The sequence below is a fragment of the Mytilus edulis genome, chromosome 5 (genome assembly GCF_963676685.1).
Source record: "Mytilus edulis chromosome 5, xbMytEdul2.2, whole genome shotgun sequence".
NCBI lineage: Eukaryota > Metazoa > Mollusca > Bivalvia > Mytilida > Mytilidae > Mytilus > Mytilus edulis.
Window position 1 is genome coordinate 19,123,897 of NC_092348.1, and position 72,089 is coordinate 19,195,985.

General features: G+C 32.3%; 4 protein-coding genes, 1 long non-coding RNA gene and 1 pseudogene across 5 annotated transcripts in view; 4 read left to right on the forward strand and 2 right to left on the reverse strand.

The window, feature by feature from the left end:
* Positions 1-16,899: 16,899 nt before the first annotated feature.
* LOC139524970 (zinc finger protein 32-like) lies at positions 16,900-17,226 on the forward strand. Its single transcript, XM_071320144.1, has one exon. The coding sequence runs from the start codon at positions 16,900-16,902 to the stop codon at positions 17,224-17,226; it is 327 nt and encodes a 108-aa protein (XP_071176245.1).
* Positions 17,227-19,355: 2,129 nt separating this feature from the next.
* Positions 19,356-21,321, forward strand: LOC139524971 (uncharacterized). The gene is made up of 2 exons (XM_071320145.1): positions 19,356-20,431; positions 20,628-21,321. Exons 1-2 carry the CDS (start codon positions 19,356-19,358, stop codon positions 21,319-21,321), a joined length of 1,770 nt encoding a protein of 589 aa, XP_071176246.1.
* Positions 21,322-26,843: 5,522 nt separating this feature from the next.
* Positions 26,844-28,641, reverse strand: LOC139523143 (uncharacterized). The gene is made up of 2 exons (XR_011664565.1): positions 28,470-28,641; positions 26,844-27,315 (listed from the first exon to the last, which is right to left on the reverse strand). It is a non-coding gene; the product is annotated as an uncharacterized lncRNA (long non-coding RNA).
* Positions 28,642-43,558: 14,917 nt separating this feature from the next.
* Positions 43,559-49,905, forward strand: LOC139523144 (uncharacterized). The gene is made up of 3 exons (XM_071316946.1): positions 43,559-43,712; positions 44,932-45,012; positions 47,038-49,905. Exons 2-3 carry the CDS (start codon positions 44,947-44,949, stop codon positions 48,886-48,888), a joined length of 1,917 nt encoding a protein of 638 aa, XP_071173047.1. The 5' UTR covers positions 43,559-43,712; positions 44,932-44,946; the 3' UTR covers positions 48,889-49,905.
* Positions 49,906-53,596: 3,691 nt separating this feature from the next.
* LOC139524972 (uncharacterized) lies at positions 53,597-59,368 on the reverse strand (annotated as a pseudogene).
* A 9,633-nt stretch (positions 59,369-69,001) lies between these two features.
* The window catches only part of LOC139523145 (ryncolin-1-like), a 5,103-nt gene continuing 2,015 nt past the window's right edge, over positions 69,002-72,089 (forward strand). Inside the window, exons 1-4 of the mRNA XM_071316947.1 lie at positions 69,002-69,156; positions 69,298-69,378; positions 71,515-71,639; positions 71,920-72,016. Coding sequence (XP_071173048.1) covers positions 69,042-69,156; positions 69,298-69,378; positions 71,515-71,639; positions 71,920-72,016 — 418 coding nt within the window. The 5' untranslated portion in view covers positions 69,002-69,041. The remainder of the gene's footprint in view (positions 69,157-69,297; positions 69,379-71,514; positions 71,640-71,919; positions 72,017-72,089) is intronic.

Consider the following 72,089-nt stretch of genomic DNA (forward strand, 5'->3'; position numbering starts at 1 on the left):
TTTCAAAACTTGGTTCTTTCACATAATTGTATTCAGGGTTGGCAAAAACCCGGGTTTTATGAGTATTGCCCAGCCCAGTGGGAAATACTGGGAAAACCCGGGTTTTACTGGGTTTTAGTGGGTAATACTGGGCAATACTGGGTAATATAAAATACTAGTCTGAATTTTATAGAGGATTCAGTGATCAAACACAAATTTTATACAATTAAGATATATATAAAACCTTTTCTGTTAGTCAGAATTGGTAAAAATGTAAATCATAAAGCAAAAAAACTTATATATATTTTTGAATAAACATAACTCCTACTAAGAATTAACAATTACATGTAAGAAAAATTACATTTAAATAATGTATATGTTCTGTCACTAATTAGTAACTAATTATTCAGATTAGAATGCAGATTTGTTTATGTAACAATAATCAGCCCTTTCAATTCTATAAGTGTTAATGGCATGACCCCTTAGGGTGTTTATTTAGCAATATGACAAATGTATGAATGTAAAACATTTGAAATTAACCATTCACTTAAACATTGCAATAATTTTTTTTTCAAAGTATGGATTATTGAAACAATGCTTGGTAATTAACAAGGTTTCCTTAAATGTGCAAATCTTGTATTCCGGCTACATAGAAGGGAATGAAATTGAATTTTTCATTCTTATAGAAATGACTGTCAATGGTTATCTGTATAAAAAGTATACATTTAGCTGAAATACTATGAAACTACACCAAGACTATACTATTTTGTGTTAAAATAAGCTTAAAAAATCATATTGCCCAGTAATGCCCAGTATTCCCCATTTCTGGGAGTATTGCCCAGCCCGGGAAAACCCGGGTTTTCCCACCCGGGAATTCCCGGGCGGGTAATACTTTGCCAACCCTGATTGTATTTGAGAAAAAATGTTTTTTACATGTATTTCAGTGAAAATCTTTTATCAGTGAGATATTGGCATGAGGTTTTTAAAGGAAACATTGTGACATCACACGTAATATGGCGTCATTAAATAACGACATATCAAAATAATGCTAATTATAGTTTGCAGTGTTACATGAGGAACAGTTGCCGCAAGGTTTAACTTGAAATATGGAGTCGAAAAGATCAGTAACCAAGCATTTTCATTTAATGCCAAGACCATAGCAACAGTTTGCATATCAGTATATTTTTAACATACCGACTGTAATTTGAATTGCATAAATACCATAAATAAACAATTTAGAGCTTGCCAAATAAAACAAAATGCTTACCAGTTATTCAGGACCTTTTAAAACCTCTAGTTTGTCATCTCAGGTTAAAAAGTAATGATATGACTGGAACTGAAATAAGACAAAAAAATTACTCAGGCTGTGTTATTATTTGGTTTGAATGCATAAGTATTATTGAGAGAGCAAAAATCAAATTCTTGAACGTTTTATCGCAAAGAAAGAAAAATGCTTCTCCCTTGTGGCTTATCAACCTTCATTTAAATCTTTTATATTAGAAGCAACGAGTGGTAGCTAACTAGCTTAATAGTTGAAAAGGTGCAGCAATATTGTTTTCGAAAGGTTTGTTGACCCTCCCCCTTTTTCACTGAGAAAAGACAATATCTTGTGATTTGCTAGTGTGCATTACAAATAATAATTCATGATTTCTTTAATACATGTACATGTTTGTCTGTTTATTAACTGCCTATGATATCTACTGACTGACCATGGGTCAAATTATTGGATAAAAGCACATGATGATGATGTATTTCACTTTACTCGTATGGAGTGTGTTATCTCCCTTGATTATCAGTTATTCCTGTAAACAGGAGTGATAATTACATAACAAAGACTGTATTGTGTCATGTTTACTTACAGATAAAACTATTATGTTAGTTCATGACTTTTTCAATTCATAAACAAATTCCTTTCGGATCTCTCGGGGTGTAAACAAAGTTAGAATTGTGCCTAAAAAAAGTGTTCAGCCCCGTGCCTGTAATGCTTTCTAAAAGCGAAAATTTCATTGAGTATCTGCTGGTATTTATCTATAATGGTTATCTGAAATCATCTGGGATATCTGGGTATAAATAAAAAAATACTTACCATCATTTTCACAATTTTCCCGGGTGTACAAGGTGAAATCATCCATAGATCACTCTGATAACTTCTGATTTATCTTTTGTATATTGCAATCCATAGTTCTGATTTTTCCAAATATTTTTATGTGATCTTCATCGGTATGACATTCTGAATAAATCTGTGTATTTTTGTCCATTTCTGAAAAAAAATAAAGTTGTTTCAGCACTATAAGGCAATGACACTTTTATCGTTATATTTATTTATTTTGAATACAAAGTGTATGCATAATTAATTTCTAACAGTATACCTTCACTATTCAAAAGAAGGACAAAACATCTGAATGTAACCTTAAAATACAACACACAGACCCTGTTAAAGCATTCAATAAAATTTTCTGGTGCCTAAAAGTGCATTTTGACAGAGAAATTATGCAAAAATGAAGATTTCATAAAAAAAACACCAAAATACTTAATTATTCTAGCCGGTGGAAACCTGGTATTTTATACTGTAGAAACCACTATAAACTACTGTAAAAGTCATTTGAATCATATAATTAGAGTGCGATGAAGTGCAAATTTTCAAAACTTGGTTCTTTCACATAATTGTATTCAGGGTTGGCAAAAACCCGGGTTTTATGAGTATTGCCCAGCCCAGTGGGAAATACTGGGAAAACCCGGGTTTTACTGGGTTTTAGTGGGTAATACTGGGCAATACTGGGTAATATAAAATACTAGTCTGAATTTTATAGAGGATTCAGTGATCAAACACAAATTTTATACAATTAAGATATATATAAAACCTTTTCTGTTAGTCAGAATTGGTAAAAATGTAAATCATAAAGCAAAAAAACTTATATATATTTTTGAATAAACATAACTCCTACTAAGAATTAACAATTACATGTAAGAAAAATTACATTTAAATAATGTATATGTTCTGTCACTAATTAGTAACTAATTATTCAGATTAGAATGCAGATTTGTTTATGTAACAATAATCAGCCCTTTCAATTCTATAAGTGTTAATGGCATGACCCCTTAGGGTGTTTATTTAGCAATATGACAAATGTATGAATGTAAAACATTTGAAATTAACCATTCACTTAAACATTGCAATAATTTTTTTTTCAAAGTATGGATTATTGAAACAATGCTTGGTAATTAACAAGGTTTCCTTAAATGTGCAAATCTTGTATTCCGGCTACATAGAAGGGAATGAAATTGAATTTTTCATTCTTATAGAAATGACTGTCAATGGTTATCTGTATAAAAAGTATACATTTAGCTGAAATACTATGAAACTACACCAAGACTATACTATTTTGTGTTAAAATAAGCTTAAAAAATCATATTGCCCAGTAATGCCCAGTATTCCCCATTTCTGGGAGTATTGCCCAGCCCGGGAAAACCCGGGTTTTCCCACCCGGGAATTCCCGGGCGGGTAATACTTTGCCAACCCTGATTGTATTTGAGAAAAAATGTTTTTTACATGTATTTCAGTGAAAATCTTTTATCAGTGAGATATTGGCATGAGGTTTTTAAAGGAAACATTGTGACATCACACGTAATATGGCGTCATTAAATAACGACATATCAAAATAATGCTAATTATAGTTTGCAGTGTTACATGAGGAACAGTTGCCGCAAGGTTTAACTTGAAATATGGAGTCGAAAAGATCAGTAACCAAGCATTTTCATTTAATGCCAAGACCATAGCAACAGTTTGCATATCAGTATATTTTTAACATACCGACTGTAATTTGAATTGCATAAATACCATAAATAAACAATTTAGAGCTTGCCAAATAAAACAAAATGCTTACCAGTTATTCAGGACCTTTTAAAACCTCTAGTTTGTCATCTCAGGTTAAAAAGTAATGATATGACTGGAACTGAAATAAGACAAAAAAATTACTCAGGCTGTGTTATTATTTGGTTTGAATGCATAAGTATTATTGAGAGAGCAAAAATCAAATTCTTGAACGTTTTATCGCAAAGAAAGAAAAATGCTTCTCCCTTGTGGCTTATCAACCTTCATTTAAATCTTTTATATTAGAAGCAACGAGTGGTAGCTAACTAGCTTAATAGTTGAAAAGGTGCAGCAATATTGTTTTCGAAAGGTTTGTTGACCCTCCCCCTTTTTCACTGAGAAAAGACAATATCTTGTGATTTGCTAGTGTGCATTACAAATAATAATTCATGATTTCTTTAATACATGTACATGTTTGTCTGTTTATTAACTGCCTATGATATCTACTGACTGACCATGGGTCAAATTATTGGATAAAAGCACATGATGATGATGTATTTCACTTTACTCGTATGGAGTGTGTTATCTCCCTTGATTATCAGTTATTCCTGTAAACAGGAGTGATAATTACATAACAAAGACTGTATTGTGTCATGTTTACTTACAGATAAAACTATTATGTTAGTTCATGACTTTTTCAATTCATAAACAAATTCCTTTCGGATCTCTCGGGGTGTAAACAAAGTTAGAATTGTGCCTAAAAAAAGTGTTCAGCCCCGTGCCTGTAATGCTTTCTAAAAGCGAAAATTTCATTGAGTATCTGCTGGTATTTATCTATAATGGTTATCTGAAATCATCTGGGATATCTGGGTATAAATAAAAAAATACTTACCATCATTTTCACAATTTTCCCGGGTGTACAAGGTGAAATCATCCATAGATCACTCTGATAACTTCTGATTTATCTTTTGTAAATTAATTTGGCTCAATATCTTTAATTGTTTTTCCATAGGCGATAATGGTAACGTTTTTTCCTGTAGCTCAGTCCATATCGTAAACTTGGATATGTATGATAGCTTGTTTCGAAGCTGTGACATTTTCACATATGTGGTTAAATTTTCGGGGTACGAAGTGAGATTACTTTTTCCGTAAATTAGCAAACCCCGAACATCCTTTTGTGATGCGGCTCCTTGTGGTAAAATATCCCCTTTTTAACACAATAAGTTCTTTGAAAATTTAATACTTTGAACACATTCAATAGCTCCATAGTTTTTACACATTTATTCTATGTTCCTCTACTTTCCAAATCACCACAAATAATTAAGTTCAGTCATTTGTTAAAAATAGAAACATGTCCAATATCACTACACAGAGATTTTTTCTTTACACGTGACTTTTGAGTTCCTCATTTCAAGGCGCATTAGGGATGTTGTCCCATATTGCAATCCATAGTTCTGATTTTTCCAAATATTTTTATGTGATCTTCATCGGTATGACATTCTGAATAAATCTGTGTATTTTTGTCCATTTCTGAAAAAAAATAAAGTTGTTTCAGCACTATAAGGCAATGACACTTTTATCGTTATATTTATTTATTTTGAATACAAAGTGTATGCATAATTAATTTCTAACAGTATACCTTCACTATTCAAAAGAAGGACAAAACATCTGAATGTAACCTTAAAATACAACACACAGACCCTGTTAAAGCATTCAATAAAATTTTCTGGTGCCTAAAAGTGCATTTTGACAGAGAAATTATGCAAAAATGAAGATTTCATAAAAAAAACACCAAAATACTTAATTATTCTAGCCGGTGGAAACCTGGTATTTTATACTGTAGAAACCACTATAAACTACTGTAAAAGTCATTTGAATCATATAATTAGAGTGCGATGAAGTGCAAATTTTCAAAACTTGGTTCTTTCACATAATTGTATTCAGGGTTGGCAAAAACCCGGGTTTTATGAGTATTGCCCAGCCCAGTGGGAAATACTGGGAAAACCCGGGTTTTACTGGGTTTTAGTGGGTAATACTGGGCAATACTGGGTAATATAAAATACTAGTCTGAATTTTATAGAGGATTCAGTGATCAAACACAAATTTTATACAATTAAGATATATATAAAACCTTTTCTGTTAGTCAGAATTGGTAAAAATGTAAATCATAAAGCAAAAAAACTTATATATATTTTTGAATAAACATAACTCCTACTAAGAATTAACAATTACATGTAAGAAAAATTACATTTAAATAATGTATATGTTCTGTCACTAATTAGTAACTAATTATTCAGATTAGAATGCAGATTTGTTTATGTAACAATAATCAGCCCTTTCAATTCTATAAGTGTTAATGGCATGACCCCTTAGGGTGTTTATTTAGCAATATGACAAATGTATGAATGTAAAACATTTGAAATTAACCATTCACTTAAACATTGCAATAATTTTTTTTTCAAAGTATGGATTATTGAAACAATGCTTGGTAATTAACAAGGTTTCCTTAAATGTGCAAATCTTGTATTCCGGCTACATAGAAGGGAATGAAATTGAATTTTTCATTCTTATAGAAATGACTGTCAATGGTTATCTGTATAAAAAGTATACATTTAGCTGAAATACTATGAAACTACACCAAGACTATACTATTTTGTGTTAAAATAAGCTTAAAAAATCATATTGCCCAGTAATGCCCAGTATTCCCCATTTCTGGGAGTATTGCCCAGCCCGGGAAAACCCGGGTTTTCCCACCCGGGAATTCCCGGGCGGGTAATACTTTGCCAACCCTGATTGTATTTGAGAAAAAATGTTTTTTACATGTATTTCAGTGAAAATCTTTTATCAGTGAGATATTGGCATGAGGTTTTTAAAGGAAACATTGTGACATCACACGTAATATGGCGTCATTAAATAACGACATATCAAAATAATGCTAATTATAGTTTGCAGTGTTACATGAGGAACAGTTGCCGCAAGGTTTAACTTGAAATATGGAGTCGAAAAGATCAGTAACCAAGCATTTTCATTTAATGCCAAGACCATAGCAACAGTTTGCATATCAGTATATTTTTAACATACCGACTGTAATTTGAATTGCATAAATACCATAAATAAACAATTTAGAGCTTGCCAAATAAAACAAAATGCTTACCAGTTATTCAGGACCTTTTAAAACCTCTAGTTTGTCATCTCAGGTTAAAAAGTAATGATATGACTGGAACTGAAATAAGACAAAAAAATTACTCAGGCTGTGTTATTATTTGGTTTGAATGCATAAGTATTATTGAGAGAGCAAAAATCAAATTCTTGAACGTTTTATCGCAAAGAAAGAAAAATGCTTCTCCCTTGTGGCTTATCAACCTTCATTTAAATCTTTTATATTAGAAGCAACGAGTGGTAGCTAACTAGCTTAATAGTTGAAAAGGTGCAGCAATATTGTTTTCGAAAGGTTTGTTGACCCTCCCCCTTTTTCACTGAGAAAAGACAATATCTTGTGATTTGCTAGTGTGCATTACAAATAATAATTCATGATTTCTTTAATACATGTACATGTTTGTCTGTTTATTAACTGCCTATGATATCTACTGACTGACCATGGGTCAAATTATTGGATAAAAGCACATGATGATGATGTATTTCACTTTACTCGTATGGAGTGTGTTATCTCCCTTGATTATCAGTTATTCCTGTAAACAGGAGTGATAATTACATAACAAAGACTGTATTGTGTCATGTTTACTTACAGATAAAACTATTATGTTAGTTCATGACTTTTTCAATTCATAAACAAATTCCTTTCGGATCTCTCGGGGTGTAAACAAAGTTAGAATTGTGCCTAAAAAAAGTGTTCAGCCCCGTGCCTGTAATGCTTTCTAAAAGCGAAAATTTCATTGAGTATCTGCTGGTATTTATCTATAATGGTTATCTGAAATCATCTGGGATATCTGGGTATAAATAAAAAAATACTTACCATCATTTTCACAATTTTCCCGGGTGTACAAGGTGAAATCATCCATAGATCACTCTGATAACTTCTGATTTATCTTTTGTAAATTAATTTGGCTCAATATCTTTAATTGTTTTTCCATAGGCGATAATGGTAACGTTTTTTCCTGTAGCTCAGTCCATATCGTAAACTTGGATATGTATGATAGCTTGTTTCGAAGCTGTGACATTTTCACATATGTGGTTAAATTTTCGGGGTACGAAGTGAGATTACTTTTTCCGTAAATTAGCAAACCCCGAACATCCTTTTGTGATGCGGCTCCTTGTGGTAAAATATCCCCTTTTTAACACAATAAGTTCTTTGAAAATTTAATACTTTGAACACATTCAATAGCTCCATAGTTTTTACACATTTATTCTATGTTCCTCTACTTTCCAAATCACCACAAATAATTAAGTTCAGTCATTTGTTAAAAATAGAAACATGTCCAATATCACTACACAGAGATTTTTTCTTTACACGTGACTTTTGAGTTCCTCATTTCAAGGCGCATTAGGGATGTTGTCCCATATTGCAATCCATAGTTCTGATTTTTCCAAATATTTTTATGTGATCTTCATCGGTATGACATTCTGAATAAATCTGTGTATTTTTGTCCATTTCTGAAAAAAAATAAAGTTGTTTCAGCACTATAAGGCAATGACACTTTTATCGTTATATTTATTTATTTTGAATACAAAGTGTATGCATAATTAATTTCTAACAGTATACCTTCACTATTCAAAAGAAGGACAAAACATCTGAATGTAACCTTAAAATACAACACACAGACCCTGTTAAAGCATTCAATAAAATTTTCTGGTGCCTAAAAGTGCATTTTGACAGAGAAATTATGCAAAAATGAAGATTTCATAAAAAAAACACCAAAATACTTAATTATTCTAGCCGGTGGAAACCTGGTATTTTATACTGTAGAAACCACTATAAACTACTGTAAAAGTCATTTGAATCATATAATTAGAGTGCGATGAAGTGCAAATTTTCAAAACTTGGTTCTTTCACATAATTGTATTCAGGGTTGGCAAAAACCCGGGTTTTATGAGTATTGCCCAGCCCAGTGGGAAATACTGGGAAAACCCGGGTTTTACTGGGTTTTAGTGGGTAATACTGGGCAATACTGGGTAATATAAAATACTAGTCTGAATTTTATAGAGGATTCAGTGATCAAACACAAATTTTATACAATTAAGATATATATAAAACCTTTTCTGTTAGTCAGAATTGGTAAAAATGTAAATCATAAAGCAAAAAAACTTATATATATTTTTGAATAAACATAACTCCTACTAAGAATTAACAATTACATGTAAGAAAAATTACATTTAAATAATGTATATGTTCTGTCACTAATTAGTAACTAATTATTCAGATTAGAATGCAGATTTGTTTATGTAACAATAATCAGCCCTTTCAATTCTATAAGTGTTAATGGCATGACCCCTTAGGGTGTTTATTTAGCAATATGACAAATGTATGAATGTAAAACATTTGAAATTAACCATTCACTTAAACATTGCAATAATTTTTTTTTCAAAGTATGGATTATTGAAACAATGCTTGGTAATTAACAAGGTTTCCTTAAATGTGCAAATCTTGTATTCCGGCTACATAGAAGGGAATGAAATTGAATTTTTCATTCTTATAGAAATGACTGTCAATGGTTATCTGTATAAAAAGTATACATTTAGCTGAAATACTATGAAACTACACCAAGACTATACTATTTTGTGTTAAAATAAGCTTAAAAAATCATATTGCCCAGTAATGCCCAGTATTCCCCATTTCTGGGAGTATTGCCCAGCCCGGGAAAACCCGGGTTTTCCCACCCGGGAATTCCCGGGCGGGTAATACTTTGCCAACCCTGATTGTATTTGAGAAAAAATGTTTTTTACATGTATTTCAGTGAAAATCTTTTATCAGTGAGATATTGGCATGAGGTTTTTAAAGGAAACATTGTGACATCACACGTAATATGGCGTCATTAAATAACGACATATCAAAATAATGCTAATTATAGTTTGCAGTGTTACATGAGGAACAGTTGCCGCAAGGTTTAACTTGAAATATGGAGTCGAAAAGATCAGTAACCAAGCATTTTCATTTAATGCCAAGACCATAGCAACAGTTTGCATATCAGTATATTTTTAACATACCGACTGTAATTTGAATTGCATAAATACCATAAATAAACAATTTAGAGCTTGCCAAATAAAACAAAATGCTTACCAGTTATTCAGGACCTTTTAAAACCTCTAGTTTGTCATCTCAGGTTAAAAAGTAATGATATGACTGGAACTGAAATAAGACAAAAAAATTACTCAGGCTGTGTTATTATTTGGTTTGAATGCATAAGTATTATTGAGAGAGCAAAAATCAAATTCTTGAACGTTTTATCGCAAAGAAAGAAAAATGCTTCTCCCTTGTGGCTTATCAACCTTCATTTAAATCTTTTATATTAGAAGCAACGAGTGGTAGCTAACTAGCTTAATAGTTGAAAAGGTGCAGCAATATTGTTTTCGAAAGGTTTGTTGACCCTCCCCCTTTTTCACTGAGAAAAGACAATATCTTGTGATTTGCTAGTGTGCATTACAAATAATAATTCATGATTTCTTTAATACATGTACATGTTTGTCTGTTTATTAACTGCCTATGATATCTACTGACTGACCATGGGTCAAATTATTGGATAAAAGCACATGATGATGATGTATTTCACTTTACTCGTATGGAGTGTGTTATCTCCCTTGATTATCAGTTATTCCTGTAAACAGGAGTGATAATTACATAACAAAGACTGTATTGTGTCATGTTTACTTACAGATAAAACTATTATGTTAGTTCATGACTTTTTCAATTCATAAACAAATTCCTTTCGGATCTCTCGGGGTGTAAACAAAGTTAGAATTGTGCCTAAAAAAAGTGTTCAGCCCCGTGCCTGTAATGCTTTCTAAAAGCGAAAATTTCATTGAGTATCTGCTGGTATTTATCTATAATGGTTATCTGAAATCATCTGGGATATCTGGGTATAAATAAAAAAATACTTACCATCATTTTCACAATTTTCCCGGGTGTACAAGGTGAAATCATCCATAGATCACTCTGATAACTTCTGATTTATCTTTTGTAAATTAATTTGGCTCAATATCTTTAATTGTTTTTCCATAGGCGATAATGGTAACGTTTTTTCCTGTAGCTCAGTCCATATCGTAAACTTGGATATGTATGATAGCTTGTTTCGAAGCTGTGACATTTTCACATATGTGGTTAAATTTTCGGGGTACGAAGTGAGATTACTTTTTCCGTAAATTAGCAAACCCCGAACATCCTTTTGTGATGCGGCTCCTTGTGGTAAAATATCCCCTTTTTAACACAATAAGTTCTTTGAAAATTTAATACTTTGAACACATTCAATAGCTCCATAGTTTTTACACATTTATTCTATGTTCCTCTACTTTCCAAATCACCACAAATAATTAAGTTCAGTCATTTGTTAAAAATAGAAACATGTCCAATATCACTACACAGAGATTTTTTCTTTACACGTGACTTTTGAGTTCCTCATTTCAAGGCGCATTAGGGATGTTGTCCCAGCTGCAGCTATTTAAGACAGATGTCCTTAATCACCCATATAACTAGCGGGTCATGCCATGATTAACATCAAAGGTCATGATTAAGCCAATGAACAGATGATTATCTCTTGAGCCACTTAATTATGTCTAGTTAAATACAGATTCAATATTTTATTAAAGTCTCACTACTTGCAATACATAAATATACAGTACATACAGAGTATATACACACTATAAAACAGACAATACACAAATATAAATTACAAGCACCATTCTATTAAGAATTATGAGAGACTATAAAACAATTTCTATATAAAACTAGTTAAAATACATACGATTATTAAAATAATTACATTTTAAGAATATAAAAAGGTATTTCTTCTACTTAAAATATCAAAGCAGGTTTTGGCAACCATATCATAACAATTAATGTTTTTAAATAAATAAACAAATTTATCATCATCAGACAAATCATTAAAATCTACATTATATTTCATAGCTTCGCTATATAAACAAAAGCGCAAATCTGCATATAAAGGACATGATAGTATTACATGTTTTTCGTCTTCTATGTTATCATTACACATAAAACACACTCTTTCGTCTACATTTTTATTTTCATACCGCCCTGTTTCAATTCTCCGCTACTCCGCATCTAAATTTAGCAAAAGCACTTCTATATCTATATGATAATTTTTTTGATAAATATAATTCACTTCCATAACTGTCTTTAAACAATTTATAAGTCCGCAATTTTTTACCAACATCTTGTGTTAATATTCTATTTTGCCAGTTTTCTATATACTTATCAAGTAAAAATTCTTCTATCTGCATAATACTTTGTTTACACAGTACATTATTTAAATCAGTATACAAATCTAAATTACATTCTTTAAACTTAGACATAATCCTAAAACACCAATTTCTTCTCTTATTAAGAGCATTTCTATAACACCATTTAAATATTCTATAATTTAATCTATCTGTGCACATAAAGTTACACCTAGCCCAGTGTCGAAAAACACAAGTCCACTGCTTAACACTTGGAGGTCTCCAGCCCATATCCCCTTGAATTGCATTGTTTGGGGTATATTAACCCACACCCATAAAAGACCTGATAGCTCTGTTCTGGACAGCATTTATACATGAAAAATCTCTGGTGCCCCAAATGGCTGCACCATAACTTATTACTGGCCAGACCAGGCTATCAAATAATTTAGTAAATGTACTGTACTGGAAACCTCCATGGGCCTTACTCTTTACAATAATCAAACTTAATGCCCTGTTCGCTGATTTGGCTACAGCTTTAGCCATTACATCATAATTTAAAAATTCAGTTAATAGTAAACCCAGATATTGATAGCTTTGTACAATACATATCTGCTTATCATTGAATAAAAACAATGTTGTTGTCTGCTGTACAGAAGGATTTCTAAAATGTACAATTTTAGTTTTCTCATGATTAACATTTAATAACTTATTTTTACACCATATATTTAAAACATCTAAGAGTAATTGCAAATCGCTTTCATTCTCTGCAATCAATACAATGTCGTCTGCATATAACAAAATGCCAACTTTTTCACCATCAATATCAATACCAATATCTAATGCTTTAATATTTGTAACTAAGCTGTTTATAAAAATATTGAATAAAATTGGCGACAAAACACAGCCTTGTTTTAGGCCTGAATTTACACTAAACCATTCAGTCATATGCCCATTTAATTTAATAGCACATTCAACTTGAGAATAAATAGCTTTAATAACACACAAAAAATGTTTACTTATACCAAGATCATTAAGATCGTTAAACAATAAATTTCTATTAACCGTGTCATATGCCTTTTTAAAATCTACAAACACTGCAAACGTAGATAATTTTCGTAATTTTCTGGTTTCAATAATCGATGTTAGCGTACTCAAATGATCAATAGTACTTCTACCACCACGAAAGCCGTTTTGCTCATCGTGTAAAAATACACCAGCTGCATTTGTTATTACCAGTTTGAAAACAAAATATTTCACGCATACTTGACTTCGTGTTGCTAAATTGTTTGAATTCCTATTGCTAGATTATTTGAATTCTCATTGCAACATTATTTGAATTCCTCTGCTAGATTATTTGAATTCCTTACAATCAATTTAAATGCGCATGCCTGCTTATTTTTTGCGCCACATATCATTTATCATTTTTATAAATTTCCTGATACAAAACTTTGAATTTTTCGAAAAACTAAGGATTTTCTTGTCCCAGGAATAGATTACCTTAGCCGTATTTGGCACAACTTTTTGGAATTTTGGATCCTCTATGCTCTTCAACTTTGTATTGTTTGGCTTTATAACTATTTTGATATGAGCGTCACTGATGAGTCTAATGTAGACGAAACGCGCGTCTGGCGTACTAAATTATAATCCTGGTACTTTTGATAACTATTATTATATAAATTGTTTGACATATCAAATATTTCAAATACAAAGACAACAAAACCTTTTTAAAAAAAAACAACATATTTTATTAAACTAGTAATACAGTATTTACAAGCCTTGTAAATCGCGTGTGTTAACCCATGATGAAAATCTCTCTGGCCAATAAAGCCATTTCACAAAATATTGTTTGTTAGGCCCCTTTCCTCTGGTTTTCACAATTTTTTCGATTTTCCATAAATCATCATCTGTCATGGTAACCTTCTGGACTTCACTCTGGTAAAAGGTCCCAACTATTTCTTTTCCGTTGTAATCCTTGAGGCGATAGATTGCAGCATTGTTTCTCCAAAATCTACCAGATATTTTAAATATCTCCCCGGCCTATTTTTCTTCATATTCACGAGTAAAAACATTTTTAAGATATGTTATTCTAACATGAGTTCCTATTGAAAATCTGAATCTCAAATGTTTTGGCATTTTCTTTGAAGGTTTCCGTGCAAAGTATGTAGCTAGATGTACGCTTTCTTCATTTTGTTTAGACACATTATTCGGTGGCATATCTATGGTTCTATGTACAGTCTTATTATAACCTTCAGCATAATCTTGCAATTTATCTATGTATTTGTAGGATTGTTTATAGGCAAAGTAACGATATATCCTGGTCTTAATGGTTTTTATTGCTCTTTCTGAAATAGCTGCTTTCACCTCATTTAAAGCATAGAAATGATTAATTCCCTCGGATTGAAAAATGCGTTGTACATTTCTTGATCTAAACTCTTGGCCTTTATCGGTTCTTATTCGGTTTGGTTTACGACCCTCCTTAAAAATGTCTTTAAATGCCGAAGCAACGGATTCGCCCTGTTTGTTTTTCAATTTTCGCAGCCATATGTATTTGGAAAAGGCATCAATTACGACCAAAACGTAAGAGTAATCGTCATTATATTTTTTAAATTTCACTATATCCATGAGATCTGCAGACCATTGGTCGTCTATACCGGCGACATTTATATGAGTTCGATTTTTAGGTCGTCGAACACCTCTCTGCATTGAATAAGACTCTTGGTTCTGTAACCATTTTCTTATCTTATATTTACTGAGTTTGTATTTTCCGTCACGCTTTACGAATGCGAACAGTTTATCTGGTCCCGCAAAACTAGCGGCATTTGATGGCTCATAATAAATCTTCTGTAAATATTTTTCCCACGACGCCATGTACACTGGTTGAATGTCAAAAATAAAATGAAACATAAATTGAGTTTTCAATTTATAATCCCTCCTCTTCCTCCTCCTCCTCCTCCTCCTCCTCCTTCTCCTCCTCCTCCTCTTCCTCCTTCTCCTCCTCCTCCTCAAACGAACATAAAAACGAGAGAGAGAAATGATTTATATTTATAATTCTAATCATCATCCTCCCCTTCCTCGTCATCATCAATGTCATCATCTCCCTCTCCCTCCTCTTCATCATCGTCATCATCACCCTCCTCACCCTCTTCATCATCACCTCCTCACCATCCTCTTGTTCCCAATCCTCTCCTTCTTCCTCCTCAATGACTTCATCAAGATAATTATCAAGTTCATTTTTGTATTTTCTTATCGCCATTTTTATTGCTTTCTTATATTCAGTTCCTTCTTGCACCAGTTCAATGAAGTTTACGACCTTTAAATGCAGTCTACCGACTCTAAGTTGTAAAATATAATGTACCAAGTTTGCATATTTCCACATAAACTTATCAAGTTCATCATCTCGAAGTTTTCGGTTAGCTCTGTGTTTTGCTTCAGTTTCACTCATTCCGTTTTTCAAGTACTTGTCAACTTTCTCTTCCCAAAGGTCTTCTGTCTCGTCTCTTGCATATTTAGCTAATTTCCTAAAAACATCGTCTTCTCCGTCTTCAATCTGTATTTCTTTCTTGAATTTCTTTGAAGGAATATCCTCATATTCCTCGTTGAATTTACGCTTTAAATCGTTATTTTCTGGACACCATGTCTTAACATGCCTCATTAAATCAGATACGTTTTCGAACATCAATCCACATTCGTCACATGAAGGCATTTTTTCTTCTTTAGTTTCAAACGGTTCTGAATGGTCTCCTAAAAGCGACTGCTCTCTTGTACTTCTACCTTCAAACTGGTCAATATGTTTACCTTCATCGTTTTTATACTGCGCCATACCGCCACCAATCATGACATCCGAACTGTCTACCTTTTGGTTTTGTTCATCATGTTCATTAAATATATCAATTTTTAATCTCTCTTCTTCTAATGTGTTCTGCTTGAGGTCAATAAACAGGTAGCCGTATGGTCTTTTAACTCCTTCTATATATTTGTTCATGAATCTTTTTGTATAGTTTGGATACATCTGTCTAGCAAATACAGCAGGTGTTACTTGATCACGTGGATTTTTGAAGAGAACTATGTACTGACCATTAATGCTCATCGTTCTATCTTCTTTTCCTTTCGAAAAAGCATTTTGCATAATACAAGCTACACTCAAGTTACGGTGATGACTTCCCTCGACAAATAATTCGCACACATCTTTACTATTTGTTGCGTCTTTCATGAGATCATCTATTACGACAAGACTAGGATATTTAGGATCTATAAATGAATCGTTGTTAAGGTCATCGGGAATCCCTTGAACGAAAATAATGTTCTTTGCCGTCTGTTGCATTTCAGAAAATAATGGCTGCCATCGTTTATAACACCATATTATCCTCTCTGGCGATGGTTTTATCATTTTCCTTGCTCTCTCTAAAAGCGTTTTCATCCAAAATGGTTTCCCCGAGCCTGTTGGTCCGGCCAACATCATAGTGAAATGGTGACCTAAAATTACATCGTCTACAGGTGTTAATGTTTCAGGAGATTGTTAATCTGGTTTTGAAGGTTCATTCTCATCAACATAAGGATGAGCTTTTCCATGGCTATTATTTATGTGTCTTTGCATGTTATCTTTTCTGGAAAATGAAACTGAACAAGAAGGGCATCTATACATCTTTTCACTTCAAACACAAAATTTAAAATGAAATATTTCTTTCAAAATCTGTTTTTATGCAGGCGAATATTCATTTCCCTATATATTTGTTTTCTTGATAGATATTCTTCAGCACAAGATGGATCATCATCGAGGAAAGATGTCCAGAAAATATGAGTGTCAACATTGTGGTGCTACATTTTCCAAACGCAGTTTACTTGATGAACATGAAAGAATACTAGGACATCAAGACGTCTTCAGGTGTCCTGTGTGTGACAAGGGATTTCACAGAAAGGATAACTTAGAGAGTCATGAAAGAAAACACAGCAGTTCAGAGTTTTATCAGTGTGAGAAATGTAAAAAGGTGTTTAGTCATCCGGATCTTTTATCCTTACATAAACAAAACTTTCATAATCAGTCTGGTGGAGGTGTAAAAAGGAAAGCAACACAAGATGGACCCCAATAAAAAGGAAAATAACAAAATATGACGACCCAAGTGATTCGTACACAATAAGTGTTGCTGGAACCCAGAAAATGTCAAAATTTAACACAACTTCGAGCAGATATAAAGTAGCATTTCGCGAGCTAGATGTAAGGGGGGTTCCAAACATTTTACGGAGTCTCCGTATCCTTTTTAATTCGATCATAAAGGATGTTACAGAATTTATGGAACCTGAGGATTTAGTTCGACTATCGGTTCATTGTCCAGAACTCGACTTTCCAATCTCGTTGCCGTTTATGAAACTATCACAGTTGAATGCAGAGCGATTTCTGACTGAAATTGAAAGAGTTTTACAGTCTTACGAGCAATTTGTGATGGATGAAACCCTGGAAATAGAACTCATACATGTCAGTCTTCCATCTGGTGGTATAGGAAAACGATGTAAATACGTGGATCTGGGAAAAACGTTGGAAGAAAAAAGATGTTTCCTCCAAATTCATAACAATGATGAGTTATGTTGCGCCAGAGCCATAATGACAGCCAAAGCAAGATTAGATGGCCACGAAAAATGGAATTCAATTCGACAGGGCAGAAATATACAAATGAATTTAGCCAAAGAGTTACACCATAATGCTGATATACCATTACGGAGATGTGGAATAGACGATATAAAGTCTTTCCAAAGAGTACTAGACGGATATCAAATACATGTTGTCTCGAAAGAGCATTTTAATGCAATAATTTATGAAGGTCCGGAAGCAGAAAAGAAAATTTATCTCTACCTTCACGATAACCACTTTGATGTCATCACTAAAATGCCAGCATTTCTAGGTCGCAGCTACTATTGTACAATATGCAACAAGGGGTACGACCATAAAGAACGTCATATGCGTAATAATGGCTGCCACCATTGCTATAAAATCCATGATGTACAGAAAGAACAGTGGAAATATTGTGAGGATTGCAATCGTTATTTTCTTAACAACATTTGTTTCAATTTGCACAAACAAACAAGCAAATTAGGCCAGTCAACGTGCACCACTAACTTTAGATGTAATCAATGTGGTCAGTCCGTATATGCCAAACTACACAAAACACCTCACAAGTGTGGCGAGCAATACTGTAGAGTTTGTAAAGATTACTTTCCCGAGAGTCATCAATGTTATATGTTACCGGAGCAAATTAAAAAAGAACACAATAAATACTTTTCACAGAGCACACACGAAAATGACCAACCAACTGCTCAAATGTCGCAAAAGGAAAAGTCAAAGATATTTATATTTTTTGATTTTGAATGTAGACAGGATGATATACTGCAATGTGATCGTGGATATAAAATAACCACAGAGGAGAAAAAATGTATCCATTGCAAACAGTCGTGGTGTGGTACTAGAAAGCACACACCAAATTTATGTGTGGTTCATAAAGTATGTGAAGAGTGTATGTCAAAAGAAGTAAACAGTAGCACAAGCTGCCACAAATGCGGTCAAAACGAATACATCTTTAGGGGTGAAACAGCAAGAGATGATTTTTGTCGATGGCTTTTTTCTGAAGCAAACAGTGGTGCTAAAGTACTCTGTCACAATTTCAAAGGATACGATAGTTATCCCATTTTACAATATTTGTATCAGAACGGAGTTCTACCAGAGGTTATTAAGAGTGGGTCAAAATTTGTGTCTATCGATGTACCTAAGTGCAACATCAGATTCATAGATTCAATAAATTTTGTACCCATGGCTCTTGAAAAGTTTCCGAGGTCGTTTGGTTTGACTGAATTCTGTAAAGGATACTTTCCACATCTTATGAATACAAAGGAACATCAGAATGCCATACTTCAGGGGCTACCGGACATTAAATATTACAACCCCGATGGAATGAAACCAGAGAAAAGACATGAGTTATAGAATGGTACAATGAACATAAGTATGACCAATTTAATTTCCAAGAACAACTGTTGACATATTGTAAATCTGACGTAGACATACTTCGAAAAGGTTGCCTTGCATTCTGTAAGATGTTCATGGAAGCTACTTCACTTCATGATAAGCCTGGCGTCGATCCCTTCGAGAATTGTTTAACAATAGCGTCGGCATGTAATCTTGTCTTTCGAAGAAACTTTCTGCAGTACGATAGCATTGGTATTATACCCCCAAATGGATACAGGCCTCAGCAAAAGCAGTCCATTAAAGCAATACAATGGTAACAGTATATTTCGGAAAAAGAATGTATTTTATATAACACATGCAAGAAATAGAGGAGAAAAACAGATCGGTCCGTGTCTAGCTGATGGCTATCATGAGACTCTTGATGGTGAAAAGATTGTATACGAGTTTCACGGTTGCTTCTGGCATGCTTGTCCTAAATGCTTTGCTATGTCAACGATGAATCCAGTAACTGGTACATCTATGTCTGATTTATATCAAAGAACAGTTGATAAGAGAAGTTTTCTAGAAAAGAATGGGTATAAATACATCTGTATTTGGGAATGTGAATTCGACAAAGAAGTTCAGAGTAATACGGATCTAAATAAGTTTGTAAAGAGCCATACAATGCAATATCCTCTTGAACCGAGAGAAGCATTTTACGGAGGGCGGACCGAGGCATTCACAATGTATAAAGAGGCGGCCAAAGACAAAAACATAAACTATTATGACGTAACTTCGCCTTATCCATTGATCAACAAAACAGGAAAGATTCCACTAGGACACCCCATGATAATCACAGAAAATTTTAAGAATATCGATGAATACGAAGGGTTGGTCAAATGTAAAATCATCCCTCCAAGAAATTTATATCTACCCGTTCTTCCCGCTAGAATAAGAGGAAAACTACTGTTTGGATTATGTCGGACTTGTATGGAAGATGGTGTTTCTGAAGACTCTTGCCATGACGTCGATAGCAGAGCCTTGATAGGTACTTGGGTTAGTGACGAAATCAAAAAGGCAGTACAAAAAGGTTATAAGATAGAAGAAATATACGAAGTCTGGCATTTTGAAAACGTTTCACAATATGACCTACTAACAAGACAGGGTGGTGTCTTTACAGAATATGTAAATACATTTTTCAAGATCAAACAAGAGGCAAGCGGGTGGCCTGATTGGTGCAAAACAGAAGAAGACCGCCAAAAGTACGTCGCCGACTACTTCGAAAAAGAAGGTATCAGGTTTGATGCACGAAATATAAAATGGAACCCAGGATTGAGACAACTGGCTAAATTAATGCTTAACAGGTTAGTTGTTCATAATACAAGATAATTATAACTAAAACTAAAACTAAAAAAACTTCTTAACGTATAATTATATATATTTTTTATTCTTTTAATTTTACTTGTAAATTGTAATTTTTTAACAGCGTTATACTACTGTTAATTGAGATAGAGATTGCTTAAGCTTCACTTATTTTCATTTATATTGTTTTATTTACAGCTTCTGGGGAAAGTTTGGTCAACGATTAAATTTACCACGTACAACATATTTGACTGATCCCGCCGTTTATTTTGACATCCTGACCAGTGACAGTCAAGAAGTCCGAGACGTCAGTTTTGTAACGGACGATATGGTCAGAATTCATTGGATTAACCAGTCACAATTTGTTGAAGAAACCGGAAGAACAAATGTGGTTATAGCAGCCTATACCACGACACAGGCTCGTCTAGAACTATATAAATATTTAGAAAGTCTTGAAGAGCGAGCCCTTTATTGTGATACCGATTCCATCATTTTCAGCTCTAAACCTGGGGAATGTATACCAACCACTGGTGATTATTTGGGTTATCTAACGGATAAAACACCAAACAATTCAATTGAGTGTTTTATAACAGGAGGACCCAAAAATTATGGTTATAAACTCAAAAATCCCGATAGAAATGGAAATTTGACCTGCTGCAAAATCCGAGGGATAACGTTAAATTATAAAAATTCACTCGAATTGAACTTTGAATCAATGAGAGATGTTGTTGAAGGAAAAACAAAGAAAATTACTGTTACCGATGATAATAAGATATGTCGTGAAGTTAAAACTACGAACATTATCACTCGTGCAGAAGATAAAACTTACAAGATTGTATTTGACAAACGGGTGTTGAAGACAGATTTTAGAACAATCCCATATGGAATGTAATAAATGTACATAAAATAAAAATATTTATATTTATTCCTTTTATCCCAGTTTTATTCCAATCTTTAAAATGATTCATCACTTCTTGATTTGTCAGTATTGAACTTAACGCAATGGTATATCAGATCATAGGATGTATCTAAACACATAAATCATTTCAAGGAATCTATAGAAAACAAACAAAAAGTACTTTGAACAAATATAGAATCACCTTAAACATCGATGTTTTACACACACCCAGACAAGCAATATATGCTATATAAGCATTGCATCAAGGACAAATTGAATGAAAACAAAGACATTAACCAATCTTTGGAGAATGCACCAATTAGGCTTATTGCAATCAAAAATTTAAAAAAAGTAAGTGGTGCACTAATTCTGCTAACTAACATTTGCATAACTGCACTGCTTTCTATGATCATTACATCTAATTTGCGCTAGAGCAGTTTATTATACTTCCTTACAAAGCACATTATTGCGTACCTACATCACTTTATAACGTCTTTAGTCACTAAGACATGTCTATTCATATATAACTTAACAATCATATAGCAAAATGCAGAATAACATTAAACTTATACAATACATTATAACATAATACTTAATCAGCAATTTGCATTATTACATAACAGTTAATCAGTACTGTGCATTTTTACTTGACAGTTAATCAGCAATATGCGTTGTTACATAACAGTTAATCAGCAATATGCATTGTTACATAACAGTTAATCAGGAATATGCCTTATTACACAATAAGCAATAAGCAAATGCATTATTACATCATCATAATAATATGCATTATTACGTAATCAAAGAAAAAAGAAAAAACGCTGGAAAAAGTGGTCTATACGTACGGCCTTGACTACTAGCACAGAACGTTCTCTCGCAGGACAACCATTATATACCCACCGTGTTTTTGAAAGATTATTTTCGGCAGTGCCCCTGATATACGATGTAAAAGTGTTATAAGAAAAACAAGACTTTAAATGAAGGATGCATATTAACAAAGAATATAATCTGGGACTATGCCAGATATAATACATGTATTTTATGGCTCGGATATTAACTATTATAACATGTTCTTGAAAAAATTAAGTGTCCGATAACTTGAATTACCTGATAAGGTTATCTCGATCACTTTCGACAAAATATTATTGCATGAATGGTAAATCGCTGATTGTTATTTCTAGAAATGATTTGTGACTGTTATAAGTAGAGACAACTATATGCATTCTGGTTTACGTTTACAATGAACACACTATACAATTTTCTAAAATATCAATCATTTTTGGACAGACTTGCTTGTTCCTTGTATTTGTAAAAAATATAAGACGTTTCATAATATTTGAATACTTCAAAAATGCTTCAAAATACTATAGGCCTGTATTGGTTTTTTTTAAGTAAATGACTCCCCCCCCCCCCCTAAAAAAAACAGTAAAATAATTGTATATTTAATTTGAATAATTGTTTTAAAACGTAATAGAAATTAAGGTCAGCCAAACCCAAATTCAGCAATAAGGAGTGTCATTCACCGGGTTTAACTTCTTTTAGCGGTTTTGAACTCAGTCTTGTTTTGTTCAATAAATAATAGTGACTGATCCTCTTATCGTGTTCAATAAATAATAGTAAAATTTACTTTCCATATACATGTTTGACTTCCTAAATAACACTAGGAAATAAAATTTGTCACCATTTCGCTTTTGTCGTCTGCTCAAAGTTAGTTTAATTTGGTATTGCAATATGCACATGAGATACTTGTCACTGAACGTTAAACAAACAGTAACTATCCACCAATCCATCAGTGATTGCGATACCTCTGTTAAATACCCGTCTTTTTGTCACATGTTTGGTACTATTCTTTGAACAAAGTTCGTGTTGTAAGCCGAATTTGTCCTACATTTTAATTGTTCTTGTCAAGTAATACATTCCTTGAACTGGTTTAAATGTTAAACTAAATCCTATGAAATCAATTTGGTGCATTGGTTCTTTGAAACACAATTTTGTTAATTTGAGCGTGTCAACACCTAGTCTAGTAGTGATTTCGGTTTGTATAATCATACAACAAAAGTTTATATTGGTATTATACTAGTAAGTTATTGTTTCATTTTACATGTTTACCATTTGTGACATCAAATAAAATGTGTTGCAGGTTGAACTAAGCAATACGAAATTTAAATGTCATATCCATATACATGTATATGCAAACTAAAGGATCTAAACTTTAAACTATGTATGTTTAAACTATAATGAATGCGGAGCGGGGGTATTGTACGAAGTCATCCAGACTAGCCGAATTATAAATCCTAGCCTCCGTATGATACTTTGATGTCAAATGGACTACAGTTTAAAAGTTACATTTACTACCAATCCATGCAAAATAGTAAGATGTATGTTCCTGAGCGTATTATGTACAAAGAAAAGGGTTGTGGTGTACTTTTGAACTAAGTATGGTAGTATGGTTGCCATACGCCTTCATGTTACAGAAACGACCAATATACACTACAACAGAATTACGATTTCAGTTGTTATAGTTCACACACAAATTAATTGGGCTAGTTTGAAATCTCCTGCATGGTTTATTCCATTGGAAATCATATTCAAGAAAAGTTGTAAATCTTGAATATTCTGTAACATCTGTATGAAGCTTGATTGAGACGTAGATTCACACAGATACCGATCATTGTTATCTTTTCTTCATTTACACAAATGAATGTCGGGGATTCGGAATATGGCAGTTATACATGTATTCTCAGTTTATATTTAGTTTGAAGCATTATCGAACTAATACGACTTTCATCTTTAAAATTTACTTTGCACTAAATATCTAGTAAATGACATTACATAGGAATAACTTGTGGTGTATTCATGTACATGTATACTAGTATGTAATAATAATAAAAAGAAACCAACAGCACTATTTGACGAAGACGAAATTAAGGATTGAGTTTTAACGTCCACTGACATATATTACAATGTTGTCGAAACAGAACTTGAAATTGACAATAGGTATTCATAGAACCGTCGCTTTTCCAAAGAATTCACGCTCAGTTGCGATTTCACGTGCTATTTCACAACCTCGGGTTCGCATTATAGTTATATTTGTACAAAATAACTAACAATAAAAAAATTGTGATGATTTCTTTAACTGTTCTTGAACGTTTTAGTTTTAATATAAATCTGTGATTTTTCTATATTCGTACTTTCGTCGAAGCAAAGCAAGTTCGATCTAGACCTGGACATTTATGCATTAAACAATATTCAATCGTTGTACAAATTTATTGTAGAACATGTAGAAAAATCCGTCTTTTCGGATAAAAAAATCTACTTTGTTAACTTGGATAGAAAACTAACAATATAGTTTATCCTATTGAAACATGAACGCGAACTCCATTGAGAACACCTTGGATTGAAAGATTGCAAATCTACTGACCAATGAAATGCTTAAGATTTAGAACGCGGACTTCAGCGAGAACACCTAGATCGATAACACACTGTAATCTTTAGACCGTCGATAAGATAGCGATAATTCCAGACTTCTTCTTCTTCTTTTTCTTTTAGTTCAAATAAGGTCACAATATAGAAGAATACATGCTGCCAAGGAATTGTAAATAAGGAATTGTATATTTACAATCCCTTGATGCTGCTGTACATGCCTGATTGACAAAGATTTAATAAAATTGAATTATTCATAAAAATATGTATTACAATTTAAGTGTTTCTATATTGACTTGTGATTAAAAATATGCATTTTATGTACTTGTTTTGGTTTGGATTTGTTTATTCAAAGCTCGCGAGAAACGCTGATCTCTTAAGCCGGTAACAGTAGTGGTAGATATTCACAGATTTTTTTTTACATAAAACCACACTATTACATATACATGTGACAATAATTTTTTAAACCAGTTTAGACTTAGTGTGTATATGTCTCTGCTGATAATAATTCTATGTTAGATAAACATAATCATTTGAAATTAAAAGTTGTATAGTTATCAATAAGTACATTTTCAAAATCATTTATTTATTTAGACTTGATGAAGAATCAGGTGTTTTTAAGCTCGGGATTTCGGGATTGACCCTTACGGGATCCGGGAATCTTTTTTTTTCTGATTTCGGGACGTCGGGATTTACTTTATTTAAATTCGGGACCTCGGGATTTCGTTTTTTAAGTCAGGGATTTCGGGATCAGGACCCCTCCTACCCCCCTCATTATAGTGTTGTCGAAATCACTATTTTTGCTGCCATGAAATATTGAATATGAATCTGTCATTATTTGTAGTTTTTTTAAGACTTGATATCACAGACTCTGATTAAAAACAATTTGTATCATAAGTACATAAAAATGCCCTGCTGAACTGTAGAATTTTAATGTTTTGTTTCATAGATCACCGGAGTACTACTACATTCTTATCTTTACTCTTTCCTATCGGGTAGTGAAACTTGAGTTGAAATTAGAAAGATTTAAAATTGTGCACGATCTTTTGTGAGTTTATGTTGTTCAAGGTAATTTTCGGTGCAGTTATTTTCTTTTCATTTGTTATTTTTTTCCTCTGTGTTACACGACCTTGTACTTTTTGTATTACCCCTTGACATCTCCTGCTTCTGTTTAAACCTTTTCCACCAATATATTTTAGTTAAAACATATGTCATCTGTTTTAAATAAAATAGTCTCATTCCCGGAATTTGTTATACAGTTATTCATTTTAATATCAGCTTTTTTATAAGCATATAAACTGCTTGGTCTCTTCACACAACTTATGTTTAGGACGGAATGCAGAAATAGGTACATACATGTACCAGGTTATGGATATATATGTACATGTTATGTGCTTTTGACCTTCACACGAATTCTTAAACATTCATAGATGTGCAAAGAATATTGTTGTCGTTGGGTTGTTGTCTCATTGACATATACCTCACATTTCTGTTTAGTCATAGCATCTGTGCCTTTTCAATTTATTGCAGAAAATATTAGCATAAACATTTTTTTTCAAAACAGGAGAGGTGAAATAGTGATCCCAGAATGAGAACATGTTATATTATAAAGAAGAAAACTGAAACAGATAAATATAAATAAGCACCATTGACAATTTGTAAAGGACTGAAACAAACATAGATGGTGACCAATGTGAGCGACTAGTGTACAGTAGTAGAGTGGACATTTCTTGCTTCTTTTTCTACACATTTTGTCATTTCATGTAAACAATTAAATATGTTACTTTCCATGGAGAGGAAGGAATTTGTGAAACGAAATATTTTGCTATTTAGTACTGTCAAGATATATCACAGGGGTGTTGTAAGATAAATGAACAGTTTCTCTTTTTTTACATTATGCTACCTTTATGCTACAAGGGTAGCATTTTCCATTCTCATGATGTACAAAGATATTATAGAGTGGCCTTCCAATGATAGTCATACATGTAAATCATTGTCTCATTAGCAATCATACTACATCATCATATTGTTATACATGTACATGTATGTAAAAACTATGTACATGTATACTTTGTAAACATAAAGAAGACAAATGAAGTTGAACACAAGATATTTATTTGCTTTTTTATCCATCTGCACAACTGCCACTGTATCACTTCTGCTTCAAATTCAATAGATTGAATGCAGAGTCTTGTATTTGTTTTTAGTTCAATGGTCTCGCCATCAATTGCACAAAAATCGCATACACATGTACATCAAGTTTGGCATATGAACTACAATAGTATGGTGTTTTTACAGTCAGGATAAGCACATGTAATTTTCTCTCTTACAAAACCATTGTTAAGTATCACATTGAAAGTAGTAATCAGTCCACTACATGACAGTGCCGTCACATTCGGATAAAGTCATCACTAATAGTTGTTCCTGTTTGCCAGGGATTCTTAATTTCAATCAGAAAGACTTGGGAGTCCTACATTCAGCACATGTATGATATTTTATCTCTTGTATGCTGCACTGTTAGGTAAATTTGATCAACATATTTGTTCTTTTATAACGTGCAGGATCCTGTTAAAAAAAAAAAAGCTGTCAGATACTGAATGTAAATATATATGTAAAATTGTAAATGTCATCAAAGTGGTGGAAATAATGAAAAAAAACAATTTTTATACCCAAATCCAGTATTAGTATGTCTTGTGAAATTAAATCATGTGATGGTTACAATTTTTCTCTAAAGATGGACAAGTTTATAACCTGTAGCCATGGACAGGGGTCTGTCTTTATATTGAAGAAAATTAACATGACCGACAGCTTGAGTACTGATTTTTAATTGTAAATTGCATCAAAGTGGTTGAAAATCTGAAAAAAAAAACCTATATTCACAAATCCAGTATGTCATAGGAAAGTAATGCAAGTACTGGGTACAATAATTCTCTGAAGATGGAAAAGTTTATAAAGTGTAAACAGACAGGGGTCTGTCTTGATATTGAAGCAAAACACCATGGCCTACAGCTTTAATACTGATTTTTAACTGTAAATTGCATCAAAGTGGTTGAAAATATGAAAAAAACAACCTCTATATACCAATCCAGTATGTCATAGGAAAGTAATGCATGTGCTGGGTACAATAATTCTCTGAAGACGGAAAAGTTTATAAAGTGTAAACAGACAGGGGTCTGTCTTGATATTGAAGCAAAAAAAAAACATGGCCGCTATAATACTGATTTTTAATTGTAAATTGCATCAAAGTGGTTGAAAATATGAAAAAAACAACCTCTATATACCAATCCAGTATGTCATAGGAAAGTAATGCATGTGCTGGGTACAATAATTCTCTGAAGACGGAAAAGTTTATAAAGTGTAAACAGACAGGGGCCTGTCTTGATATTGAAGCAAAAAAAAACATGGCCGCTATAATACTGATTTTTAATTGTAAATTGCATCAAAGTGGTTGAAAATATGAATAAAACAACCTATATATACCAATCCAGTTTGTCATAGGAAAGTAATGCATGTGCTGGGTACAATATTTCTCTGAAGACGGAAAAGTTTATAAAGTGTAAACAGACAGGGGTTAAAAAATTTCATAACGTGCATGTCGGCCAAGCTTCCTTTATTATATACTGCAATTAAACGTTAATCGTCGCAATATTTTAACTAATAACTACTACAAACTGAATAAAACAAGGTAATTCATATACGAAATTGAAATATGTACTTACATTATGCTGTTTTGAAATGCTTGATGTAAAATAAAAATCGAAGCGAGGTGGTGTACTTGTCGTGATAGAATAAAAATGGCGATCTCGTTAAAGTCTCGCGTGATGCGATGTTTGGATTAGATTTCGCTGACCACTGTTACAGTTGCCAATCTCTGTGTATATATGTCTCTGGTTTAAACATATTTTATTTAAAAATTGAATAGGTCAAAGAACAGCCTTCAACACGGATCCTTGGAAATTAGAAAATTTGCAATTAGAGGCCGCAAGAATAGTAACAGGTCTACTAATATTTACAAAACCTGAAACTTTATATTCTGAGGTTGCCTGGGAATCTCTTTTTGAAAGAATAAGGATGTAGTCGTAATTGCGTGTCGATATCTTGTCAATCGTACTGTTATTTTATTCGACTAACAAACTTTATACGGAAAATTTTTGATTTATTTTTAATTACCATGATCTATTGTTTTTAAACTGTTAATATTGGAATTAAGTAAAGAGTCAAAGTTGAAATCATGAATAAGCGTTCCGTGAAAATTGTTTTCGAAAATATAATTTGTTCATAATTCTTTAAAGTAATAAACTTTTTTCAAATAAATTCTGATCTTCCCTCATCTGATCACCAGCATGGCTTAAGGTATTACTTCCAAAGGTATTGTAAGGGGTGTGAGGTGACACTTCCAGGTATTCAAGCGATTTCCTGTCGGACTTGCAAGTTCATGCATCGTTTCACTTCTGCAGGTAATATTCAGTGTACACGGCCGATAACTTATAACTTTCCATTTTGAACTATCAGATGTATAATATACAACTCTGTCTTACTTGTCATAACTAAACTCATACGCCTGTTTATAAATAACATTTCTGGTGTAAAATAAAAATATAAATAATACCCAAAAAATAAGATTTGATGAAATTACAATCTATTTAAATATTTTTTCCAAGGTTGACTTTGGGAAAATGTAATATATACTCGATGTCAATAGTGAAGGACAGATTGGAACATACCAGAAATATTGATTTAAAAAAATGTACGCACTTGTCGATGATTCGTCTATACGACTGGGTAGAAAGTTACGGAACTATAGCGCAATTTAAAATATATACATGTATACATTAAACATAAGAAAAAAACATATATTTTGAATAAATTGGGGTAAAAGTTTGGTAAATAGACTAGTCCACGTATGCCAACAGTATGTAATCATCGAATGTCGATAGACTATTGTATACCAAAAGAAGAAGACGAAGAAGAAGAAGAGAACCAATTTGATTTAGATACAGGTCGATGTTTAACTTGCTTTGGTTCATCGAAGTTGTGGACATAGTAAAATCACAGATTTATATTGACGTTACGCACGGTATTGGTGCCACTTAGCGTTACACGACGTTCCTAATAAAACAACGATTTTGACGTTGTTCCAAAAAATGTACGCACTTGTCGACGATTCGTTTATACGACTGGGTAGAAAGTTACGGAACAAGACTGAAAAATACGGAACAAGACGGAACAAGACTGAAAGTTATGGAACAAGACGGAACAAGACTGAAAAAGTTTCAAACGTTGACCTTATATTTTACTCATGTGAAAATGCCGCTTAAAGTTCAGAAAATTTCGATGTTGCTTCTTTATATGTTTTTATTTTTTTCAAGCGGGTGCAAATGCAAAATTCCATTTAATTAAAATAATTTTTAATATTTGAAAAGAATTGTCTGCAACAGTAACACAAAATAACAATTTGATGTCTTGAAAAATGATTTAAATATATAAAAAAGATGTGGTATGATTGCCAATGAGACCACATTTCACAAGAGACCAAATTTTCACAAAAATAAACAACTATAGGTCACTGTACGGCCTTCAACAATGAGCAAAGTCCATACCGCATAGTCTGTTTTACAAGGCCCCGAAATGACAATGTAAAACAATTCAGTCGAGAAAACTAACTGCCTCATTCATGTCACAAAATGAACGAAAAAGTCTGTTTTGTATATTTTTTTACTTTTTTTTTTTTTATCTTCGAAATGTTTTAAAACTTTCAAATGTGAGGCTCTTATTTTATCAACACTTTAATTCTTGGACTATTATACTAACGTTAATATAATAGTCCCAGAATTTTATTTTTTATTTTTCTTAAACAGTGACATATATATTGTAGGCAAATAATTAAGAAAATTCAGGTTATCAAGAAATTTTCACATTTTGTACATAAATCAGGCCGTTAGTTTTCTCGTTTGAATTGTTTTTACATTTATCATTTCGGGTCTTTTATAAATGACTACAAGGTTAGGGTTTTGCTCATTGTTGATTGCATATAGAAATAAGATTGTTATGTATGCCACTGGACGAACACTAATTGTGAATATTTTGATGGGAAACTATTGAGTATCAAAGTTCCAAATTAATTTCGGGATTTATTTTCTTTCTCGATATTCAATAACAGAGAAAAAAAAATTGCTTGTCCGCTAAATAGGGATTTTCTTGTTAAACATCGTTAAAAAGATGTGTGTCTAAGGTGAACGCCACAAGAACCCTGTAATACTAGTACGAGAGTATAGCATGTAAACATTCCTTCTTAATGATATGGTTGTTTTGGAAATCTTTTCTTACAACTCATGTCGGCGCTAACATGTCCTATAGTAGTTATTTTTTTTTCCAAAAGTCCAATTTCACGTTTCCGCATTTTCGTGCATTACTTTTCCGAAATAAGTAGCGGCGTTTTTACGTTTCCGCAAATTGGTATTACTTTTCCAGAAAAAGAAATACTATTCCGGAAAAAATTTAATTAAGGTATACCTGTTGATTGAAATAATAAAAAATAAATATTTATTAAGTTAAAGGTCATCATAACAAAGTCTACAGTAGTACATATACATTCACCGTTTACTAGTTTTGTATTTTGGTCAAGAAAGAAGTCCATCTTTTCCTTTTCATATTTCTGAACGTTTTTTTTTTTAAAGTTAGAGTTATCATCTTTATGCAAAATTGAATGATTTCGTATACTAGTAGTATTACGTTTTCTGTGTCTCTTAGATTTTTTAAGAATACATTTTCGCATGCTTAAACATGATAAAGAAAGCACGTCAACTGTTGGACTCGTGAAAATATTTTTCAACTTTTTAAAGCTTCATCTGTGTGATCGAAATTGTCGAAAGATTCTTATGACAATTTTAATAAAAAAAAGTGATGCAAGTACAAGGGACCAGACGATATGATATAATTGGCACTAGGGAATGAATTATAGAAGTAAACTATTTCAAAATAAATAATTCAATATTTTATATTAATTACATCTTTAAGAATTACAAAATTTAATGTTTTATCGACACATGCCACGTTCAAAAAAGCTTAAGTTTAGAAAAACAGATACACTTAAACGAGAGATTTCAGAAGCAGAGAAACGATATAAAAATACACTCGATGCGAATAGTAAAAAGTATAGAAAGCAAATGCGTAGTAAACTTAAAAATATTCCATTTATCATAAAAAGCTTCACAAGTTCCAAGAAATGGTTTGACACGAAATAAAGATATGTATCTGCTTTTAAGCTATTCTATAAAATATAGATATTATAACGTTACTTAAAACTGCGAAAAAAAAACTGAACCATTTGTCGATAAAAAACGGACGAACGAAATTGTAAAAAATATATATTATCTTTAAAAATTTTTAGTATATTTATTCTAGTTTATAAATCAAAGGTTGATCACCAGCAGTATGTGTGCCTTACTATATAGTTTATAATGTCGTGGACTGTGATGTATGCTGCCACCTTCGAGACGTATTTGCTAACGGTTCATTAAAAAAGAGGGTCAGGATTGGGTCGATGAATAGTGAATAATGGGTTAAAAGTGCCGAATAAAGGAAAATAAATAATGACTACAGAAACATAGAGAAAAAGATAAGGAATAGAGAATGACGAAGTGCTTATATATATAAAGAACACAGAAAAAGACTGAACAATTATAGAATTAAGGACCCCCGTACAGGTCCTCATACAATTGACACATCTTATTTTCACACCTAGCAGTTTCTTGGTATATACACATAGTGGTCAGCGTACATCTGCAATGTTCAATTAGGTGTGAAATTTTAATCTGGTAATTGCGATTAAATATAAAAGATGAATATAATGATTATTTCATTATAGTGTCGCACATTGGTCTTACAGTTAAAACAAAGATCGATAGCCAGCCTTCATAAAATTACGAGACACTAAATTTACAATAAAATTAATTAAAATATATACAATTATGAATTAGTTACAACAAGGATTTGTATAGTTACACACACATCTTTATTAATTTTGTTAAAGATTCAATTTTATTACATTAAATTATTTCGTGCTGCCTTTTTTAAAGCCTACAAAATACTTCGTGTATCATCATAAGCAATATTTTTTTGCGAATAACCAAAACGGTGCAATATTAATTTAAATATGGGAAAATATTACGTCTTTTTTTAACTAATCCTGATTCGATATATGTAATGAAATCGAGAGGACCTAACGACAAAACTAGTTCATGTACTAAAATTGCAGCACGGATATTGCATTTAACAAAGTTTTGTGACTATTTACTTTTGTTTTCGTATTAGATTCTTTTATGTCTTTTGTCATATTTAATAACGTATTTATTAGTATTACTTTAAATCTTTAACTTTTATTTTGCGTTAATTGTTTTCCATACAAGCGTCGTCCTCTCTCTCTTTACATATAGATACTAAAATACAATAAAATCTATGTCATAGAAATCTCTACCTTTTTCCAATGGAATAAATGTGTTAGGATGGTCCTAGGACCATCGTAGTTAGGACTGTCCTAAGACAGCTTTGTTTTACATCCTAAGACATGTCTCAGACACGTCCTAAGACCATCCTAAATAATGTCCTAAGACATATCTTAGGACATATCCTAGGATACTTTCATTGACACGGCCCCAGAAATAAATTAACAAATAAAATATGTTATTTATATTAAAATGCATCAAATAATAATTTAGAAATATAAAAACTTGATAGAAATTTGTGTTAAAAAATCATTTTGTTATCACAAATTGTCGAACTATAATAATTAACAAAGACAATTTACTTATCCAATAAAAAAAAATAGAAAATGGTGTGATAAAAAAATATCCAATCTTAATTTGGTCTACTTTTGACAAGTTCAAACCAGCTCGACTAATGAAGTGTACAAATTTTCAAATAAATATAATTATAATTATTCTATAGAATCTCCCCCCTTTTTCAATTGGATAAAATTACTTTTTTTTAAGTCTTTTTGATACTTATTTATACCACACAAACACGAAAAAAGTATGAGTTTATTCTGTTTTTCAAAATTACTAAATAAACTTACTAATTTTGAAGATCTGTCAAATGAATGTATATTTTTAAATGTAGAATTAGAAATATAATAAAAAAAACGACTCTTTATCAAGAATAAATCACCCAATATGCATAAATTCCAGAGTTTACTTATTGCCTAAAATTATCTTCGGCAATAGGATGAATAATCATCATCAGATTTCAGGCAATAAGCTTAATTCCTGAAAATTTCAGGCAATAACTTAATGCGGTTTATTCCTTGAATGCCAACATCCTTTGATCTACCGACAATTTACCTGTAAAATTATGTTGGCGTTCGAGGAATAGGTGCAAGAAGTTATCACAACAAAAGTGCATGCTTATCAAAACAATCATACTAATTAAACATAATAGGTAAATTACAGGTAGCTCAATCCAATTCATATTTGTCAAACTGTTGAAAGTCTTTTTTTGCTGTTACTGTTGGAACAGTATGGATTTTCTTACAATAATTAGTGATGCACCACAAAGTCGATTGCGCACATTTTAAGGAATTCCAGCTTACACAAATTCTACAATAGAGTCTTTCAACTTTGATGTGCCTTTTTTCAATATTTTCATAGTTGTGTGTGCTGTAATATCCTCTCTTATTAATTGATAGGTTTTTTTTTTAATTTTGTAGCTCGTGTTGGATTACATTGTCTTTTGTTCAGTTGTTCCGGATAATTTCTTGGTTATTATAATAGTACATTTTCTTTTGTAAGTGATTCATAAGATATTGCTTAGTCACATCTCATTATCTTGAAACTGTATTGTGGAAGATGTTTTCACTCATTTTTTTGTAGCATACAAAGAAGAGAAATAAATCTATTTTGAATCATATATTATTTATTTGTACACAGTGCACACAGAAAACAATACAAATAACATAAGCAAACATTTAGCAAATTGACAAAAATCACTATATATTTGATCTGATATTAAACAGTTGTTGAATAGTTTAAACTAGCACTTTTCACATTTAATAGTCTATTACAAGTGTAGAAGATACGATGCTGAATCTGCAAACTGTACAGTTGTCATCTCTCTGTTGGCGTGTCGCTGTTTCAGGTTACCGAGTCTGGTCTCAATTTCTCAGTATTTTCTTTTTCTGTTGATTCATTGAATTCGGTAGTTGATGTATTGTCTTACTGCGCTGAGTATAGAGTGATGTCTTGCAGGTTGTAAAGGTGGGCATACTATGGACTAGTCTTTCAGAGTCGTTGTCCCAGTCTCTATTGTGTAGTTTGACTAATTCGTCTACATAGATTGTTGGTACTGGAGTGCTTTCAACAAGACATCTTTGTTTCATTCGTTTGAGTACTTGATCAACATTGAGTTGAACTGGATCTGAAGGATGATTATGTAGATCTCCGATGGTAACTGGTATTCTGTTGAGTGTGTTGGTGGTAGCTGTGCATTCAGATCTCCAGTAGCATCTGTCTCATCGTTTAGTCTTTACTCCGTACTTGTAGTTATTGTAGACCAAGTTTTATTTGCCAAGACGATTCTCAACAAACTGTATATTTAACTGTGCATTAGCCATACTTAGATAAACAGCTGCGCCATGAGCGCATGATACGCCCGTCGTCTTGTGTGCAATAATCGTAAATAGTTTCTGTGATACAGCGTATTTTCAGTTCACATTAACTAATATAACGTTAAAATGATGTGGAATTAAACAAATCTCTAATATACCTTTTTTAAGTTTGAAATAATTGTATGTAACTTAAATTTCTTCAGTATTTCTTATATATCTTTTGTTAGTAAAAACATTTTCATTCCCATGATTATCTTTCTTTAACAAAATCAGTAATAACATTTTTAGAATTTATTTGATTACTTAAAAATTCATAATAATTTTAACCCAAAATTCTACTATTTTTTTTTATCAAATGTTGCAATTTTATCAGATTCAATAATTATTTTTAACAGTTAAATACTTATAAAAACATTTGAATACTTGTAAAAACACCTATTGTTATTATATAAACATCTATTGAAATATTTTTGTTGGCATTCAAGGAATAGGGGCGTATGACATTTGCGCCGATTTTGAAAATTTTCATTCTTTCATTTGCGCCGATTTCATTTTTTCATTTGCGCCGATTTTATATTTTTTCTTAATTAGATTTACAGGTAAGTTACAGGTAAGTTCATACTTTTACATTGGCTGAGCACAGAGTATATAAAGACAAATCAAGTGACATTGCAATTGGTAAATGGCTATCCCAATGTTTCGGGTTACCATTCATTTCCCTAAATGAAATCGATGACTGCTTAATTCACGTTTGATAGTGTCTGACGCTCCTTCTGATGACAAATGTCATATATTCTTAGACAACGTACAATAAAACATTCCATAACTGTCAACCAATTCGTGAGAGCGACAATAAAATTAACGAAGGGATGATTTCAACTTCACCATTTGGAACTCTTGGTTTAATAGCTTCCTTGTGAGAAAATGCGAACTCTAGAAATGCCCCCACCAGTACGTATGCCAGACAAAGAAAAGATAACTTTCGTTATCGACAATTACGCCAAACATAGAAGAGACGAAATCATAAGAAAGCAATATATTAGATGTGTTGCCTATACATACTCGGCAAGAACAGATTTATGATTTGAATGTATTCCGTTTTTATGGATTTGAATGCTGTACATATATTTTTAATTCGTCATTTTAGTTTAAACAAAGTGCTTTTATTCTTAGGTTTTTACTTCTTGATTTTAAGCAGTAGACAACAGTTACATTGTATATGCATGTTATGATTGACAATTCATAGCCTATGTACAACTGGCTAACGGAAGAGGTCTTTAATGATAAATGAAAATGACATTACTGGGATGGAGAGTTGTCTCATTGGCACTCATACCACATCTTCTTATATCATTTCACCTGTAATTTACCTGTTATTTACCTGTAAAAAAATCGGCGCAAATGAAAAAATAAATCGGCGCAAATGAAAGAAAAAATCGGCGCAAATGAAATGCAGATCGGCGCAAATGCAAAACGCCGAGGAATAGGTAACATATAAAATGTTGGCATTCGAGGAAGACACCCTTAATGTCTAGGCGTTAGCTTATTGCCTAGGATTTAAGCTTAATGCCTAATTTTACTTATTGCCGCTAACATATATACCGATTTTAACATGTATATGGTATTTCAAATTGTTCTCTTGGTTTTTTTTCGTTTGTTTGTTTCTGCCGTGTTTATTCTGTCTGGTAAATTTTTTACTTCTAAGGTAATAGCGTCTTCTCAAATATTTTCAGTTTTTGGAAATGTTTATCCTTTTTTTTTTATTTTAAAAATACAAATAATTGTTAACACTTCACGGAAAGGTGAGGTTTAATACTTGGTTGCTTAACGTCCAGTGGCCTATACTTCACTTTTTTTTCTGATGTCAGAAACCATGCCTCACCGCAAGGTTTTTAAAAGGATAGAACACAAGCAAATGCAAAAAGATTCTAATGACTATCTTTGCTGCCTAGGTCTCTATATCATGATTTATGTTTTATGGGATACTAAACTCCTGTTCTACAAAAACAAATATATTCAGTTTAAGTGAGGTTTTAGTCTGATCTAAGTTCTGATGTGATTTACTGAGAATGTTTCACTTATTTATAAGAGGCAGTACCAAACATGTTTATCTTTAACATGTGGTCAGGTTAAATACATATAGGGTTAAACACTTTCCTCGACATGTTTAGGAGAGGAACATATTTAGGGTACGAACTTGTTTACAAATGCATTACAAGTATAGATATGTGTAATTTGATGTTCAGGCCCCGGCTAAACACATTTTTAGACTGTAAATATGACCTATTTATTTCTTACAGCTACTTCAATTTCAACGTTTGTGGATAGGTGTTTCATTGACAGCCATACCACATCTCATTTTGCTTATTTTTGTTGTATATATTTTTTTTCATTTTCCTTGTCTTTTAAAAAATATTCCATTATAAATTTTATTTGATGCCGAAAATAAGAATACGAAGAGTTATTTGTTAAATGCTATAACTAAGCGAAGTAAAACAACCATTAATAATTGTGTATAAGAGCATCATATATATTTATAAAAAAAAACCAAATACAAGCAGACATACCATTTGTGACACCAATTTCATTTATTTCCAAATCTTAAAATCTTATATTTCCACAGTCTTTTGGGTTTTTTTTATTATAGAGAGATCCCTATACACCTTATCAAGCCAAACAAAAACGTTCCATGTATAAATAAAGTAAGGAGCTAATTTCATATTACCTGCCATTAAAAATATCACAAAAGGCACATACATATTTTGTGAAAAGTTTAACAATACCATTTTTATAATATCAATTCGTGGAAATCAAACCAAGTACATGAAATAAAAATTGGTACAAGGAAAATACTTCTCTATTTATTAACGATTTAGTAGATATATAATGAACGTTGAATATGCCTTATATCCAGACCTGTCCAGAGACAAATTCAAGTTCCAAATGTTATACTGAATATGAACCCTGTTCTAGACTGATAGTGTCGAGAAAGATTTTTAACGTGCTAGTTCACAAGGTAACACTCCGCATTTGGACATCATTTAGCCACTCGAGCATACCAGTCTTTTTTTTAAGATATATCATGTAATGGAGGAGAGGTGTAATTAAATTATTAATTCCACTTGCTTAGCGGAGGAACAGCAATTTTAAATGTTGACGTATTTGGATTGACCAGGCCGGGATTTGAACCCACGATTTCCCGCACTAAGTGCAAAAACATAACCAAGAGAAATCTGAAATATAGTATCATACCAAAAAACTAAAGTGCTATAAATAATCCAATCTAAAAGAACTCTCCCTTTTATTTAAGCCAATCAAAATGCATTTAACCAGTTGATATTATTAAAAACTGTACTTGAAAAACGATGGTCGATTTAAGCATAGATTTCATGCACGGAAGACTTCTGCACATTTGGTACTCTTGCACAATTAATTGAGGCAGCTCTGTTTTTTATTCAATATATCCTCATTTTGCATTATAATTCCAAGTTCCATGTCCATTCTCTCAGTCGACCTTTTATATTTGCTATGAAAAGCCTACCTATTGTGTTCTCGTTATGAACATACATGTAATATTTGCCACAGGACGTAAAACAAACAACATTTATTAAACAGACTCATTAATAATTAATATCATGAAAACCATATACGAAGGCAAGATTTGCGCAATCCTATAAAGTAATATTTCCATGTATCCATTTCGATAATTATTGAAACTATAACGACCCTTTTCAGGGTTGCGTTCAATATCGTAGCAGCTACGTAGTGCGACGTAAATTTATGACTATTGAACGAGAAGCTAGCTTAGCTGCTATTAATATCTATGTAGCAGCTAGGCTAGCCACCCGTTCAAAAGTCATAAATCTACATAGCCCTATATAGCCGATAAGATATTGAACACAACCCAAGGTCGTGTTTAATATCGTAGCGGTTACGTAGATGGGTCGAGTTCAATATCGTAGCAGCTACGAAGTGCTACGTAGATTTTGACCATTGAATGTGTAGCTATAGACTAGTTGTTACATAAATATTGATAGCAGCTACGTAGCCGCTACGTAGCTGCTACGGTATTGAACCCAACCCTGGTATTGATATTGATACCAGGGACGCGTTCAATATCGTAGCAGCTACGTAGTGCTACGTAGATATTGACTATTGAACGTGTAGCTATAGACTAGTTATTACTTAGATTTTGATAGCAGCTACATAGTCGCTACGTAGCTGCTACGATATTGAACTGATCCCTGGTATCAATATCTATGTAGCAGCTAGGCTAAATACAAAGGTTGAGTTCAATATCGTAGTAGCTACGTAGTGATCAATATCTATGTAGCAACAATTGTTAACGTTTGTAAGATACCAACAAAACTGACGAATCCATCTTAGATGACAAAACGTATCAAAATTTAATCCTATGGGAGAAAAAATAATCCTATAGGACAAAGTTAATCCTAAGGGAAAACAAAATATCTTACAGGACAAAATTTATCCTAAGGGAGAGAAAAAAATCCGGTAGGAGAAAAAAATATCCCATGGGAGAAAAAACATCCCACAGGACAAAATAAATCCCTTAGGAGAAAAAAATATCCTAAGGGACATTAGTGTTCTTTAAAGTCTTTCATGATAATCCTATAGGATAAAAAAAATCCTATCGGATTTAACACTTTTTTTGAAAATCCTACAGGATTTTAAATCCCATAGGATATTAATTTAATCCCATAGGAGATAAATTTTCCTATAGGATATATAAATCCGATAGGATTTATATATCCCATAGGATATTTAAAATATCCTATGGGATTATGACTTTATCCTATAGGATTTCTCAAAATCCTGTAGGATTTTTAAAAATCCTATGGGAGAAAAAAATATCCTACAGGATTTTGTCACTGTTTTCGCTCCAGTTGCCGAACATGGCGAGCCATATCAAATTTATTTTTGTATTGTGTTATTTATCCCCAGAGGTACATTATTGCCAAATTTGATGATTCTACGACAAAAAAAAGTGTGGTTCCAATTTGCACTTATGAGAAGTGCAAATTAATCCAAGAACATGTTTAGTAATTAAATGTCAGTACGATCTTTTTGATAAGATTGTAAGGCCTATATTGCTATATGGCTGTGAAATTTGGAGATTTAGTTTTATTGATGCAATAGAAAGTGCATTTCAAGTTTTGTAAACTTTTCTTAAACTTGAAAAAAATCAACCCCAAGCTTTATGGTTTATGGAGAGCTAGGCGCTTATCCTATGTCAGTATATGTGGAACACCGTATGGTATCTTTGTGGTCTAACATTGTAAACAGTTCCGATAGTAAATTATATAGATATATTTATAAACTCAACGTAGATGGTGGATTTACTTTCAATTGGTTGATTTGTATAAAAAATATCTTGAATAAATATGTATTTTAAAATATTTGGTTAAATCAGAGTAACTATAGTTTTAATCCAAAAGGGTTAAAGTTGAGCATTAAACAGAGATTTTTTTTACCAATTTCAGCAGACTTGGAAATCAGAAATGGAATATTCTCCAAAAGTATTATGTTAAAAACTGTTTAAAGAAATCTTTGAATTTGCAGAATATTTAGACTTATTACGTTATAAAGATAAGATAACGTTGTATATGTTTAGAACTGGAAATCATCGGTTACCTATAGCAACCGGTAGATGGCGTAGAATTATGAGACAGGAAAGGTATTGTGTACTTTGTAACTCTCAAGAGATAGGTTGATGTATTTCACTATAATCTAAACTGCACAACTCTAACAGAAAGTAGAAGACCTTTTCTTAAACCTAACTATGTAAGCCGAGTAAATGTTTCGAAATTGGGCACTTTATTTATTTCTACGGAGCCCCGCTAGGGACATGCAAAGAAAAAAAAATATATTGTGCGCACAAAATAATATATTGTGCGCACAAAATAATATATTGTGCGCACAACTTAAATATATTGTGCGCACAACTTAAATATATTGTGCGCACAAAATAATATCGTGTGCGCACAAAATAATATCTTGTGCGCACAACTTAAATATATTGTGCGCTCAATTTAAATATATTGTGCGCACAACATAATATATTGTGCGCACAACTTAAATATATTGTGCGCATAAAATAATATCGTGTGCGCACAAAATAATATCTTGTGCACACAACATAATATATTGTGCGCTCAATTTAAATATATTGTGCGCACAACATAATATACTGTGCGCACAATATAATATAATGTGCGCACGACATAATATAATGTGCGCACAAAATAAGTAGGAACAGATAAATGCATGTTGCTCCACACGTTTGAAGAATAAAGCTCAAGCTGACATTACCATGTGTTCAAGAAGACTAATTTGAAAGAGGTTTACAAAATGGTTTATGTATGTAAGGTAAGCTTCTTTTTTTTATTCAAAACAATAAAAGGTATTCTATATAGTGGTTTTCGGAAATGGGAAAGGGTGGGGGTACTTTCTTTTTTGAAATGGCTATCTTATCGGGGCCTCTTATAGCTGACTATATGCGGTATGGGCTTTGCTCATTGTTGAAGGCCGTAAGGTGACCTATAGTTGTTAATGTCTGTGTCACAAATTTTTTTTGTTAAATTATCGGTAATTTCTGTATTTTATAAGTATCCTAAAAAATTATGCATTTTTTATTCAGAAATAACTCATATTTATCAAATGTTCATGAATAGAGGAAAATACGTCATTTTTTGCTGCATGTTTATTGAAATTAAAAAAAAATCTTTATTTACAGTTTTATAAAATTTGGGTCACATCATTTCCCTGCAAAATGAAACAAATTGCTGTTTTGAAAAATAGGGGTCCATGAACTCGTTTTCAAATTAAATCAATTTGAATGATAAAAATCAGTCGAAAAATGCATCTTTTCCCGATAAGTCACAGTTTGACGTCGCGAAAATAACATTTTACGTTAGCAACGTCATTACCTTAAGACCCATGCTTATATAAGCACTAACTCATCATCACTCATAATTCATAAATACACTATCTACCCTTAATTTTTTATATATGAATTGACATTCTCAATAGCATCTTTATATATGATATGAAATTCATTCCCCAAATCAATATACAGTTATCAAACGTAAATGCATTTTTATATAGGATGTCATTAAAAAGGAGGGTCATTTTTATATAAAATCTCGCAAAATTATGACCCATATTTTTGGCACATCCCCGTATACCCAATAATAGGAAGTTGACCCCCCCCCCCCCGTGATAAAAACACCCATTTCTTAATACATTTATTAACCAACTGAACAAAAGTGTATGTGTTTTTCTGTAATTGCCCTGTTTTTTTCTGTTATGGCCCTGTATTAATGCCCAGTTTGTCTGTACTAAGCAGCCCAGTTAGGGTTTTTAATAAACTGGCAGTAAATTTTGGCAATAATGTACTTATAAAAAAGAAGATGTGGTATGATTGCCAATGAGACAACTATCCACAAAAGACCAAAATGACACAAACATTAACAACTATAGGTCACCGTACGACCTTCAACAATGAGCAAAGCCCATACTGCATAGTCAGCCGCGTATAAAAGGCCCCGATAAGACAATGTAAAACAATTGAAACGAGAAAACTAACGGCCTCATTTAAGAAAAAAATGAACGAAAAACAAATATGTAACACATAAACAAACGACAACCACTGAATTACAGCAGGGGCATTGATCGTCCACAAAAAGGGGGGGTTCCAACCCCCGGACCCCCCCCCTCTGGATCCCTGACTTGGGACAGGCACATACATAAATAATGTGGCGGGGTTAAACATGTTAGCGGGATCCCAACCCTCCCCCTAACCTGGATCAGTGGTATAACAGTACAACATAAGAACGAACTATAAAAATCAGTTGAAAAAGGCTGAACTCATCAGATAGACACAAAATACAAGTGGACGTGGCCGGGTATTTATACATCCCGACACAAAAAGACATTATGAATAGATCTGAGAGTATTCGCAGTTATCTGACAGCTAGTTCAAAGCCACTAACAACTTATAAAAAATAATGCCTCTAAGACTAAACACTGAATCCGTACACATCCAACATACTCTTAGTTGGTTAATAAAATTACATATATATATATATATATATATATATAAGTACAGATCAATCTCTGTTTCTTTCAGTATAAATAATATGGATACACAATTTTAATGTATTTTATATATAGAAAGATGGGTATATTTTAAATGGAGAAATGGCACATTCACACCCGGGGACATCTTACAAAAAAATATTGAAGTTACCACCGTGACGATAATCGTTCCTTTCCCCACCCATCTTTGGAACGCAATATAATCTGATCCCAAAGTCAAAGATCGTACAACCGAACGAAGAAGGTGATTTATGTCACATCATGTGTATGTCTATAAACTAGGAGGTAGACTGAATTTGACCAATTATAGTTGAATTATTCTCCATATTTTTGTACAAATTGGTATAATCTCAAAAACACCTTGGCCACCAAAATTTGATCTAAACTGAGCAGAAAATGTATGAAGGGGTCTTGATCCCGAAATCCCGGGCTTAAAAACACGAAATCCCGAGGTCCCGAATATAAATAAAGTTAAATCCCGGATCCCGAAATTTGAAAAAAAGAATTCCCGGATCCCGAAGGGGTAAATCCCGAAATCCCGAGCTTAAAAACACCCGATCCCGGAGTCCCGATAAAGGTCCTATCCCCCCTCATGTATGCATGGTCCGGCTTCACCCCTCATTACTTAAACGCTTCAATTTGACCATCATCCAAGTATGGGTATGCTTACTTAGCAAAACATTGTATATAAATAAGTAGCATATATGACACCACTTACTGTATCTGGTTAAAAAAGTAAAACAATATAAAATTGATATTGAATCATTAAATGTGGCCTTTATTAATAATTAGTCTTTTATGATTTTTAATTTTAGTTCATGTATACATGTATGTTGATGTTTATAGTATGATGTCGTTTATCACTAAGGGACGACATCAAAAGTTCAATGAAGGATAAAAAACTTAATTCAAATAGTTTTTTCGCTGACCCCCCCCTACCCCCCTATTAACTTAATTTGAGAAAAAATGATTGACCCATATGGATATGTAAAAATCAATATCGGATAACCAAATCTTGCAGCAGTTCAACCCCCCACCCCCAAACTATTTGAATTAAGTTTTTAATCTTACATTGATCTTTTGATTTCGTCCCTAAATGTGTACATGTTTTTGTTTAGGGGCCAGCCAAAGCATTGCCTTGCTGTGATGATGATCTGTTGGTGGCCTTCACCTGTTTTCTGCTCTCTGTCTCTTTGACAAATTTCCTTTTTTCATTCTCAATTTTATTTTACACATATGTCATAAACTAAAATTAACATTATTCAGTAAATAAACATCTATGTATATTGTCAAATTTAAAGCTATCCAGCATGTTCAGGAGTTGATGCAATAGACAGAACCTATTGTGTATCAAAAATTAGTAGCAAAACAGTATTGTAGCCCTCACAGTTTAAAAAAAACCATTTTTATTGCAAAATGAATGTATTTTGATAAGAATTAATTATTGATTTTATCTTTGATAGAAATTATAAAGAAAAATGGTCTCCCTGATAGAATTTTTAAAAGAAAGAAACATTCCTGTAGACAAGGTAGAGGAAGATAAGGTAAGCATGAATTTGAATATATTACAATTTATAAGAAAAAGACTATGAATATGCATCCGAATGCCATGTTTTTAAAACCACCATCCATCAATCAAATGTCATGGTCAAAGTCGTACTAACAAAGGATAGACTGAAATTAGAAATAAAATGTTTTCAAACAGCTTTTTTTTTAAAAAGGCAACATATATTATTCAAATCTGCATACATAAAAAAAATTATACTTATGTCAAGCTGTTCTCCTCAAATCTATGTTTAACCATATTTTTAGCTCACCTGGCCCAAAGGGCCAAGTGAGCTTTTCCCATCACTTTGCGTCCGTCGTTGTCTGTCGTCGTCCGTCGGGCCAAGTTTTACAAACTTTTACAAAAATCTTCTCCTCTGAAACTACTGGGCCAATTTAAATCAAACTTGGCCACAATCATCATTAGGGTATCTAGTTAAAAAATGTGTCAGGTGACCCGGCCGACCGACAAGATGGCCACCATGGCTAGAAATAGAACATCGGGGGAAAATGCAGTTTTTAGCTTATAACTCAAAAACCAAAGCACTTTAATAGAGCAAATCTGTCAAGGGGTTAAATCGTTTGTCAAGTCAATACATATCCACTTAGTAATTTTCAGATGAATTGGACAACTGGTTGTTGGGTTGCTGCCCCCAATTGGTAATTTTAAAGAAATTTTGCATTTTTTTGTTATTACCTTGAATACTATATAGTATAGATAGAGATAAACTGTAAACAGCAACAATGCTCAGCAAAGCAAGATCTACAAATAATGAGCATACCAGTTTGAACATGTGCAGTGATGATGAAATTCAGTTTGGACCTGTATTGGCTGATATTGATGATATCTATGACTCAACAATTCCTTTGAATGATATCCACACTCAATCTGACAGTCAGCCAGAGAATAGTTATATCGCCAATGATCCTGGAATAATCACTAATAGTCTTGGAATAATCGCCGATGGTCCTGGATTAATAAATAATGAACAATTATTTCTTGATCCATTCCATTCTGTGAAAATTAGGGTTCATAGAGGAAATTTAATGATAGAAATGATGAAAATATTTTCAGATCCAACAATAATGTATGCTACATTTTTTGATGTCAGTATGATATTGCCAACTGGAAAAGCGGAAGAAGGGGTAGGGGAAGGAATTTTTAGAGATTGCCTTACTGAATTTTGGAATGAGTTTATGGACAATTGTTGCATTGGAAATTCACAGAAAGTCCCTACAATCATTAGGGTATCTAGTTAAAAAATGTGTCAGGTGACCCGGCCGACCGACAAGATGGCCACCATGGCTAGAAATAGAACATCGGGGGAAAATGCAGTTTTTAGCTTATAACTCAAAAACCAAAGCACTTTAATAGAGCAAATCTGTCAAGGGGTTAAATCGTTTGTCAAGTCAATACATATCCACTTAGTAATTTTCAGATGAATTGGACAACTGGTTGTTGGGTTGCTGCCCCCAATTGGTAATTTTAAAGAAATTTTGCATTTTTTTGTTATTACCTTGAATACTATATAGTATAGATAGAGATAAACTGTAAACAGCAACAATGCTCAGCAAAGTAAGATCTACAAATAAGTCAACATGACTAAAATGGTCAGTTGACCCCTTAAGGAGTTACTGCCCTTTATAGTCAATTTTTAACAATTTTCATTAATTTGGTAAATTTTTACAAAATATTTTCCTCTGTAACTAATGGGACAAGTTTATTATAGATAGAGAAAATAGTAAGTAGCAAGAATGTTCAGTAAAGTAAAGATCTACAAAAACATCACCATCACCAAAACACAATTTTGTCATGAATCCATCTGTGTCCTTTGTTGAATATGCACATAGACCAAGGTGAGCGACAAAGGCTCTTAAGAGCCTCTAGTTAATATTGTTGTAAATAGAAAGTGTAAATTGCAAGGTGAGCAATTTTAGGCTCTGTTGTATATTGACATACATCTGTTGTACAAACAAAATGATACAAGCTCTTATATCAACATTTGTCTCTTTGATATTTTCAGATTGATTGTCAAGTGATATTATTATTGTCTGATGATGAACTGACAAAGTACATCCCTATCTGTGGGGACAGGATAGCTGTGAAAGATTTTTGTAAGAACCAGGGTGGTACAGGTTCAAAGTCCAAAAAAAAGAAGACACTATTACAAAAGATAAGAAAAAGACTCCATCCATCATCAAAAAGAAACTTGTTTAAAACAAAAAAAGATATAGATGAAAGCTCAAGTGATAGTGATGACAATCCTTCTACTTCCAAGAATATTGGAAATGATCATGCAGCAAAAAGTGAAAGGCGTATAGAACTTGGTTGGCTGATGAAAGAAGGGGATAGGATGAAACAAGTTCGCGGGCCAACTGGAGGGGGGACGAGACATCTTATTGTTGATAAAGATACTCTAGTGAGTGCCATAAAAGAAACAGCTTTAAAACTTTACTTTCCAGAAGGAATATCACCCAGGGGTAAGATTGAAAATTTTGTGGTTGACATCATGGACTTTAAACGCCAGTCAGCTAATTTAGATTTGTCTGTAGAGAATATTTATGACCGAAGCAAAATGAGGCTGTTAAGGTTTTATTTACTAACTGTACCTAAAGAAAGGGATAACACTGAACAAGAAAAGAATTCAACAACAAGGACCAAAGAAAATGAAGACCAAAAAAGTGTTTCACAGCTGTTGAGGTTAGAAAACCATGAAAATAACAGTTCTCATAGTTCTTATAATGAGCATACCAGTTTGAACATGTGCAGTGATGATGAAATTCAGTTTGGACCTGTATTGGCTGATATTGATGATATCTATGACTCAACAATTCCTTTGAATGATATCCACACTCAATCTGACAGTCAGCCAGAGAATAGTTATATCGCCAATGATCCTGGAATAATCACTAATAGTCTTGGAATAATCGCCGATGGTCCTGGATTAATAAATAATGAACAATTATTTCTTGATCCATTCCATTCTGTGAAAATTAGGGTTCATAGAGGAAATTTAATGATAGAAATGATGAAAATATTTTCAGATCCAACAATAATGTATGCTACATTTTTTGATGTCAGTATGATATTGCCAACTGGAAAAGCGGAAGAAGGGGTAGGGGAAGGAATTTTTAGAGATTGCCTTACTGAATTTTGGAATGAGTTTATGGACAATTGTTGCATTGGAAATTCACAGAAAGTCCCTACAATAAGACACGATTTTCAAGAGGAGCAGTGGCTGTCCATTGGCAGAATTATATTTAAAGGATGGCAGATAGCCAATTACTTGCCCATTGGACTTTCCATAATTGTTATGGAAAATGCAATGTATGGAAAGTTTAAGTCAGATTTAATGGAAAATTTTCTTTGTTTTATCACTGAGGAAGACAAAACATTATTTTCCACTGCTTTAAAAGATTACGAGTCAGTTGACAATGATGAACTTATAGAAGCTTTAGAGAACCATAGCTGCAGGTCTGCAGTCACAAAAGAAAGCATTACGCGTATTTTGCTAGAAATCGCACACAAGGAAATGGTTCAGGAGTGCAACTTTATAACTGATGCTTGGGCCAAGATATTATCTCAACTCGGACAGTCTCTTTCTTATGAGAATTTGACAGAAATATACAGTAAAATGGAACCCAGCAATCGCAAAGTTACCAAAATGCTGCATTTTTCAGATAATTTGTCTAATTTGGAACGTGAAGTTATGAACCACCTTCAGCGGTATGTTAGAGAACTTGATAAAGTATTGTTGAAAAAATTTCTTAGATTTTGCACTGGATCTGATTTAATTTTGGATGGAAAGGATACAATCACTGTTGAATTTGTAGTTCTTGATGGTTTTGGGCGTCGACCAATAGCCCATACATAGGGTCGTGTTCTCAGAATACCAAGAAATTATGAAAATTTTACTATTTTCCGTAGCGAATTCAACAACATTTTAAATACTTCTGTATGGGTAATGGACATTGTATAATTGCATTGATTTACATCAAACCAGGTAAAATCAGCAGCAGGATTTTATCATTGATTGCCTTTGTATCAATATCATGTTCAGTATTTCCTGGGTTTTTTTCACATGACAATAAAAGAAACTAGCCTAAGAACCTACAAATTAGGCATGATAAAGCTTATGATGAATGGAAATAAGATATTGGTTTTGTTCATTTAAGTCCTTTTTTGTGAAATACACAACTTATTAGATATTAAGATTTAACATTTTTATTGAGATTTCAATTGTTTTTTATTAGTCATGTAAGTAGCTGAAATGCAACTGATTTTTTAGTTCATACAGTTTTAATTTTGTTATAAAACTGTTTGTTGCTGAAGTGCAACTTCATTATTAGCTATACATAGTACCCTTAAATAAGGAAGTTGGATTAACTTGACTTTTGTATACTTTTTTTATATTTTATTTGAGAGATTTTTCACAATTTTTGATTTGTGTAGACCTTGTTCTAAAATAATTTGGACGTTGACCAGCAGTCATTTCTTCATGTGGTGAATTTAACAGCATGTTAAGCACTTGTGTATGTGTATGTTTTTTATAAACATTGTATGATTATTGCATTAATTAACATAATCACAAGTGGAAAAATCATTGAGTGGTCATGTTCAGTATTTTCAGTTTGTTTCATACTCAAACATACACTTTGTTGTTATTTCATGAATGTAAAATAAACAAACTAGAGCTTACAAGCAAGGTATGACAAAGAAGAGTATTTTTTTGGTGAAATACAGCTTAAGAGAAAGAAAAGATTTTACTGATTAAAGAGTTTTGCATTGTTAATTTTTAATGAATGGTTGCTGAAATGCAACTTTTGTGATTGTTAATTTCAACATATTTGAATACTTTATTAAATTTGAAATAAATAATTTCAGTAAGATATATGTATGGTTTTTTTTTAATAACTAGACAACAAACATGAAAGTGTGTTTTAGATTCATGTATATATATATATATATATATATATATATATATATATATATATCTTGTTGTCTTGTCTTGTCTTGTCTTGTGAAATAAACATATTCAATGTGTACTATTTATATGGTGACACTTTTGATTTTCTCTGGCCATTTTCTGAATGTGAATACCCTGGTTGCAGAACTCTTGATTGCACTTGTATTTATACTTCTGTTACAGAAGCTTGTGTCTCCGGTAAATGTTGCCTTTTGCTTGACGCTGTTTGGGATCTAAGGTTACAAGTTCACTGAAAATAGGCAACAGGAGCTTAACTTACCTTATCCTAAACATGAAAGGACTTCGGTTACAATAGTCAGGCCTTACTCAAATACAACAGAAATATTATAAAGCGGGAACATTGGTCGTAAGGGTAAACAAAAGTAAAAATTGAGAAAGGAAATGGTGAATGTGTCAAAGCGACAACAACCCGACCATAGAGCAGACAACAGCCGAAGCCCACCAATGAGTCTTCAATGTAGCGAGAATTCACGCACCCGTAGGTGTCATTCAGATGGCCCCTAAAAAATATGTATACTAGTACAGTGATAATGGACGTCATACTAAACTCCGAATTATACAAAAGAAACTAAAATTAAAAATCATACAAGACTAACAAAGGCCAGAGGCTCCTGACTTGGGACAGGCGCAAAATTGCGGCGGGGTTAAACATGTTTATTAGATCTCAACCCTCCCCCTATACATCTAGCCAATGTAGAAAAGTACATGGTTTGGTCAAACGGTGAAGACGAACCCTATTTGATCATAATGACACTCCAGACAAATACAATCAATAGTATGATAAAATAAAAGTAAAATTTAAGTTCTTTTACACGCATTTGCTAACAACAAGCGACGAACTTGACTACGTAGAAAATATTGTTTACTGAGTAGTCTGGACATACACCTATGTACGAATTAAAGTGACTACTTGGAAACTATTTATGTTAATTTCTCTCTTTTTATAAGAAAAAGGATGACTATATTTGGTGTATGCATATCTAGCAAGATCCTTGTGTTAGACTGTTATGTTTTCGTGATAATAGGCCCTCTATATTTGGTTGTATGGAATGATTTTACCCAAGGTTTCCAACTGGCAGGCATCTGACCTTGTTCTCATTATCCCTTATGAAAAGAGAAACATTGCTGCAAGAAGACCTGAAAGTTGTTCAACAGTGTTCGCCACTAGCAGCGACCTTCCGGCAAATATATGTAAAAGTTGCCGCAATGTTGCCGCAAACTCTTAACTTTCTTAAATTTGAAGGAACTTTGTAAACAAACTTTAAAGCAATCCTTCGCCGCATACTGAGCATGCTCTATGTACTAAAGTCAGACTTGCTGCTTCTTTGAATTTGAAATAGGAGGGAAGTTTTAATGTTGGTGTTTTCATGTAAAAAGTAAACGGATGTTATATATGATTGATTAGTTCCTGGAACAGGCCATTCATCATTGATCATCTCTTTCTTAGTTAATTTAGACAGTTTTTGCATAATAATAATTTTGGTCATAATAATTAATTAAATGTTGATCCTCATGTGCATCTGATTTTGAATAAGAAGTGCAGTTTTGAAAAAGAATCAACAGAAAGGTGGTCATAAGGCATCATTATCATTTGTTTTGTCAGAAGTTCACCGCAAACTATACAATTGTTAAGGCTTTAAAAGTTTGCCGGAGATTCACCACAAAAATTCCCAGAAGTTCGCCACAAACTTTATCAGGCTATAGATCAAAGTTTGCCGGAGGTTCACCACAAATAGTCGCCAGAAATTCATCACAAACTATGTAAGGCTATAAAACTTAGCGGCAGTTCTGCTGCAACCTTCGTTTGCATGGTAAAAAGTCGTGGTGAAGTTACGGCAAACTATTTGCAACAACCGTACCGCAGTGTTTGCGGCACCAACAGTTTGCCAGAAGGCTGATTTTTCGGTAAGGGATCCTGGTTCAGTGGTCCTGCAAAGTTAACTTTTTGTGATTTATATGTAAAATATCTTATAAATAAAATTGAGAAAGGAAATGTGTCAAAGCGACAGCAACCCGACCATAGAGCAGACATCATAAGGTATAAAAATATAGCCACTCTTGTTTTTTCATTATATCTGTGTATGCTTATTGATAATATCTTATACTAGGGAAAATGATTTCCATTTTTTGCAATTGAATTTAAACTAGTTTTCAGTACTTTATTGGGTTTATTTATTACAAGTTCTGTGCCTTTTTTTCATTTCATAAATAAATCCGTTTTCAACAAGTTATTCTTGTTTTGTGCTGATTCAGTTTTGTCACAGTTGTGTGGATGATTGCTCGTTCATAAACATGTTTAAACTGTGACATTTTATGTTTGCCTGCTTAAAGTCAGGATTCCGCAATTAAAGGCTTGCATCGATAAACGTCTGTCAAAATTGGTTTCGTTGATTTTTTCTTTTTATGGGATATGATGGATATGCAGTTAATTTGTCTCATTGATCGCGATCAATCGCACCAAAACTATTTGAATAAATGATGAACCAAAAGGGACCATATTTGGGGAAAAACGATTCATAATTGTATATTTTGATTCAAAATATACTACTGAGGTATACATTTTCATTGACTGTTCCTAAATTGCTTTGTTACAGTTTCAAAATGTATACTGACAACTTTTGTACAAATTTATCGTAGATCGATAAAAAAAAATAGATACGTGTGACCTATTGTAATATCTGTCATATTAACCAGAATGAAACTAAAACATGACCTGAAACATTTCACACAATTCTTACAAAGTTTTCATCATAATTAGAATGCTGTTCAGGATCCTGTTGAGTGTCGTTTGTTGATGTGAACATAAGTGATCCTAGTTTTCTTTATAGATTAGACAGTTGATTTTCCTGTTTAAGTTGTCTTACACTAGTCATTTTGAGAACCTTTAAAGTTTGCTATTCGATGTGAGCCAACGCTCCGTGATGAAGACCGTATCTAAACCGATAATTTTTAACTTTTAATAAATTGTGACATGGATGGAGAGTTGTCTCATTGGCACTCATATTTCATCTTCTGAATTATATATGTACTCAGTTTTACCTTGTTGTGAGCATTTATGGTAAACTCCTTCGACTGATCACACAGTCACATTTCACTACTGATGAACAGTAAGTTTTGGGTCAAACTCGTACTTTTACATGATCAAACATAAAAGTAATCTTTTGATATGTGAACTAAGTATTAATTCGATTTGGCTAACTTTATATATGTTACACTTTGCCGATGACATCTTCAGAGAAACCACAGAATTTATTTCAGTTGAAGACTTTATAACCTGCGGGCTCATGGTTTCTTTTTCAAGAATCAACGCTTATCCATTGTATTTATATCACATAAACTACTATGACTAAAAACATTTATTCTAAAAAGAGACAGACGGACCCAAGACTTTTGAATATAATAACCATCTTAAATATATCGTCGACGTGGCATAACAAAATTAATGTCGTAAATTGAGCAGCATGTCAGTCTTGTGTCAATCAACATTAACGAAACTAGTCCGAGATTACTCTGACGTACAACGGCTGTTTTGCCAGACAAGATGGGGCCGTGGGACGGTCGAGTAATGGCAAAATAGCCGTTGGACGTCAGAGTAATCTCGGACTATAACGAAACCAGACATAAAGTAAAATGCATAAACACAAATATAATTTTAAAATTGTACATGTTACCAGAGAAAAAATAATCATAATATCGAAGTCTACATAAGTTTGATAGTGATATCACTGTAATGCTAAGTCCGTTTCAAATCGTTCCAGTAAACACCGATACAAAGTGGCAGCTTCAAAAGCATCTGTTGGTAAACTATGTCCTAATTCTTCCATGTATAAGTTTGCGAGATCGTAAATGTCTTCATCGCATGGTAGACTACAATACGTAGATTGCTCTAAACAAATTTCAACTTCATCGATGTCAGGGCTAGTAACATAATCACTTGTTCCGTACACTTCGGGAACCGAGTAGAGTACATACGGTCGTCCATACACACCATGTTGTTTATTATTTTTTCTGATTTTATGGGCGTTCCAAATACTTACAACCTCTAAAAGTTCTTTCTGGAATTGAAAATAAATAATTAGTTTCAGGTTTCAGTCGATGAATTTTCGTGTATAAAACACTTTATATGCAAAGACATGAGATGGTACGAATATTTTCGAAGGTGACATTATGTATGATATTAAAGCATATATTTTAAGGCTGATGTTGACATTGTAAAATTTGGATAACATTTTTATTGCACAAAATATGTTCGTATTATAGTCTTTAGTTCACAATTATTATCTAAGTGAAAAGAATTTTATGATAGCTTTATAAAGCAGTTAAGTTGTTGTCTGCTTAACGTAAATAAACAGAAGTATATGCTATAGTATATACATTTCCTTACAGTGTTTTTTTTCAAATAAAAACAATTAATTTCCTCACTATAAATGAATTTCATGTCGGGAGTACTAATCTGCCTTGTAATGACATTTGATTTGTTTTTCAGAGAGGTTTTATTCTTATGTATAATAACAGTTAAACAAACAAATATTGAAGTTTAAAACAAATGGCTAGCCTTAAAAAGGTATAAATGAACAGATAAACGGACTTAAAGGGAAACTTCGCAAAAAAATCAAAAATTGATATTATGTTCATTCTGTATAAAAATGTTCAAATTCATAGATATTAAAGTTTTATTCCGCTAGATAAGCGATCACCATCGATTTTAAATTTAGAGTATCAATTCTCCGAGATCCGCCATCTTGTCTTCTTTCCCGATGAATAAAAACGATATGTCTATAAACCACAAAGAAACAAAACTACAGTAACCGATGTAGTCGTAATTGCGTGTCGATATCTTGTCAATCGTACGGTTGTTTAATACGACTAACTAACTTGATACGGAAAATATTCTTACTTTTTTTAAATTACCATGGTCTGTTGTTTTTAAACTGTTGATATTGGAATTAGGTGAAAAGTCAAAGTTGAAATCATAAATAAGTGTTCCGTGAAAATTGTTTTCGAAAATCTAATTTGTTCATAATTCTTTAAAGTAATAAACTTTTTTCAAATATATTTTGATCTTCCCTTATCTGATCACCAGCATGGCTAAAGGTATTACTTCCAAAGGTATTGTGAGGGGTGTGAGGTGACACGTCCAGGTATTCAAGCGATTTCCTGTCGGGCTTGCAAGTTCATGCATCGTTTCACTTCTGCAGGTATTGATCAGTGTACACGGCTGATAACTTATAACTTATAACTTTCCATTTTGAACTATCAGATGTATAATATACAACTCTGTCTTACTTGTCATTACTAAACTCATACGCTTGTTTATAAATAACATTTCTGGTGTAAAGAATATAATTCATAATATATAAATAATACCCAAAAAATAAGATTTGATGAAATTAAAATCTATTTAAATATTTTTTCCAAGGGTGAATTTGGGAAAATGTAATATATAGTCATTGTCAATAGTGAAGGACAGATTGGAACAGACCAGAAATATTGATTTAAAAAAATGTACGCACTTGCCGACGATTCGTTTATACGACTGGATATAAAGTTACGGAACTATAGCGCAATTTAAAATATATACGTGTATACATTGAACCAGAGACATATAATGTATTATATGTCTCTGATTGAACATAAGAAAAAAACATATATTATTTTGAATAAATAGGGGTAAAAGTGTTGTAAATAGACTAGCCAACGTATGCCAACAGTATGTAATCATCGAATGTCGATAGACTACAGTTGTATACCAAAAGAAGAAGAGAACCAATTTGATTTAAATACAGGTCGATGTATAACTTTTGCTTTGGTTCATTGAAGCTGTGGACCTAGGAAAATCACAGATTTATATTTCAATAAGATTGTTCTCAAACAAAGGAAGGAATTCGTCATCACAATTGTTATATATGCCATTGGACGAACACTAATTATCCCCAGGGGATGTGAATATTTTGCTGGGAAACTTTTGAGTATCAAAGTTTCAAATTAATTTCGGGATTTATTTTCTTTCTTGGTATTCAATAACCGAAAAAAGAATAAATTACTTGTTCGCTAAATAGGGATATTCTTGTCAGATAAAAGAATTTTAGTTATATTTAAAAAATAGGGAAATATGACATTAAATTGGTTCTGTCTTTTTTTAAACATCGTTAAAACGATGTGTGTCTAAGGTGAACGCCACAAGAACCCTGTAATACTAGTACGAGAGTATAGCATGTAAACATTCCTTCTCAAAAATATGGTTGTATTGGAAAACTTTTCATACAGATTGACAACTCATTGTCCGATATGCATGTAATATTTGCCACATGACGCCCATAGTTCTTTCTACCATCATCTCCTTATTCCTTGATATTGCTGTAAACATCGATGGTTCACACCCAAACAAAATGGGAGTAATGAACCTTCAGAGCTTCTCCGTGTTATACACTTGTGAAATATATAGACGAAATTTCTGTATTGAAATGAATCTACATCTCACAAACAGGATTTTCAAATAACGATTTTGAGTAATCACCTTACAAACCAATATAAACGTATGGCAAGATATAACCATGAAGGAATTTAGTTTTTGTCAGAACTCATCACTATATCATAAACGTATACGTATATATATGCATACAGTTTCAAATATCAAGAACAAGCGTTCGATGTCGATAGTCTGTTCTCTAACTGTTCAGAGTTAGACATGTCACTTGTTCATTCTTGGAAGCCTTCATATTCCCCGTCTAACGATGGGAACTCTTTCTGATTGTGTTGACTATAAATGCTTGTATGGTAATTCTGTCGTTTATCTGTACAAGCGGTTGCATTTCCTCTCCTTTCCCAACAAACAAACGAACGAAACGCAACTAGTCTGATTTCTCTGGAGCTCATCCTCAATGGCTCTTATACGTCAGGAAACTTACATGTATACTAATGATGATTGTTTCATGAACAACGATGTATGAACGAACTATTATAAATTCGTCAATATCTGTAATGCATGACTAAAGTATAACTTTTATTACAACTACTGTATTACTTATTTGGATTAATGACGGCTATCATGTTCAACATTGCACAACTATTATCATAGAATTTTAAAAAAAATCCTCAAAAATCCTCAAAAGATATAATGCCTTAGCTTAGATAATTAGTATTCTTTTCACAAAAAGTTCGTGTAAATGATTGTCAAATGAATTTAATTATGTAAGAATAAAATGTTAAAAAGAAACTAAAAAAAAATTATGCATGTTGTATGTTGTATTTTTTTGTCAATTAAAAACTTTAAAATTGCAATAGTTTTATTAGCATTTAAACACAGCCAGATTTGAATACAAGTTAAGAAATTCCGGTAAAGTCAATGATATCAAACAGATGTACAATGGTATATCAAATTGGGTAATATTGCATTTAGTTTTTATTAAAGATTAAAACTACTATTTTTTGCTTCATATTTGAATCTTTACGCCAATTGCCGCTAAGAAAGTAATCAAAAATTGTTTCCTTTTATTTTTATACACTTTCGGAATTACGAATCTGAATTTTATTTTCAATTAATTTACACAATTTAATTATTGTATCTTTATTCTCATCGTGTATTTAATCTTAGTGTATTAACATCATGACAGCATATACTCTAATCCTTTCTATTTATCCTTTCCAAATAACAACATTTATACCTGTGTACGCTTGAACTCACACCTGCGGCTAAATAGCTACAAGGTAAACGAATTGACCTCAAGCCGAGAAATATACAGTGACCTTTACAAAATAATATACACACTCTGCTCACACATTAGTTGCATTGAAATGATTATCAAAACAATAACGGTAAATAGAACTGAAATATTTTCAGTTCAATATCAGTAAAAATGTTCAATAAATATTTTATGAAAAAAATCTCAACAATAATTAATTAAATTTATTCAAAAACATTTACTAGAGATAATTTTATAGGAGTTTAATTCAATCAATACAAAACGGTATATATATGCATATTCACTTTCGTTCATTCTTATATTGTGGTTTATAACTTCGACCATTCGTCAGCAGTGCGCTTTTAATTACGTATATTGTCGATAAGCTATAAGAGTTAAACAGATTTTATTTTTTCCCAGAATTCAATAAATCGGGCTAATACGTCACGACCCACTCGAGAATTCAACCAAAAAAGTTACAAATACTTGATTTTCTCCGTTATTAGAAGGAATATAAATTTAAAACTTTGCAAATGTGTTTTTTATGTTAAGATGAACATAATTAGATGATAAGTAAAAAATCGCGGAATTTCCCTTTAAGTTGAAGCATTAAAATCGGACATGAGGGCGGATAGAAGTTTAAAGGGCGTTTATTTGGTCTATGCTCATGCATTGATGGGTACATAAGTCACTATTATGACTTCTTTTTATTTATCCACAATTACATTAACTGTGGACGTAAACAATTTTCCTTTGTTTTGCTTGGTCTATATAATTATATTAGCGTTAAAATAGGGAAATAGGAAGGATAATTTTGTTCGAAAATAAGTACCTGAATCAGTCTCAGGAAACAGAACCTTATCAAGTTTTTATGAAGATGATCTCCTGAAAATAATCCATCCTCTTTTATATCTTTAAAAAATGTCATCCAAAACTGTGAGTTTTCTTTTCTATAAATTCCCCACCATGATTCAATTCGTTGATTATGTTGGCTTGTGCCGTAAAGAAACGCACTGTTATTTCGAGCATACGTATCATTATCATTGCGTCGTAAAAAAGACTGCATTTTCAGCGACCTTACTATTTTCGGTACCAAGATCTCCTCTTATCACCATAGGTCCTCCCTTCCGAAGAATAGCTTTGACAAAATACCCAGAAATAACCCGAGGGTCACTACTAGTCTGTCCTGCCTCCAACCATATTATCAGTCTAGAAAAGCCATCTATGCATCCATTTATGCATATTCCAAAAGGTTTAAGTTTATCATAGGAATCCAAATGCCTTATAAAGTTTGGCCCTTTCGAACAATATTCTCTCCTATGTAATCGACCTTTTCGTCGCATTTCAACTCCTTCAGGGTTTATAATTTGCATTATAATTCGCACATACTCTTTTTGTATAGTTAAACCTGCTTGTCTACACTTCATAAACATCCAGCGATAACCATGAAGCCTTCCAGATCCTTTAATGTTGTCTTTGATAAAAGCAACGACATCTTCAAGTGGCGTGTAGTGTTTTCGGCGAAATAAACGTAGCTTCTTCAATATTCGTTTCAGGTGTCGATAAGAAATAATGTAGTGATGATGTTTTGCTAAAAGTGCCAGTATTTCCATATAATCGAGTCCCATTTCGAAATAAACCCTTATGTATTTCTCCATTCTTTCACTTTTAAGAGAAGATATTAGTCGCCGTACCATCAGCACTGAATGAATTTGAATAACATTTTGTGCGCACATTATATTATGTCGTGCGCACATTATATTATATTGTGCGCACAGTATATTATGTTGTGCGCACAATATATTTAAATTGAGCGCACAATATATTATGTTGTGTGCACAAGATATTATTTTGTGCGCACACGATATTATTTTGTGCGCACAATATATTTAAGTTGTGCGCACAATATATTATGTTGTGCGCACAATATATTTAAATTGAGCGCACAATATATTTAAGTTGTGCGCACCAGATATTATTTTGTGCGCACACGATATTATTTTGTGCGCACAATATATTTAAGTTGTGCGCACAATATATTATTTTGTGCGCACAATATATTTAAGTTGTGCGCACAATATGTTATTTTGTGCGCACAATATATTATTTTGTGCGCACAATATATTTTTTTTTCTTTGCATGTCCCTAGCGGGGCTCCGTATATTTCAATAAATATTGTGTTTTGAAAAATTTGTGTAAATTAATTTGAATTTTATATACATAAAAGTATGTTCTCCAGGCTGATCACCAATCTCTCATTCTTGTTGCTCGCTTTGTGCAAACTGGTCATACGCAAATTCTGTAAGTTAATATTATATGTAAAAATATCTTTCTTTTTACCGTTCACTTGGTTTTATAAGAAATAAAGAATCTAAATAAAATGATACAATTAATTTTATTTAGTTTTTCGGATTTAATTACCTTAAATTAAAGGATGCGAAAAGATATATTAATGTAACTTTTTCAAAGTTCAAGTTGATCAATTATTGATTTAAGTGAATAAATGAAATTTATTTTCTCGAGGAATAAATCAAATTTATTTTCTCGAGGAATAAATCAAATCAGGAACATATATATTGTTAGGTATACTGTTCCCAGATTGAATAGTATACAAATCCTAGTTCTTATATTATAGTAATAATTATTCATCGGCGAAAAGGATAGTATATTTGTTGTGTTGGAAGAATCGTAAAAGTGTTTTATTTTCTAAATTCTATTTATTTACTCGGACATCGTAGAGTTTCAAATTCTTTTTTTTACCATATTGGACTTCATATTGTGTATTGAATTGAAACAAGAACGCGGACCTCGATGAGAACACCTGGATTGAAAGTTTGCAAATATTCCGACCAATGAAATTCCTTTTACTATGTAACGCGAACTTCAACGAAAGCACCTAGATGAAATATTGTGTATTGAATTGAAACATGAACGCGGACCTCGATGAGAACACCTGGATTGAAAGTTTGCAAACGTTTCAACCAATTAAATTCATTTTGATATGTAACGCGAACTTCAACGAAAGCACCTAAATGAAATATTTTATGTATACGACAATCAGTTTTTATTAAGACATTGGTAGTGAGTCCAATGGTTTTCACACACGTCGCACTTTGTCTATGTTTGAGCACAATTTTTGTTTATATTGTTTATACTGTATTTGATATTCGTACTTTATATTTACATTTACTTAGGATTCTACTTTTACAGGAGTCTAGTACATTTAATTTAGTTTAATTTATTAAGTAGATATTTTGAAAGTCACCATTGCTTTTGCAATGGATGACAGTCAACATTTTACAGGGAGTGGATATGAGGTAGATCCCCTTGAAGAGTACGTGCATAATTTACAAGATACTCATGTTGATACCCCACATAAGAATTTTGATTCTATTAGTGTTAGGTCAGGTACTGACAGTGAAGTCAGTACGTCTGAATACGAAGCAGCCCATGATTGGCAAACCCAGCGCCATAAGAAAAGGAAGATTAATATCTCTCCTGGTTTAAAAACTTATAGCGAAAGTGTACAAAGCACTATTAAGAAAGCTCCTACTAGAAGGAGACTAGAAGTGAAAAAAACTGTTAGCAAAGCGAAGAAGTTTTTCGCTGTTGTTACATGTGTAGATACAGAAATAAAACTGGGTCTTAAAAACCCTATTTTAATACAAAAACTGTTTAACAAAACAGTTGGTATAATTAAAACTTTAAATAAAACTAAAACAGGCAATTTATTTGTAGAGTGTTTTGATGTAAATCAATTTAATGAGTTAAAAAAGCTCAACAAATTAGGTGAGTGGGAAATCAGAGTTAATATTCCCAAAATTATGTCCACTTCTGTGGGGTGTATTTATAGAACCCCATCAGATATAAGTATTGATCAGGTTAAAGAAGCCCTAGAGGCATATAATGTTATCAAGGTAGAAGAAATATTCTTCTACGATAAAGTAAAGAAACAGAAGGTACGTTCTGCCACTTTAAAATTATATTTTAATACTCCGGAACTACCGGAAAGAGTCAATCTGGGCTTTACATCATATAAGGTCAAAATTTTTGTTAAAAAACCTATACAATGTTTTAAATGCCAAAGCTACGGTCACATGCAGAACGAATGTTCTAATAAAGAAATATGTGTCCGTTGTGGTGGTGCACATACAACACCAAATTGTGATAAACCCCCCAAATGTATTAATTGTAATGGGGAACACCCAGCCTCAAATAAAGACTGTCCCAAGAGGATTGAAAATATCAAAATCATAACAAAGGTCGCTAAAGAGAAGTGCAGTTATAAGGAAGCACGGACAGAAGTAAAGCATGAAATTAAAAAAACAAGATATAGTTCACCGTCCTAAAACAAAATCTCCCCTTCCCAAAGAACACACAGAGATAGAAGATCTTTTAGTATTTATAGCCTTATTACTTAAGAAACTACCTGCTATTAAGGAAGAAAATGCCCAATTTATTTATATTACAGATTTAGTTAAAAAGGTTTTTGGGTTTGAAATACAACCACAAAATCTTACAAAACGATTTACTGAACTTATATAAGCAAATATTTGTTTTACAGGGTAAATTGTACAGAATATCTCTTTTAATAATGTATATATTATATTTGTATTTAAACCTAATATTAGTCATGGCAGCACATTTTACAGTACTGCACTGGAATTGCCAGGGTCTTAAAGCCCATGCACCAGAATTTTTATGGCACTTAGGGTCTGTTAAACATAGGCCTGACATTATTTGTTTACAAGAAACTTTTTGTTCAAATGAGTCAGATTTTATAGATATACAAGGATATATGTTGGCTGCCTTCTCCACGAGAGGCACAAAAAGAGGGGGGACGGCTATTTATTGTAAAAATGGTATTAACTTTACTAAGGTATCGTTAACCAGTAAATTAGAGATTTCAGCTATTAACATTATTTATAATAAGAAACGTTTATTGATTGTCAATATATACGACCCACAATCTGATACAGTTCAGACAGACTATGATATTCTAATAAACCAATTTGATACCGAATTTATTTTATGTGGAGATTTTAATGCTCACCACAATTTATGGGGTAGTGAAAGCATAGCCACGAAAGGTAGAGAACTAGCAAATTCAATTTTATATAATAATATTTGTTTATTAAATGAAGGATCAGGCACGCGCCTGAATCCTACTAACCTTAAAACTTCATGTATTGATTTAGCCTTTTGTAGTTTGAATTTAGCTCACAGGATTCAGTGGTCAGTTGACCAAAACACTACTTTTAATAGTGATCACTTTTCTATATCACTTAAAATAGATATCAAAGTTAACAATAGTGAAGAAAATAATAACTTTAAATGGAATTTTAAGAAAGCTGATTGGAAGAATTTTTCCAAAGCTTGTGATGAGAGAATTTCAGATAATTATATTTCTGATAATATTGAAAACTCTAATACTATGTTAACTACTGAGCTTATTGATATTGCAACTCAGTTTATCCCTATTAAAAAATTTAGAAAGCAAACGAAACCTTGTGTGCCATGGTGGTCTGACCAATGCAACAAAGCGATAAAGGACAGAAATAAGGCTAGAAACAAAGCTAGACATACAGGAAAGGGGCATGATTTTATTATTTATAAGGAAAAAAACAAAATTAGTCAAAAAGTTTTACAGGATACACAAGATATATATTGGAAAAGTTATTGTAACACATTGAATGACAATTCCAATATTTCAGATTTATGGTATAATATTAAAAAAATGCTTGGTAAAATAAGCAGCAAAAAAGAGATACCAGCTCTTAGAGCATGTGGTCACTTTTTAACTAGTACTATTGATAAAGCAAACTATTTTGCTAAAAAAATTTGTAGAAGTTAGCAGTTCTAACAACTATGATAATGATTTTAAAAAGCACAAATCTACTGTTGAAGAGCAGGAAATCAACACGTTTCTTAAATATTATAAAGAAAATCAAGATTGTTTTAATGAAAAATTCACTTTACAGGAATTTAAAGATGCCATTTCAGATACAAACGATAGTTCACCTGGTAAAGATAAAACCAGTTACAGCATGTTCAGACATCTGAGCGACAAAACTTTAAACATTTTTTTGCTATTTTTAAATAAAATATGGTTTTTACAGGAGATTCCTAAAGACTGGAAACATTCTGTGGTCATCCCTTGTTTAAAACAAGGAAAAGATTCAAGTGATCCGTTGTCTTATAGGCCTATAGCTTTGACCTCTAATTTTAATAAAATTTTGGAAAAGATGGTAAATAACCGATTAAGATGGTTTTTAGAAAAAAATAATTTATATAATCCAAACCAAAGTGGATTTCGCAAAAATAAAAAATACTTTACAGCAATGTATTAGACTTGATAATGAAATACATAAAACTTTTGCTAAGAAATATATTACTGTTGGCGTTTTCATAGACTTTCAAAAGGCTTTTGATATGCTATGGAAACACGGATTATTAAAGAAAATGGTTAATTTTGGTATTAAAGGAAATTTGCTAGCTTATGTCAATAATTATTTAACATCAAGAACACTACAAGTTAAAATAAATAATACTTTTTCAGAAACTTATTTTGTTGAAAATGGTACCCCACAAGGGAGTTGTATAAGTTCCACTTTATTTAATATTATGGTTAATGATTTATCAACATGTTTACAAGACTGTGAGATTTCACAATTTGCAGATGACGGTGCTATATGGAAATCAGGTTCATGTATTAAGTTCTTACAGAAGAAAATCCAACTAGACTTGGATAATATTTGTAAATGGTGCTCTACATGGGGCTTTAAAATTTCTCCAAGTAAAACTGTTGCTATGATATTTACAAGAAGAAACAATATAAATATATCTTTAAAACTTGGTAATCACACATTAGAAATAGTTAAAGAAATTAAATTTTTAGGATTAATTTTTGACAGAAATTTAACTTGGCAAAAACATATCCAAAGTTTACAAACAAAGTGTCTAAAAGTTATTAACTGTATGAGAGTTCTTACAGGAACAAGATGGGGCGCAACCAGCAATACCCTTAGAACTATTTATATTTCCTTGATTAGATCAAAACTTGATTATGGATGTGAAATTTATAATTCAGCTTCTTTTAGTACTAAAAAATGTCTAGATAAAATTCAAAATCAGGCATTACGTATATGTACTGGTTCAATGAGATCAGCTTCCTTGAAAGCTTTGCAAGTTGAAATGGGAGATCCACCTTTAGAAATAAGAAGACAAAGTCTAATAGCAAAAGCTTTTTTAAATATGACTAGTTTTGACAACTCACACCCGGCTAAAGCCGCGGTAAATGACACTTTCATTTTTGATTATTACTCCAAAAACGTTAAACGAAAACCCTTTTCAATAACAGCAAGAGATTTTCTAGCTCAAAACAAATTTTCTACTGAATATATTTATAGATATTCAGAATGTCCATGTCCACCATGGCATATCGAAAAATCATTAGTTAAAACACAACTTCAGGATAAAATAAGTAAAAAGGATCTGCCACATTTAATTAAAAGTGAGGCCGAAATATTAATCGACTCAGAATATTCAAAACATTTGCAAATATTTACAGATGGATCTAAAGACCCACATGGTAATACAAGTTGTGCATATGTTGTTCCAGAACTTAAAATAAAAAAAGGTTTTAAACTACCAAACTATATTTCTATATTTATGTCAGAATTAATGGCAATATTTGTAAGTCTTTTATGGCTAGAAGATTTTAAACCTATTAAAACCGTAATTTTTGTAGATTCTTTGTCAGCTCTTCAAGCCATCAGAGCTCCTATTTTTAAAGTAAAGAATCAAATTTTATACGATATTCATTTAATTTTGACTTCACTTAAAAAGGGTGGATCAGAAATTATATTTGAATGGATACCAAGTCATGTCGGAGTAATGGGCAACGAAAGTGCAGATTTACAAGCCAAAAACGCACTTAATTTAGACAACTGCATAGATTTTATACCTCTCTTTAAAGAAGACATTAAAACTGTCTGTAAAAATTTTCTGAAAAATTCATGGCAAAAAGATTGGGAAACAAACAAAGATAGGTCATTATTTAAAATTATTGATAAAGTAAATTTTCAAATTAATATTCCAAATTTAACAAGAGAGATAGAAATATTACTCTTCAAATTAAGAACAGGATATATTGGACTAAATAAGCACCTGAATAAAATTGGAGTAGTTACCTCAAATCTATGTATAAACTGCAACCAGATCGAAAGTGTAGAGCATTATATGTTAAATTGTAAATTATTCAATTTAGAAAGGAAAATGTTATTTGAAAAACTAAAAAAGCTAAATGTTACTGATTTTTCACTTAAAAATTTACTAAAAGGTTATAATTTTGCCCCTATTAATGAATATATGCTGAGTACGAAAAGACTACATTATGTCAACAATACGTAGCAATTTTTTTTTTTTTTTTAGATTTTATTAGTTTTTATTTGAACTAAATTCAAATGCTGTATTTTGTTTTACCTTTTACATATAATTCATATAAAAAATAGGGGTCTACCTATATTAGGGAGAATTCATTTTCTGCCCCAGGAAAAAAAAAAATGGTAAATTTGTTAATGAATACTTTTAATAGTTAAAGACATATCATGCTATATTCACCTACATCAAAACACCAGGATAGCTACCTTCACTATATAGAAAGAAATGCACAAAAGAAACTCTTTGCCTAAGATAAGGAACAGTACTCACCAAGAGAGCGATATCTTTAATTTTTCAACTCGACCTCGATTAAGAAATCACTACTTACATAGCTACAGAATTAATTTTCAATACATTCATTTTCATATTTAAGCTGCTAAATTTATTACACTTTTTTTTAATATTCAAGTATTAATTCATGTTAAGTCACCGACACAACATATAGACAAGTAGATTAGCGGTGCCAACCAGTGGTCACCCCCTGACATGGTAGTCGTGATATACAGGGTATGAAATTATGTTAAATATTTAACCAGATTGTCGTGTGTGTAGCTTGTTTAACAATGGCGTCAGCACAAGTACATCGAATGTACTTACGGGAAAAACAAGCAAGTACAATTCAAACTGGAATCCTTGAGCATCCTAGTAAATTAATATAAAAGTATAAAGTCCCGTTTTTTATTATAGAAATAAGTTAATTTATTTTTCTTTATATATATATATATATATATATACAATTTGGCTTTTTTTTTGGGGGGGGGTATATCATGAAACAGTTTTTTGCATTTCGGGATCTAGACAGTGGCATGTCCTCTGCCTGACTGATCACCAGACAGAGAACAGGTCAATGTATGGTTCCAGTTTGCAATTAACCTACACTACCATGGTTAGTACCTCCGTGGGATAGTGCGTATACACGATTCTCACGGGACCACTGGCTGGGGCAGCTGATCAAAACTTAAGTCGTATATTTCATAAGCAAATAAGTAACACCTGATTAAAAACAACAAATGAGCGACACACTAGGTTCTTGTAAAACTCACAACAAAAGTCATAAAAAAAAAAAAAAAAAAAAAACATTAATTCTTTTTTTTTTCTGTTATTGAAAAAAAAACATTAGGAACATATAGGGCGCAATTTCCAGTAGGAAAGCCGTCCTTAAAAAGCCCACAGAAGAAGAAGAAGGTTTATTAAGACATTATCGCTCAAATATAGTTAATAAAAATTATATCAGAGCAACAATGCATAATTGTTTCTTTTCCATTCTTTTTTATTTTAATAATGTTTATGTTGATTTTAATTTGGTAGGTAGACTTATATTAAATGCCCTAAACGTAAATATACGGGGTTTTTTTTAAATGTATTAGACGTAAGATAATGTCGACTTAGAGCAAGTCAAGGTCGTAAAACTTAAATCAACCAACCCATCGTTATCGCAGACTAAAATTTATCTCATATAAACAGAATATATGTTTATTTATAGCAAGACTTTTTGTACGTCACGGTGCATGACAGCACAATAATCCCTTTACAGAATCGGAACCACAATTCACAATTTTCGTATTGTGCTGCTTTTCCACAATGAACGCCTGTTTCGCGTCAGTGACCGATATTACAATTTGAAACACAGTTTTAAAAGTTTATTGAGCTGTTCCTTCATTTACAAAGTTGTGCAAGACTTAACTGTTTATTAAATTCAACAAATGTCAACATTATCTTCATTAATTTTATTATTTAACACAACATTGCTTTTATTACAAGCTATTTCATATATCAATATACAGCTAGGGAATATTTGTTGTTGACCGAAAATATAAGATACATCGATTTAAACTATGTGAAAAATAAATAATTTTTGTAAGTAACTTTAATTTTCGTGTCTATATTTAATTTACGAGTACACTATAGTAACACAGAAAAAGAGAAACGGAAATATACAGGAATACCTAAAGTTTCGTAAGTCATTGCAATGGACCATACATTACTGACATGTCACAAGTTTTCATAGCACTCAGCAAGTTTTGAAACGAATATGTGAGATAAAGATCTACTGCATTTGGGCAAATTAAAAATATGTTAAACATCTAACTATTTTATTTTTAACAGATTCACAAGTTTTAAATTTTTTAAACCGTGCATCAATATTTTATCTTTTTAATTAAATTTCTTATATGTTACGTGTATTGATCATTCATTTGTTTAAATTGTGATAAGTATATGACTTTAATAAGAATACACGCATTTATATATATAAGTCGATAAAGTTTGAAACGAATAAACGAAAGATACATCGATGTTGTTTTGCTTGGGTGATTTACCTGTTAAAAGCTCGGGTCTCAACACGGTTTAAAACGAATTAATACCAGTTTGAAATAGTTTAACGGGGGCGTGGCCTATTTGTTTGACGTAACGTACCGCCAACTTGAATTAAATTGAACGACTGCAAGCGAATCTATTTGACTGGCATTAAAATGATTTGATATGCATTGAAATAAATTAAAAATGATTTTTAATTTTTGTCAATCTTAATCAAATGACGATTAATCTCATTTAAACAGCGTTAATGCGTTTTTGTCCGATCAAGTTAAATTCGGGTTACTAGTGTAAGACATTGCAAGACAAAAAAGAAAAAAGAAAAACAGCAATGTCTAAGTTAAAAGATTCTTCTTCTAAAATTCAATTGAATGAAAGTTATAGACCAGAAGGTATTCAAAATCGTCAGATCAAAGGACGAAGACACAGTCTACGCCATTCCTATAAACAGACAAGGAAGTAATATAAATTCGTAAAAACATGATACTGTTCTGAGAAATATTAAACACTCCAATCTGTTACGATAATTAGTCACGCAACTGTTATAATATTTCTAGGTACAAATAGTATTCTAGTTTGAATTGTAAGCAAGCGGCGTTAAACATGTATCATTCTATTGTACATACCCCGTTCATACTGTTGTCTATTTTTGTATTGGTAGTGGTGATAGCGATAACAAATGCAGATAGAAATCTTTTAACATCAACTTCTGAGTCTGGTAATTATAATGTAGGGAAACTTATGTGTGTATTTCTGTATGAATTGTAAATTTATTACTTTGTTGTTAACATTGTTTTTCCTTTAACTCTATTTTGTTTTATATTATCATGTTTACACTAAATTGATTCATGTGTTTAAGGTGTTTGTTTTTATGGAAAAACGGCTGAACGAGTACTTAGCATATTGGCAACTGGTAGATACAGATCTTTGTGGCCTTCAGGTAACACTCTTTTGCATTTAACTAAATTAGTTGAAATTTAGCTTTAGTTATATAATATGTATAGATCCTCCATGTCTAAGCTAACGCTCTAACAGCTAATATAAACTAGGAATCTTCTGCTCTTTTTTGTACACAGAAGTATTTAATATATATATATTGCGAAAGCAAATTTACAGATCTAACATTGTTGGGTTGATGTTTAGACGAGTTGTATATACATTATGTACACAGCCATGTATCACCGTCATTGATGGCGATCCGATGGATACATCTGTTGTAGGGTTGTCACTGACTCAGACGTACTTATGAATATAATTATTTTCTGTGACTGTATCTTACATTAATTTGTAGGATCCTTTACTATAGATAATTTAGCTGATCTGTAACAATAACATCTTCATGCCTTATATATCATGTACTGTAGTACGCCGCTAGATTAAAACTGACGTGGAAAGGTAACACATGCCCACCGAAAGCTCTTTTTTTGAGAGCCAAGGTGGTCGTGTGATCTAGCGAGACGGCTGCAGTGCAGGCGATTTGGTGTCACGATATCACAGTAGCATGGGTTCGAATCCCGGCGAGGGAAGAACCAAAAATTTGCGAAAGCAAATTTACAGATCTAACATTGTTGGGTTGATGTTTAGACGAGTTGTATATACATTATGTACACAGCCATGTATCACCATCATTGATGGCGATCCGATGTATACATCTGTTGTAGGGTTGTCACTGACTCAGACGTACTTATGAATATAATTATTTTCTGTGACTGTATCTTACATTAATTTGTAGGATCCTTTACTATAGATAATTTAGCTGATCTGTAACAATAACATCTTCATGCCTTATATATCATGTACTGTAGTACGCCGCTAGATTAAAACTGACGTGGAAAGGTAACACATGCCCACCGAAAGCTCTTTTTTTGAGAGCCAAGGTGGTCGTGTGGTCTAGCGAGACGGCTGCAGTGCAGGCGATTTGGTGTCACGATATCACAGTAGCATGGGTTCGAATCCCGGCGAGGGAAGAACCAAAAATTGCGAAAGCAAATTTACAGATCTAACATTGTTGGGTTGATGTTTAGACGAGTTGTATATACATTATGTACACAGCCATGTATCACCATCATTGATGGCGATCCGATGGATACATCTGTTGTAGGGTTGTCACTGGCTCAGACGTACTTATATATATATATATATATATATATATATAAAGATCACTATATTAAATGTTCTTGTGTGTAGAAATATATATAGATTACTAAAAATTCAACATTTCCGGTATGAATAGTTTTAATTCACTAGTACTTTCATGTTTAAATAACAATCTTCAGGTGAAACTATACATGATTAACGTAACTATGTAACGGTAGGTATGTAATCTTCAGGTGAAACTATACATGATTAACGTAACTATGTAACGGTAGGTATGTACCTACCGTTACATAGTTACGTTAATCATGTATAGTTTCACCTGAAGATTGTTATTTAAACATGAAAGTACTAGTGAATTAAAACTATTCATACCGGAAATGTTGAATTTTTAGTAATCTATATATATATATATATATATATATTATATATTCAATGTTGATGGGTAAATTTAACGTGGTTTTACTTCTTAAGGTCACAATAAGCCACTGAGTGATATGATCACTTAATGGTAGTATACTTCTCATTATTGAAACTAAGTAAGGAAAATTATCAAAGAGTGTTATGAGTGTCTTCCCGCTATTCGTTATTACAAAACACCTTTGTTTTAACTTTCCATCTACCAATGTAAAAGTACAATATTAGTATTTGCAGTAAATGAACATTAACGTCATTTAAAGATTTCAATGGGATATGTAACATTTTGTGCAGAATTGAAAGAAAAAAGTTGATCAGAACAAATTGACAAAAAGAAAAACAACGTGTTGTTTAAATTTATTGTTTAAGCTAATACTTGTTGGCAGATTCATTTTTGACTGTATTCTAACAAGGATTAATTTCGAAAATAATAAGCCCATAATCTGTTTCTCGAAAATGCTACTAGTGTTGCGATTGGAGAAAAACAATTGTAATATGTTATCTTCTATCTTATTTAAACCTAAGTAAATTATTATACTCTAATATAGTGTCTATGCTTTTTTAGAAATTCAGGACTGCTCGGATTTACACCCAAAACATGATAAAAGCGGGGTGTACAAAATCGTCCCGGCAGGTGGCGCTGGATTTAAGGCGTTCTGTGATATGAAGACGGATGGCGGACGATGGACGGTAAACATATTGTAAAATAAATGGAGGAAGTTGTTAAGAAATTATACGACCAACGCATTATATTGTTGCTTTATGATAATAGTATTCTCATCTGAATAATTGGCAGACCTCTCTGTACCATTTTTAGAAACTTTAGACTGATAATTTATATGCGCATATGCGCATATCTCATATTAAATATTCATTTTTTTGTTCATTCAGTTACATCATATACATGAATTATATACTACAAATTAATTTATGATTCATATAAAATGTACATATATATTTTGAACTCTAGGTTTTTCAACGTAGACAAGACGGTAAAGTAGATTTCTATCGGGGATGGGAAGAATATGCAAAGGGATTTGGTAATCTGAGGACGGAATTCTGGTTAGGTGAGTGCTTTCATTTAAATAAATCAGATTGTGAAATACGTTCGCCGACTTGAATCGAGTTCCAGGTCGAAAC

Excerpts from the sequence above, each read along its gene's own strand:
- LOC139523144 (XM_071316946.1), top strand. The coding sequence starts at position 44,947 with ATGGTCTCCCTGATAGAATTTTTAAAAGAAAGAAACATTCCTGTAGAC. Across the intron at positions 45,013-47,037 it reads ACAAGGTAGAGGAAGATAAG|ATTGATTGTCAAGTGATATT; the intron begins GTAAGCATGAAT and ends TGATATTTTCAG.
- LOC139524970 (XM_071320144.1), top strand. The coding sequence starts at position 16,900 with ATGGATCATCATCGAGGAAAGATGTCCAGAAAATATGAGTGTCAACAT.
- LOC139524971 (XM_071320145.1), top strand. The coding sequence starts at position 19,356 with ATGGATACAGGCCTCAGCAAAAGCAGTCCATTAAAGCAATACAATGGT. Across the intron at positions 20,432-20,627 it reads GCTAAATTAATGCTTAACAG|CTTCTGGGGAAAGTTTGGTC; the intron begins GTTAGTTGTTCA and ends TTTTATTTACAG.